Consider the following 72,089-nt stretch of genomic DNA (forward strand, 5'->3'; position numbering starts at 1 on the left):
TGTTAGTTTTTAGGTCTTCATTTCGTAATTTCTTTCTTTCCTTTGTTTTATTAATTTTATAGATGAATTAGTTTAGTTTTTTGTATTAATTTTCTATTTAATTCCCTTTAGTCACTCTTGTTTTCCGGTCTCGTGCTTTATCTTTATGTGTGTAGGTGAGTGTTTGCGGAACTGGAAGGACGGAATTTGTGGAGTTAAGTTCAATTTAAAAGTCCCAAAACTTCATCCTTCTTCATGGCCAACATATCCTACACCACACCATGACTCTTATCCTACACCACATCGTTCTATATCCAACCCACACCAATCCCCAATACACTACCACCACTATCTTCCTCCATCCATATACCCACAGTACATTAAATCTCCTGCTCAGATTAATCGCAACGCTACCATTTCAATCCAAGACACTAAACTCCATCTCCACTGCAATCCAATCATTTGTCCCAAAACAGAACGGAGCGGGCGCTCCTCTGTAGAACGGAGCGTGCGCTCCGCTGGACTACAACAAAAATAGAATGGAGGCAGAATGTATGAGCGACCATGGAGCGACCACGGAGCGGGCGCTCAAAGAAAAAACGTGCTCAAACACTCATTAAGTAGATCAAGGGTTGTCATTTATTGGAGCAAAATCTATGGTGAAAATTGAACAGTAAAAGAGATTGGATTGGAAAAGAAACAACGGTGATGATTGATAGACATTGATGATGAAGATCGACGATGATGATGGATGTTGACGTCGGTGTTGATTGGTGATGAAGCCAAGAAGTGCGAAGGAAGGGATAAAAAAAATATCTCCAAATGAAATGCAGACCTCACCGAAGAAGAACAGGAGAAAAGTAGTGTGGTTTTGGAGGTTTTGATTTTTTCTATTTTTCAACTTTCTTTTTCCTTTTTCTTTCTTCCTTTCTTTTCTCCTCTACTGTACTTCACGTGTTCCCACTTTTTCATTTTTATCTTTTCCTTTTTTCCTTTTTCCTTTTTTTTACTTCCTCTTTTTACTCCTTTTCTTTAACTTCTCCTTTTTATTTTTTCCCCCCTTTTTTTTTCTTATTTTCTATTTTAATTTTAGTAGGAGTATAAATACTTGGAACCCACATTTTGTGGGAGAGTTTTTTCTTTTTAGCCTAGTTTTATTTTCACCACTTTTAGGTTTTAGGGTTTTAAAAGAGGTTTAACCTCCATAGTTTAGTTTAGGAAGAAAAGAGAGAAAACTCAAAGAAAGATGGAAGATTGTAAATTCAAGGGTGACATTTGAAACTTTCAACCATTAATCAATGAGCATTTCTTACTCTTTCTCCTCTTTTATTGTTTTATTTTCATTGTTTTTCTTAGATTAGTTGTTCTTGATTAGTTTAATTATTTATGATTTATTCTATTTAGTTCAATGTTAGATTAATGATTATTATCATGTTATTAAAGTTTAATTTCTCTAAAGTCCTCATTTTTGTATTTATGGAGTAGTTTGTTGGTTAGGGTTTGGGTGAAAACCCAACCATGATTGAATTGGGCATTTGAAATTGGATTTAGAGATTTGTGTGATTAAATTATTGCTTGTTTAGCTCTTCTAATCTATGTTGCATTCTCTTTGATCACTTGAATGTCGTATTAGATGGAGTTGATTGATTTAGGTTGGCATGAGAGTGTGACCTATTGATTTCTATTATTGACTTGGGTTACTTTGAACCTCGGGATATGTTAGTAATGGATGAGAGTCCTTATTTGATGTCTTTGAGGATTTCTCCGCCTATGAGAGTAGGATGGGAGTTGTGTATTGGGTCAATAGCTAATTCAAGTAGTGTTCATGTATTATCTCTATGTTTGATATTCTTATGCCTATTTCATGATTAGTTGGTGTTTAATCCCATCTCCTAACTTTAGTTATCTTTGATATTTAGCTTTTTCGTAGTTCTTAGTTGGTTATTGACAATTTCCGACTTGATTCCGGCCTAGCTTATTGTTTTATCAATACATTTTGGTGTTCCTTAGTCCCTGTGGATTTCGACCCTTACTTATCACTTTACCTAGTTTAGTGATTTAGTTAGGTTTTGTTTGATTTTAGGAGATTAGTAACGACCTAGTTTTTCCTATGTCAAAATGGCGCCGTTGCCGGGGACTTCGGCTAACATTGATTTGTGTTGATTAGATGAGTCTAGGCTATTTGTGAATATTTCTCTTTTATTTGTTCTATTTGATTTCATTTTCTTTTCTTAAAAAAAAATTTCGAAAATGGCAATCTTTTCCCTTCCCCAATATGAATATGAAGTATTTTGGAGGTACTATTGGAGGCTTGGAGATTCTCTTGGTTGTCACCATTGTTTTGAAAAATGGGAAATATGTGATGTGATATTTGAGGGTCTAAATGAAGAGACTAGAAAGATGGTTGAGTCTATGTCTAATGGTGATTTCCATGCTCAATCTTTGGATGAGGCTTGGAGTCTATTTGAATGGTTGGCTAGAGATACATATGAATGGGAAATGTCAATGAATGCTAATCAAAATCTTGAAAATTTCTCTAGTTATGAACCCGAGACTTGTATTTCCTCCCCCATCTTCCTTTCATTTGGATGAATTTGCTAATGTGCCCATGCATCTTATGAATTGTCTTCAAGCCCTTGCATAAATTCATATGATCAACCCTATGCTACCAATGATGAATCTCATATGCTTGATTATGAACCCCTTCCCCAATTTGATGCTCAAAATGCTCCCCCAACTATTGTTGATCCCCTTTTACAATTGAAAATTAATTTGAAATTGTTGAGGGAAAAATGGGATGTAAGATGACATTCTTAGTAGTTGATTATGTTGATTCAAGGGATGTTAAAATGAAAATCAATTGGGAAAGAGTAGCCTAGATCTTGATGATGGTTTTTGGAGTAGTGATGATGAGGAGTATGCTCTTGAGGAGAAAAGGCCTATTATTGAGGATATTGTTGAAATTGAGGATGTTTATGAGTCTATTCATTCTCTTTTTGAATCTAATGTGTCTACCTCTAATGAATTGGACCTTACTCTTCCTCCTTGTGCTTTAGAGTGCCTACCCTCTCCTACTATCCCTTCTTGCTCAGTGAAGATCTTGGTCAATTTGAGAGTGAGATACATTATTTGGTGGTTGGTAATGTTTTTGAGGATTTAGAGGATGGAAAAGATGCTTGTAAGGAGTCATTGGTGGAAAAAGCTTGTGATTTGAAGACTTATGATATAGGAGAAGTCATTTGTGAAACCTTAGTTTCTATTCCTTCACCTTATATCCCATTTTCAAGAAAGCTTGACCTACTTCCGTCCTTTCCCATCTCTTTCCCTTATTTACCCAAAATACCTCCATTAAATGAGCCACCTTCATCCCTTCCTTTCAAGTGCTCAATTTGATTAATTTTGAGGAAGAGAGTGAGATTGCCACAAAAAAAGAGTTTGTTGAGGAGAGTTTGTCATTTTATCTTCTTTTATTTTGATTCTTCTTTTCTTATTTCTTTGTTTTTCCTTTTGATCCTTCTGTTTTTGGCATACTTTCCTCTTTTGCATAAGTTGCACTATATCTTGTGCATGCTTTTATTTAATATTCATATGCTATGTTAATGGAAATGTGTGCTAGTGCATTTGACAAACTCTTGCGATCTTTGAATTGCTATTTACTAGAAAGGTCAAGCTTAGGACCTTAAATAAGCCTTTCTCGGGAAGTAACCCGTGATTTATTGCTTTCATTTTCTTTCTTATAATCTTCTATTTTTATTATTTTTCTATCCTTGTTTTATTTAGGTACATAATTGGAATAAACTATTCTCAATAGCACGTGGAAAGCAAATCATGTGTTTGAAAAGTTGATTATAATGGAGAAAATTGGGTCATTTGCGGGTATCTACACCCACCTATCATCCGGTAGCATCCTTCCTTTTCTCTTTCTCTTATGCTTTATGATTGTGGAACATGTGTTGTTGGTTTGGATGTTTCTTCCCCCTCCCTCCCTTCCTTTGATCGTCTTGTTCAAGCATTGAGGACAATGCTTTATTCTAGCTTGGGGGAGTAGCTATTCGCTAGCTTGGGGGAGGTATATATACTTTATTTCTTTACTTTTCTCATTTTCAAAAATTTCAAAATTTTAAAAAAATATTTTCCTTTCTTTTCTTTTTCCTTCAAGTTTTGAGTTCTTCTTAATAAAGAAAAAAAATTGAAAAAAATGAAAAAAAGGATGTTTGGCAAAATGAAAAAAAAAATTGAGTAATAAGAAAAGTACAAAGCATTTCATGCCCAAGGAAGATGCTAGTTGATGATATATGTGGATTCCTTGCTTTGATTTTGAGTAAATGTTTAGAGCTCCTTTTGAAAGAGTGTGAGCTTGGGTTGTGATGTTTTAGAAGGTGATTAATCTTGATTGCATTAGAGTCTACCAAAATGAAACTAATGAATGCTTAATTGGATGTCTAGTCTTGAATCTTGACTATGTTGCTCATGCTTGGATAATTTTAGCTTCAAATTTGCGGTCCCTTGTGTCCCTAGATATGCTCATCATGTCCTAAGCAAAGCTCTACAAGAAGCTTAGTTTTTAGTACTTTTCGTTTGAAATAAGTGGCACTTAAAGCCACAAGTTCTTATGTTTCTCTTTAGTGTGTAGTTACCTTTTCCTTGTATATCAAAGATTCCCGTAATAAGGGAAAAAGAAAAAAGCCAAAAAAGTCAAAAAAGGCGTGAAAAATGAGAAAAAAGTGAAGAAAAACGAAAAAAGAATAGAAGAATTTCAATAAAAGAGGTCAATTTGTGGATGCCTCCCACACTTAGTTCTATTTTCTTAAGTTTTGAGTAGAGTGGAGTCTAAGGCCTATTTGTGTGTCTAGGGATGGTGGACTAGTGGTTTGAGCTTCTATAACACTTGAAGAGCCATAAGTCTTTTGGATAGCTAGGTGTTCTCTAATGAGCGAGTAAAAAGTCTAATTAGGTGTCCTATTGCAATCTTGATTAGTTTCTTTCTCCACCAATAACCTATGAGCACATTCGAAAATTAGTTGTCTTGAAAGTTGCTCTCTATCATTGCTTGTGAACCATTTCATTGATAGTTGACTTGGGCATAAATCTTGAGTTTGTTGAATAAAAGATTGATGAAAAGCTAAGAGTTGTGGGTTTAAACTCTTGGGAAACCCTCGCGAGATCTTACTCGCCCTCTAAAGCGATTTAGGGGTTTAAAGAGCTTGTTGCATATGCTAAATGCAACCGTGATTCCTACGAAAGTGAGTTAGTGCATATTTTCATCTCTTTTCCTTTTTGTTTTCCTTGAATTTCATCCTCTTCCCTTGTATTTCATCTTGTTTTGCTCGAGGACAAGCAAAAGCTTAGCTTGGGGGAGTTTGATAAGTGACATTTATGTCACTTCTAGGAGTAGTTTTTACATTATTTTCATAGTTATTTTCATAAATTTATACCTATTTTAGCCTTTATTTCTTATTTTCACATTTTGTAGCTTAATTTATTTATTTAGTATTTTTTGTTAGTTTTTAGGTCTTCATTTCGTAATTTCTTTCTTTCCTTTGTTTTATTAATTTTATAGATGAATTAGTTTAGTTTTTTGTATTAATTTTCTATTTAATTCCCTTTAGTCACTCTTGTTTTCCGGTCTCGTGCTTTATCTTTATGTGTGTAGGTGAGTGTTTGCGGAACTGGAAGGACGGAATTTGTGGAGTTAAGTTCAATTTAAAAGTCCCAAAACTTCATCCTTCTTCATGGCCAACATATCCTACACCACACCATGACTCTTATCCTACACCACATCGTTCTATATCCAACACCACACCAATCCCCAAACACTACACCACTATCTTCCTCCATCCATATACCCACAGTACATTAAATCTCCTGCTCAGATTAATCGCAACGCTACCATTTCAATCCAAGACACTAAACTCCATCTCCACTGCAATCCAATCATTTGTCCCAAAACAGAACGGAGCGGGCGCTCCTCTGTAGAACGGAGCGTGCGCTCCGCTGGACTACAACAAAAATAGAATGGAGGCAGAATGTATGAGCGACCATGGAGCGACCACGGAGCGGGCGCTCAAAGAAAAAACGTGCTCAAACACTCATTAAGTAGATCAAGGGTTGTCATTTATTGGAGCAAAATCTATGGTGAAAATTGAACAGTAAAAGAGATTGGATTGGAAAAGAAACAACGGTGATGATTGATAGACATTGATGATGAAGATCGACGATGATGATGGATGTTGACGTCGGTGTTGATTGGTGATGAAGCCAAGAAGTGCGAAGGAAGGGATAAAAAAAATATCTCCAAATGAAATGCAGACCTCACCGAAGAAGAACAGGAGAAAAGTAGTGTGGTTTTGGAGGTTTTGATTTTTTCTATTTTTCAATTTCTTTTTCCTTTTTCTTTCTTTTCTTTCTTTTCTCCTCTACTGTACTTCACGTGTTCCACTTTTTCATTTTATCTTTTCCTTTTTTCTTTTTCCTTTTTTTACTTCCTCTTTTACTCCTTTTCTTTAACTTCTTCTCTTTTTATTTTTTCCCTTTTTTTTTTCTTATTTTCTATTTAATTTTAGTAGGAGTATAAATACTTTGAACCACATTTTGTGGGAGTTTTTTCTTTTAGCCTAGTTTTATTTTCACCACTTTTAGGTTTTAGGGTTTTAAAGAGGTTTAACCTCCATAGTTTAGTTTAGGAAGAAAGAGAGAAAATCAAAGAAAGATGGAAGATTGTAGATTCAAGGGTGACATTTGAAACTTTCAACCATTAATCAATGAGCATTTCTTACTCTTTCTCCTCTTTTAGTTTTATTTTCATTGTTTTTCTTAGATTAGTTGTTCTTGATTAGTTTAATTATTTATGATTTATTTTATTTAGTTTAATGTTAGATTAATGATTATTATCATGTTATTAAAGTTTAATTTCTCTAAAGTCCTCATTTTTGTATTTATGGAGTAGTTTGTTGGTTAGGGTTTGGGTGAAAACCCAACCATGATTGAATTGGGCATTTGAATTGGATTTAGAGATTTGTGTGATTAAATTATTGCTTGTTTAGCTCTTCTAATCTATGTTGCATTCTCTTTGATCACTTGAATGTCGTATTAGATGGAGTTGATTGATTTAGGTTGGCATGAGAGTGTGACCTATTGATTTCTATTATTGACTTGGGTTACTTTGAACCTCGGGATATGTTAGTAATGGATGAGAGTCCTTATTTGATGTCTTTGAGGATTTCTCCGCCTATGAGAGTAGGATGGGAGTTGTGTGTTGGGTCAATAGCTAATTCAAGTAGTGTTCATGTATTATCTCTATGTTTGATATTCTTATGCCTATTTCATGATTAGTTGGTGTTTAATCCCATCTCCTAACTTTAGTTATCTTTGATATTTAGCTTTTTCGTAGTTCTTAGTTGGTTATTGACAATTTCCGACTTGATTCCGGCCTAGCTTATTGTTTTATCAATACATTTTGGTGTTCCTTAGTCCCTGTGGATTTCGACCCTTACTTATCACTTTACCTAGTTTAGTGATTTAGTTAGGTTTTGTTTGATTTTAGGAGATTAGTAACGACCTAGTTTTTCCTATGTCAGCAACTTACAAACCTTACCCATGGCAACTATGTTACCTTTCTTGTTGTCACCAAACGTCATACTTCCACCTTCATAGGTTGAGAGTGAGAGAAACTTAGATTTGTCTCCAGTTATGTTCTTGGAACATCCACTATCAAGATACAAACTATTGTCCCCCCCCCCACTCCAACCTGCAAAAATCAACCTTTTGTTAGTTGTAAGAACCCTTTTTTTCGTAAATTCATGTTCTTAACTAGTATTAGTTTTATCAACCCGTTTCCTGTTGCTCATTTTCACATTATTGCCAATCATTCCAGTTCTTAGTTGACATTGAGTTATGTAATGACCTATCTTTCCACAATAATGCAAATTTTGTCACTAGGTAGGTCAACATATTTCTTAAGTTTGTTCCTCTTCTTTTGGTTTTCAAAATCAAGACCTTCTTTTCTTTTAGTCTGTGTCTCTCAATCCACTTAAGAACAACCATCACTTTGCCTTTGTTCCTTGCAACAACAAGTTCCTTCTTAAGGCTGTTGATGTGTTCCTTTAAGGTAATTTTATCCTTATTCAAATTTTCAATCTCATATTTGTAACCTTTCAAAGGGGTTGGTCTTATATCAAAGGAACTTAGTACAAGGACAAATTCTTTTATGTGTGAGATTTCTAAATTGATTACATAATTTTCATCTTTCACACTCTAATACAATTCCTTGATTTTTAAGTTTTTATCAAACAAATCAAAGAACCTACTTTCAACATCCATTCTCATTTTCCTTAGACATTCTATATTTCTTTACAAACTTTAACAGCTTCTTCAATTTGTTCACCTTTTTCACATTCATCTCTACATTCAAGAATTGCATCGTGAAAAAGATCGTAAATTTCAATCCTAGTTTTTCCATCTAAGTCTATTTCAAGAATATGCTGGCTTACCTCAACATTTTCTTCATCTTCCTTTATGTCAGTGTTTGTCGTGAGGTAAAGATTTACCTTGATAGATGCAAACCTCTTCTTCTGAGTTAGAGTCTTCTTCATCATCGACTTTCAGGGCAATGGACTTTGACTTAGAGCTTTCACCATAGTTGGTATCAAGGTGGAGCTCATGAGTCATTAGTGATGCAGCAAGTTGTTCCAAATTGAAATTAGTGAATTTTTTTTGTTTCTTGCAAAGCTACTACCTTAGCCATCCATCTATCATTAGGAAGACTCCTAAGAATTTTTCGAACCTGGTCCTCTGCTGAAATAAACTTTCCAAGAGAAGCTAACTAATTAATAATGTTAGTAAACGAGTAAATATCTCTTGTATGCTTTCCTTAGCTTTCAGGGAGAACAATTCATATTGATTCATTAGTAAATCAATTTTAGGCCTCTTGACTTCATTTGTTCCTTCATGGGTTACCTCAAGTAAATCCTATATTTGCTTTGTAGATTTGCATCCCATGATTCTATTGTGTTCATGTGGTCCAAGTCCATGATGCAAAATTTTAACAGCCATTGCATTTACTTCCATTTTTTCAAAGTCAGCTTTATCATATTCAGAGAAGACATTAAGAATAACCTCATTTTTGTCAGTAGTAGTTGTGACCTCAAAATCACCAACTTCAATAACTCTCTATACCTAGTAGTTTTCACCCTTGATGAAAATCTCCATTCTATTCTTCTAGTATGAATAGAACTTTCCATTGAACATAGGAGGCCTTTGTGTAGAGTAAACTTCCTCAAGTTTTTCGGTGGTCTTCATTATTCCTTGGATATTTTTCTCAATAGGATTTCCTATTTATCGTGAGTTCTAGCTCTTATATCAATTGTTATTTCACTAGGAACAATACAAGAGGGGGGGCTGAATTGTAATTGTAGAAATAAACGTAACGTTTTGCGTAATTATAAAACTTGAACAAAGAAACAAGCCAAAGGAACACAAGGATTTTCATGAGGAAAAACTTCTTGGACCCAATAAGGAGAAATAACCTCGGCCACTAGGGATTTTAAACACAACACTTTCACTAATTAGGCCAAACAACTTTGTTACAACCTAATCTTACCCACGGGCCACACCTTGAGTTCCTAAACTTAAGTTCCTGACACAACAAGGAAAAAGGTTTTAGGCAACAAAAATATTCGTCGCACAAAATTTTGGGCAATGAGATTTTTGCGCGCCAATTTCGTCGTCTAAGGTTCGAGGCCCTTTCCATTTTAGGCGTCGAATATCATGTTTGTTGCACAAACTGTAGTTTGGGCATCAAAATGCTTTCGTTGCTCATGATACTATTTTGTGCTACGAGTTTTTTATATCGTTGCCTAAATTTGACACAGTTTTGGCAACGACAACTTAACTTTTGTTGCCCATATTATGGAACTTGTGCAACGGTCACTATTTATCGTCGCCCATTTTGTGCTATAACCTTACCAGTTTGCTATCTTGGGCAACATCATATTTGTTGCCCAAAGTACTTTGGGCTACGAATTGCTTTACATAATTTTAAATCTCATGCTTTATTCAAATAACAATGTGTAATACCTAATTAGTTGCCCAAATATTCATATATAAGTATATAAACTTATTAAAAATAAAAGTATAATATAATAAAAGAAGTATTCATGGAATATCAAATTGTAGACAACCGGTGGTGTACAAAATAATATTCAAATTCAACATCCGACATAACTTGAATATCTTACAAAATTCAAAGTAAATCTAAAAAAAACTAATTCGCACTACCCATAATCTACAAAGAAATTCACATAATCAAAGCCTTGTCATACTTCATATAACTTTCTTTTTCTAATTTGGGAAGATAGTCACGACCCATTGTTCCTGATAAAAGCGAAAACATTAAAATTAGGAACCCATGTGATAAAAAAAAAATGGAGGGGGGAATGATCTTTTTACTCTTTCGCCCAAAAAAAAAGCAATATGTCCAGATGCACCCCTCACTACATCATTCAAAACAATACAATCACTATATCGTTCAAAACGACAACAATGATTTCAGCAATGAGTTCCATAGTACAACTTATAGTAATCCTTCTTTCCAAAGACAACAACATTAGACCAGCACTTTACAAACATTTAAAAAGAGAAGAAAACGATTCAACTTCAGTACCCTTGAGTTCTACCTTGTGCCACGAATGAGCTTTAATTGAGGGAATTTGAATTCAATGTAATTAGGGTTCATACATTTGATTTTTTTTCTCTTGTTGGTGTGCCCAAAACCTGAAAATTAGTTGGCAATCAAAATCATTAGACATTATAGAGGAAGACAAAAAATCATGCCTAGCAACTTAACAGATAATTTGTTAAAGCAACTTTAAAATTACAACTCGGTAATCCAAGCATGTTTTACCAACTTCATAGGACAATAAAAAAAGGAACCTAATTGACAAGGTTTTCGAACAGAATCACTAAATAACAAATGCTTTCTAGTGTCTCTGAGAAGAAAAACTTCACAATATTTGACAAATCAATTGAGAATGCAAGTCGTAGATACTAATGCCAGCATTGTTGACAGCATGGGATGGTTCCCTATTATTACCTTTATAATCTCAATAAGCTGATCAATTCCACTATCACCAGGAAATAATGGCTGACAAAAGAATAAAAATGGCATTATTAATAACCAAACCCATAGAAGAACCAAACCATAAAGAAGACATAATTTCTTAGAGCAACAAGCTATCTGTCCAAGAAGCAAATCTGCAAGCACACAACTGGCAGGCTGGATGTCAATAGATGTTGTACTCTGTCGTTAAAGCACTCCTTGCAAGTAAGACATTACTGAACTACCACTTGAGCAACATCTCTTTTACAACATTACACATGCCATAGAAGTAAAGCAGATTTGACATCACCTACAAGGATTACAGAGCTTTATCAACTTCTATTTCCTTAACAGTTGTTCCCCTCAACTTCTCTTGATGTTTCATCACTTTGACTCGCTTCAATCAAAGCTTTCTCAATTACAAGATCTCACTCAAAATCCCCTTACCCAAAACCAAAATACAATGATCAATAAACTCAATTTAATTAGAGTAAGAAGGCAAAGAACAAATGGATTTTATGAGAAAATGAAGGCACTAACACTTTACTTAGTTAAACTCACTGATTACTTGGTCAGACACTAATTGAAACTTAATTAAAAATTAGTATTTATAGCAGTGATTACATAGAACGTGGGATTAAAACATGAGTTAGTAGTAAAAACATTATCACATGATGTTCCTCAACTAGAGGAACACGTTCCTTTTTTACACCCATGATCTCTATGATCTCTGTTAAACGTGGGTGATGGAAATGTTACTACTTTCTTAATTTTAGCAACCACTAAAGCGGTAACTCAAAATTCTAATTTAATTAAAAAATATTTTAATTAATAGAAACGAAAAAAAACCTTTATTATAATATTATCTTCAAAAATAATTTACTTGAAATTGAAAAGGATTTTTATTATCTAATAAAAATAAATCGTTTTCCTTAAAAAGATTTTTCCTAGAATCATATCTTTACTAATTAAAAATCGGTTACCTAAAATCTAGGCAAAAAACATTCAAGCGTCATATTTTAACCGTTTTACTGCTTCAACCTTTGTATAGTTCCTTTAAAAATTAGTTCCCTAAACTTTAAATTAGAACAGAAACATGACAGACACTCATTCACTTTTTAAATTGCCACAGTTCCTTACCAATTCTTACTCGTTCCTTTACATTTGAGCTAGAAACATAAAGCCTTGCTTTGGTCTTCTTGCTCCAATGCTTCTCCAGTACCAACTCCTTGAGCATCTTCGCTTAGTCTTCAAAATCCAAACTTGATTTCTTCTTTGAATTAGTATTCTTTTTGCTTGTTTCATTGATACCTTGTAAAATTCATTCACTTAACAACTTGTTTGTTCAATACTTAGTTTGTATCTTTGTTCCTTTGTCATCATCAAAACTAGGGGTCAAAAAATCACTTACGAACTACTCCCTTTAGAGTATCCTCGAAGTTGCATCATCTACTACTTGGACGTACATCTAATGCTTATAAGCGGAGAGGTGATCGTATGGATCAGTTATTCCATCGAAAGGCTCGTGGGTAAAGAGTTTAGCCATTGAGAAAGGGGGCGCCTCCATGATCCTGGCCGAGAAAAGGGTTGGCCAGTTGATCCGGAGGGCTTCCAACTGTCTCTTAATAGGTATGAACTCCTTAAGATACATTTCAACACAGAATTGAATAAGGTGTTTGCAAGGGCTGCACACCGATAAACCAGTGGCCGCACTACGTTTTCTCTTGTCTTGGACGAACAAGAGAAGGGCCCATACTTCTTTGTTTTGTTCTGGATAGTAACCTCAAAGGGGGATCTCTGAAAAATACGGTGTAAACTCTATGGTCGACCATTGTAATGCAGCATCTTTCTTTGCCTCTAGGTACTTACTGGAATCTATTTCCATCCGGTGTCCATTTGGACGAGCATTTTCCAAGGTGCTAACCACCAGGTTCCAATCCATCTTCCTTTGCTGCTCGCTACCTTTCTGGTTCTTCTCCTAGAGGGTACCTTACGAGCAGGTCGGCTTGGTCCTGGACGATTCTCCTAGGAATGCCCTCTAAGATGAACTGGATTGTTAGAATTTGGATCTGGATTGGCATGGAAAAATAACATGTTGTTCTTGATCTTTTCCTGGACAACTGCTGCCACTTAGTCTGAAAGTCATTCAGGATGTTCTCTAAATGAGCAGTAGTCACTGGACGTTCAAGATTTTCCTGAATAACAAGTTCACGGCTCTGACTAGGGACATTAATGATGGACGGAGGTTTATCTCTCCCTCAACGTGGTCTCTCATCGTCTACGATATCTTCAACTCGAACTTAAAAACTATGATTCCTTACCACATTGAACGAATAACAAACAGCCATCGTTGTGTCAAATAGTATGGGCTATTTGACCGGCGAGTAAACTCCTATCTTTTCAAATGTTCTTTAATGGAGACTTGTGCAGTAATGTCTGAATCTCGTAACCCGAACCTAAGCTCTGTTCATGAACCTACAAAAGAAGGGACCAAACCGGGAGGTTCGGGTGGTGGTTCCCCCTCTGAAGCTTAAGTCAGGTATCAGAAGTGAAAAGTAAAAGTAAAGATAGTGAGAGAGAATTTCTATAGAGTATGGGCACACTGTTCAAAAAAGTTACATTTCTCCTGATTTCAAGGTGCTATTTATAGTGTTGGGATCTTAAATGCTACCATTTGAGGTCACACTAAAATAGGGGCACTTGATTGGTTATGCAATCCGACCTTAACACGTGGCAGACAATGATTGGGTGGTAAACACCAGACAATCATATTATATGTAGCCGTTTTTTTTGGGAAGCCCAAAATATTCTTTCAGGTAAAACAGTGGGCTTCTACTCTTTTTCTCAATAACACTCAGAGTTTAAGCTTCTTTTTTACTCCTTTTGAGGGGACACGTGGACGCTCGTGATGGATCCATGTGTCTCCTGGGGGAGCCATTAATTGTTTAGGCTACAACAACTTGGTTTAAAATTTATCGTTCTTCTCTCTTTTATTCACTGTTAAGTTAGATTGATTATAGTTCATAATTAGTTGGTATTATTTTTTTTATTTCGTTCTTCAATCATGAAGCATTTGATTAGTCTTTATTTTCAGATTTTTATGCTTCGCGTTCATGATTAATGATTAGTACTTGATCTAGGGTTTAGGTGAAATTATGAAACTTTAGGGATTTTCTTTAGTTGTTAATGTAAGTGTGGTTTATTAATGATGATTATGCATTGAGTCTTGGTGTTTTAATATCTAAGGTAGATATTGATCACATTTACACTTTCGTATTTTGGTGATAAATATTCTAAATTGAATTTGAATATATTTCTCATCCCCATGAACCAACTTAATTTCTAGTCCTTTTTAGGGGTTTTCTGTGTTTGATTTTAATCTCTTAATCAACTAATTAAAGACCATATGAGCGAGAATTTAATTGGTTAACTAATTGTTAAATCTTAATGATCATTCCAAACAAGAGTTGAGGAATTTTGAGGAAAACTAATCCTTGCATGATCATTGCTTTTTAGCCACATTGCATTGTTGATTGTTTCTGCCATCAGTTTCATACTAGTAGCATTGACCCTAGTGTTTTCTTCTTGATTTTACATTTTGTATTTATTTTATGTGTTGGTTTATCCTTATTTTAATATCACAAATTATTCCAACGGGTTTACAAACCCCCCAAACACCCTTCAACTAGGTAATTGGACTTGCCTTTTCAATTAATCCTTATTTACATGTGGATCGACCACTTATTTACTATTACTAGGTTCTTATTGATTACTTGTTTAGGAGTATACATATATTTTGGGAAGTGATTTTGAGGCCTTTATGACACATTAAATACCTCTTATTATTACGGTAATAAACATTTTAATTTAACAATTAATATTAAAGTACAATGGTACCTTGTGTAAAATAAAAATAGGGTACTTAACGGAAAATTTGAAATTATAGTGATACTGTATAAAATTTCCCATTTCAAAATATAATTAATAGGGCGATTTTGTAAATTTAGGAACAGAGGAACTTGATTTGTGTTTGTTGATAGATATAATTGAAGAGATGTTGAGATGTTTGAAAAAAATGACTTTGAGTTTTGAAATCTTGTGATTATCGTATGATGAAAAATATTTGAAATTATTTATTTCACAAAGATGGATATATAGGTTGGTTGCATTGTCTAAAGCAGCCTAATTTTATTTGATTGGAACTTGGCACAAAGGGTTATAAGTGAGAATCCAACTAAATGGGCAAACTTTAGGTAAGATCTAACCTCATAATAATGGTGCAATAATAGACCCATCAGAACATATTGACCCAACTCCACCAAGCCTACTACTTCCTCTATTTTTCTTTTAATTGCAACATTTGACTTTTTGGTGAATGTATAACTAAAAGAAATAGAGCTAGTATAACATTAGTCAACAATCCCCCCCCCCCTCCCACTTAACTTTTCTTGACTTAAGAGGAGCCCTAGGTTCCCTGAACTTATTATTGTAAACTTTTGAAGTGGATTGGACTATGGAAGGACAACACCATCACAGCAAGAATTGAACCTATATAATCCACATACTTCAAAGAATACTGAACCATATCAGTTCATATCAGTTTTCCCCCATGGCAAGCGAATATCAACTAGATACAAAAGTTTGTTGCCAAAAATCATGATAAGACAACTATAAGTAAGGAAAATGTTCCATACTGAAGTAGAAGAAGTACATGTGATTAGGTTTAGAAGGATTAGATTGGTGTAAGATAGTCAAAGTGAGGTTGATTGGGAACCTATAAATGATGATGTAAGTAATATGAGTGAGTTTAATGTAGCGAGTTCTGATGAGGATGATGTGCGTGATTTTTGTAAATGAAAAGTATGTTGATGGTGGACGAAAACCATTAAAACTTCGTAATGGAGTGCTAATGATGGAGGGTATACGTTAGTAGGATGTACACAAATGGTCAGATTTATGATGAAGTTGAGTTGGGAAAATTAGACCTATACCATGGATGATTGTTCACAGACAATAATCATATCAAGGATATCCTAAGGGATTTCTGCATCCAAGAAGGGTTTTGGATTAGTTTTTAGGACATCAAAAGACCTTAAGTACACAGTAGAATATTTTGATGAGAGGTGTGGATGGACATTTCATGCATCTAAGTTTTCAGAGGGCCACACTTAGGCAATAATAACAATGAAATGGCAACCTCATGTGTAACTGTGAATGGGATGCTAAAGAGCTCTTGGAAGACATTAGATAAACTCAATGTATATTGCTTTGGGATAGACGTGGTTTGACAATGATAACATCAACCTTATACAAAATGAAGGGCATGACAATCAAAATGATTCAGGGGAATTATGGGTCATACACTAATCTTTTAACATAATATGAGTTGATAAAAAAAATTGACAACCGTAAAGCAGTGGCATTAGGGTCAGATTGCAATCACTCGAAGGACTATTATAATTCAGACCCATCTTTATTAGCTTTTAAGCTCAGTTTTAAAGGATTGAGTGAGGTTCATATTATGAGACTATAGGTGGGGCTAATGACACTCATCTTAAGGGGGGTTATGGAGAATTGGAATACAATTATTTTCAGTCTCATTAGATCAAAACAATGAGATATTCCTTATAGTTGCTGCTATTGGATTCAGAGAATAAGACTAGTTGAGTGTGTTCTTTTCTCTTATTTGAAGAGCTTGCTTACTGCAAATGAAAGAGACGACTCGACCATAATGTTAGATAGACAAAAGATAATGTTCTTTCATAAAACTACACTAATATTTCAAATCTAATTGATCATCACTTTTGATTTTATTTGTAATGTTATATCATTAATCTTAATAATATTTTGTGTTAATCACCCAGGGTGTTGATTCGAGTCTAAACTAGATCTGGCTAAAGGTTGCAAACTGAGTATTATGCAAGGTATTTGTGCAAGAATTTCAAGGGTGAATATCTTTGCAATTTGATGCACAAGCTCTTTTGGGGGTTGATAAATTGTTATTCGTATATCACATTCAAGAAAGCATTGCAAAAGGTACAAGATTTAGCTGGCTTAGGAGCAATTCGATGGTTAAAGTATGTTCATTCACTTGTATAAGTGGACCAAATGAAGCGAAAGCCTATAATATGCAATGATGAGAGCACAAACAACTTTGTGGAAAGTTTTAACTCCTCAATAGGGGTAGACATATGCTACCTTATTTTGACACTATTGGAAGGTAAACCTACTTGTCTTCCTTCATTAAAACTAAGTTCGTTTTTGGTTCTTTTAATTCAAAATCTAGTTTCTATCTTTTGTATGTGTTGGAAGAATTGCTATGTTTAGGCATGCTGCTCAACATCAACTAACAGAGATATGGCATGATGATATGATACAACAAATATTTGAGGTAAGACACTTCACTAAACAAGAAAGATCATGTGTTGCATACCCACCAGATAGAGGGAATATGAGATCCAGGATGGGAGATGAGTCTTACTAGTTTCATTAAACAAGAAAGAATGTGCTTATGATAGGTGGCAGATTAGTGGAATTCTATGTAAGCATGCGTGAAATCAAGGCCATATTTAATGTTGGTAAGACGCATGTGCAATTTGTGAGTGAATGGTTAGTTTTGGTAGATATAATCAAGCATACAATGAAAAAATATTAGCCACGCTTGATCTAGAAAAAAAATCTGCATTTGATCTAATTCTTCCTACCATGAAAATAGGAATTGGTAGTCCATCCAACGCAAGAACATACTAATGGGGGGAAGGAGAACAAAATAAAGAAAAGTGTTTAGCTCTATAATGTAAAAAATACATAGCTTTTTTGGTCATAACACTTGAGACATGCAAGGGAGGTGCAACTACAAGAGAGTTAATAGAGCACTAGGGGTAATAATGCAAGTTATATTGTAGCTAGCCTTTGAGAAGACTAAAAGAAGATTGAGACAACAAACTAACCAACTAGAATATGAGGGGAATGTGATTGAGATGATGATTACATAGTCCGAACCAATCAACATCCCAATGTAGACCATTGCAATCGAATTCAATTCTTTAGGACAACCATAACCCAAACTAGCAACAACATTGAGGCAACCACCAACCAGTCCAGCTAAAGTACTAATCCAAATAGACTTAAGGTCATGAAGAGAATTGATATGCTCTAAATATGGATGTAACGAATTAATTTTTCGGGAAACAATTTACAATAATATTGTATAATCTTAATTTAGTTGTTGGATTTGCTTTTGGGACATTTAAATATTACGTGTAGTCATTTTTATATGTTATCGACAAGTTTGAGACAAATATTGGTGTTGTGGTACCATAAAAACTAAAAATGCAATATCAGTGCTTTGCTATTAGACAATTTGAGACAAATGTTTGTGCCTTTCTTATCAAACAAGTGCATCTAGGTGTTGGGGGCTTGGGCATCCATTTTATAAATGGACAAGAATGACACTTGTCATAATTATACATTTTACTCTTATGCTTGTAAATTTATACTTATATTATGTTTCAATATTGTTCGTTCATAAGAAGAAGAAAAAAAACATCAAAATGTTTACATCCGTTCATAGTAGGTTTTTTAATTCACAAAATATCATTCAAAATTAATATTGAAGTATAATAACAAGTTTTTAACAAAAATGAAATTGTTTTCCTAAACTATCATCAATAAACCTATATAGAATCTAGGACAACTAACTTAAAGAAAAATGTTATGACAAGTACATGAGATAAAAAGAGGGGGTTGAGAGATGCTTCCTATGGTTAGCATCATCATCACACATCCTTATTGATGTATCGATTATATCATAACAAAACTAAAATTGTTGATGACAAATTATATATGAATTTAAAAGTTCAAGCACATTACAGAAGTGGAAAATTAATAATAGGGGTCTGAACTTTGAGTGATAATATTTAAAATGTATGAACTATTGATTAATTTGTGCAGATCCTTAATTACTTTAGGGGCACTTAACTTTTAGCGGGCATGAGTGACTTGAAACTGTCTTAATGTGTCATAACTTGTAAAAGTTGTGTCACACCAAAAGGGTTAATTTTGGGCAAGAAGTAGAAACTAGGTGAAATTTTAAAAACATTCGTTAGTTTCAAGTCACTGAGGCGAGCTAAAAGTTAAAATCGACTAAAGTTAGTACCTACACAGGTTAATCAATAGTTAAGACCTTAAAAATTTATCACTATAAGTTCATACTCCTATTGTCAATTTTCTTTACAAAAGTGTTACAACATTTGTTTGACAAGCAAAATAATAAGTAATGTCTAAAAAACTCTCGTATCAAAATTCAAATGTTTACTTTTCTTAAAATATATATATTTAGCCACTCATTTTATAAGACTGTAACCAAAATAAGAGACTCACATTTCATATATATTATACACCTTAAAACATCAATGATAAAATAAGGCATTCTTACATACATTCTATTCAAAATAGATTGTTATCATTTGATAAATGCTAAAAATAGTGCCTAATAGAATTTTTCCTGTAAATCCAAGAAATCAAAAAAAAAAATTCTAGATTAACCCTCTAGATTTGGGTCTTGTTTTTTCAAAAATGTTGTTATTCAGGACCCCTGAAGCCTTCCTTCATGTCCTGCTCTTTTCAATCTATTTTATAATTTTTACGGCAAATTCTCATTCAGATTTTCATCACCATCAACAACATGAAACAATTACGTCTCAATCATGGAAAATGCATGGGCCAATGTCTCATGAGTTTCTTCAAGCACATAATTTTGTTCGAGCCAAGTATGGGGTGTCACCATTGATATGGGACAAAAGATTAGCACGATTTGCTCGTCGACATGCCTCAAAGTTAGTCGCAAATTGCTCCATGGTGCATTCCTCGGGCCAATACGGGGAAAATTTATTTTGGGGCAAACTAGATCATTGGACTCCAGCTCGTATAGTTGAAGATTGGGCTAAGGAATCAGAAGACTTCAATGTCAAGGATGGTAAGTGTAAAAAGGATTGGACTGAATGTGGGCATTTCACCCAAATTGTTTGGGCGGATACTATACGTGTCGGATGCCATCGTTTAAAATGTATCGGGGAAAACAAAGGTTATATTGGTATTTGTAATTATGATCCACCCGGAAATGTAGTTGAGCACAGCCCTTTTGTTCGAAAGAATTCATCATCAACAAATAAAAGTGACCATTCTTCGCCATCAAATCACCATCCATAGAAATATATGTCGTCTTCTATAGTTTTATGTAACTTTTGTAGATTAAGAAAAACTTTGTACTATTTTGAAGAAAAAAAGGCAAAAAAAAAAGAAGCAATATATAGGTAATAAACTTTCATGTACAAATAGCACTAACTACAAATCAGATGAACAAAAAATTATATATTGTAAGATACTTTATCTAGCTTCATATTCAAATGAAGGCCATAATTATTGAATAATTTTCGTATTATTTTCTTCACTTCATATCACATAAGAATGATAAGACATATAATTTTGATTTTTTAAAGCTAATGTAAACATTCTATTTAGGACATGTAGGACTTTGACATCATTGTATTATAATATTTTTTAACAAAAAGTGTATTTTTCTATTCTTCGAGATAAAATTTTGTTTCAAGAACAAATACTTTCAGCTCAAAATCAAAAATATGCTCATTTAGTTTGAAAGTTTTTACATCTTAGTTTTTAAAATTTGCATATATATCATGTATGTAACACCCGCTATTTCAAGCTACTAATTAATTAAACATATTGTACAATTAGAAATTTCAATTGATACTAAATAAACGCCAAATAAAATTTACTTGAAGCGAAAATTTTAACTCATAACTAGATCATGCATCTAGTGGGTTATGGGCCACAACATAATTCTAATCACTTGTAGAAACAATGTCTCCTCAACTTCATTTTCTATGTGGTACCTCTCCAGTATGTCAATGTTAAAATATGCGTTAGTTTAATTTTAACATTTTTTTACCAAACTCGCTTTAGGAGGGAAAATTTTCAGCTAAAAATATTGCATGTTCCTCCATTGTTTCCCAACCTTTTAAATCTTGAAGACTTTCTCCCTCTCCTTAACTGATGCTTCCCTTTCTAAAATAATAGCAGTGGATACCACCGAAAAACGGTATGTTCTTCAAAAATATGGGTTGCAAGTTTCTTTATCATCATGTGGACGCTATGGAAAGAAAGGAATAATCAATGCTTTGAGAATGCTTTTAGTTCGGTTGTTCCATTCCCTTATGGGCCGAACGAAGTGCTAAGATGCCCTCCATGCCTTCATTGGATGTCGGGCCCAACGTCTCCCTTTTCAGCATGCCTAATTAAGGCTCCAGCACCATGGACCCCTCCGGATTTTTCCTGCTTCAAATGGAATGTAGATGCATCCTTGAAGATAAGTAGCTCAAAATCGGCTATTGGAGGAGTTCTGAGAGATCATCATGGCAGGTTCCTTTGCCTTTCTCAAGCCCTATTCCTTATATGGAGATAAATCATGCAGAAGTATTTGCAATTCAAATAGCTATCAAGCCTCTCACATGCAAAAATGGTGGTAGAATCTGACTCCCTTAATGCAGTCCAATGGTGCAATGGCAGAAATGATGGGCCCTGGAACTTAAATTTCGTCATTAACTTCCATTCGAAATGATATGAAGCGTGGCTTTGGTTTAGAAATCTCATACATAAGTCGAGAGTCAAATGTGGTGGCAGATCTTCTCGCAAAGCAAGGTCTTTCAAGATTGGATGAGTTCGTTGCATGGCTGTAGTTTTGATTGAACTTTGTAACTCTGGGCAGATTGTATCCTAGTTTAATTTGATGCTAGGCATCCTTTGTATTCTGCATAACTCAATCCTAAATAAAAAGTCCCAACTTATAAAAAAAAATTACCATAAATGGTATCATCCAATTACTTCAATCATAGACAATGATTTTCAAATTAAAACTTCGTATTGGAACAAATGGCACTAAGTTCCCAGTAGAACTTGGTCAGTTTATGAGTTAAGCTAGTAAGTGTTTAAGTTAGTGCCATGATAATAGCTAGTCAGATTTGAAAGATTAAATTGATGTTACCTTATTTAAACACACCTTACAATTAGGAGTTCGTTGGCTTTTATTTAAACAAGTTTTTAAAATAAAAAGCAAGGTAGTTCGAGTAATTTTAGGATTCGGTTTTTCTTAATTAGGCACATGTTTTAAGAAACTCCAGACTTAAGATTATTTGAAAGAAAAGATCGTTGTTTATTTTCAATTGACAAATTTTTGTAAAACAAAAACAAGGTAAAGAGAAGAGTTTAGCCCACTTACAAATTAAGAGTTCCATCCTTAAACCAATTGGTGATAGGAGAAGTAACTTCTAATCTCATAAAGTGGTTTATTCTCTCCTCTTTTCTTTAATATGGGACACACAAGTGGGCATTTAGGACCTGTTCTCTTCGGCATAAAACAGCTGAACTGAACTGAACTGAACTGAACTGAACTTATCAAAGCTGAACTGAACTGAACTGAACTTATCGGAGCTGAACTGAACTGAACTGAACTTATCAGAGCTGAACTGAACTGAACTGAACTGAACTGAACTGAACTGAATTGAATTGAATTATATTACATTGAAATAAATTGAATGTAATAAATATATAAATAATATTTTAAACAATAATAATATGAATATTAAATAATAATTATAATGATAAATAATAATAATGAATAATAATAATAGTAGTATTTTGAATATTTTTAAATGATAGTTATAAATAAATAATATTAATAATCATAAATTAATAATAATAATAATAATAATTAATGATAGTAATGATAATTAATAATAATTATTTATATTATTTGTATTAATATATTAATACTTGACGATGATATATAATAACAATAATATCTAAGAAGTAAATTAATATTACTATTTTAATAATTATATTTAATAACTTAAAAATATTTAGTAATAAAAATAATGATTGGGTTGGACCGCGAAATAACAATAATAATTAGAAACAACAATAATAATAATAATAATAATAATAATAATAATAATAATAATAATAATAATACTTAATAGTAATGATATATATTTAAATAATAATAATAATAATAATAATAGTAATTAGTAAAACAAATTATACCAACATAATAATAATAATATTTAACAAAATGGTTATAAAAGAATAGAGCTGAACTGAACTGAACTGAACTGAACTGATCTGAACTGAACTGAACTTATTGGAGCTGAACTGAACTGAACTGAACTTATTGGAGCTGAACTGAACTGAACTGAACTTATTAGAGCTGAACTGAACTGAACTGAAAATAAGCTGGGGAGAACAGGCCCTTAATGGATTTCAACAATATCAGTCATTGCTCCTCGAAGATATATTAACGGCACTGTTTTATCATATCAGTCCATTACAAGAGAAAGAGCAATCACCAATGCCCTTTTCACTTGTCCAACGGTTTCTTGACGTAGAGTAATAAACAATGCATCATCATATACTTTAAATTAAGAACTTTCATTCCGAAACTCATATTGAAGTATATGATTATGGTTCTGAAACAATACATCAACATAGAAACCGCAGACTTGGGATTATTCGAAAGAGAAGACTGATGTTTCCAATTGATAAGCTTTCGTGAAAAAATTAGGCCAAGAGAGGTATGTCGATATAATACAACTCACAGTTGACGCTCCTAATAACATGTTCATAACTACAATTTGTAATTGGATGGCTTCTAAAGGGGATGCTCCTCCCATTATCATACCAGTCATTGCTCCTGGAAGAGATATTAACCCAACTGTTTTAGCATTGTCCATTACTGGAGAAAGAGCAATCACCAATGCTCTTTTCACTTGTTCAACGGTGGCTTGGCGTGGAGTAGCCCCAAGAGCTAATGCTGTCTCGACCTATGTTAATGAAAAGTATGTAACATTACGCATGACATCGATAATAAAATTTTGGATAATAATGATATAGTTCTGGAAAAAAATTGATTTTACATTGTGTAATCTTCATCATAAAATAAAGGAAATGTTGACGGAAATAATCCAATCTTTATGCAATTTTTTCAAAACAATCTCACGCTTTGATTAGTTCAATATAACCGCATATTAAGTTGTGTCCTCTTATAATGGTCCATTACTTATTAGTGACTTGCAATTGCATGTAAAAATAACTCAAGTGATTCTTTTCTTGATTAGCAACTTGATTTTCTTGATTCTTTTCTTATTTTATTGTTGTGCTATAGGATGATCATTATCGTACTTAAAAGTGGGATTCCTGAACTTCTAATCATCGCCCCACAATTACTTAAAATCGCCACAAAAACAATTAAATTTACATTTATAACCTTTTCACCTCAAATTACAGATCCAGAACCACCACCTCTCACCTCCTGCCATCCCCCCACCAGCAGCCTTTCTCTCACCTCGAATTTCAGATCCAGTTCGCCGGCCTTTCGCTCACCTTCGTCGGACTTCTCTCTCCTTCGCCGGCCTTTCGCTCACCTTCGTCGGCCTTCTCTCTCCTTCGCCGTCCTTTGACGGCGAGGCAAAGCGGCAAGGTGCTGCTTCCAGCGGAACACATGGGATAAGAGAGATAAAATTGGAGTTTTGGGTTTCTCGGCAAACTTCAATTACTCACTTGATGTAATCAAATAACATAAAAATTGAGAGAATTTGCCATGTCAAGGTTGAATCATTTTTGCTAGCTTAGTTCAAGGAGGACACGAAGAAGAGGAAGAAGGAAGAGTTGTGTTTTCCTCATGAAGACACGATGAGAAGGAGGAGGAGTTGTTTCTCTCACCACCATCGCCAGGTAAATCTCGAAATTTTTTTTGAACCATGGGGTGAACGTCTCGCCTGGACGTTCGCCCCATGGCCAAACGTCGGGCCTGGACGTTCGCCCCATGGCCCGAACGCCCAGGCCCGACGTTCGGGCCATGGGGCGAACGTCCAGGCGAGACGTTCGCCCCATGGTTCAAAAAAAATTTCGAGATTTACCTGGCGATGATGTGGGTGGGCGGTGGCGGGTGGCAGGAGGACGTAGGTAATGGCGGGTAGTGGGAGGTGGTGGGCGGTGTAAGAAGGAGAAGGGTAAAACAATCCAATAAAATAGTTTCGGGGCGATTTTAAGTAATTGTGGGGCAATGTTTAACAATCCTCGTGGGATTTCCATTTATGTACAAAATTAGCTAGTTAAATAGTGGTTTTCTTTGAAATTTTGATGAATTATTTAGTTTTTGGATACGTAGAATCTTCGTTGTTTCCCTACAAAAATCTGTACTTTTTTTACTAGAAATTTATTTAGGCCGCCTCCTCTCTCCTTTTTTTTCTCTCTTCTCTCGCTCTTTCCTCTCTCCTTTCTTACAAAACCCTAATTTTCAATCTAAGGGCTACCACTATCCTTTTGGGCGGTGGTAAGCCCCTATTCTCCTTTTGTTACTCGTTTTTTATTGTTTGTGTTTCTAATAAACTTCAGTCTCTCTCTAATGAAGAGTTTTTCTACCCATATTTTGGGTTTTATCTCTTTCCATGTGAGAGTTTGGAGACTTTGTTTTTGGGTTTTTATGTGATTCAAGATGTTAATTTGTTCATCGAAATTTGTGCGGAGTTGCAACAGATGCCAAGATTTCGTTTACAATCACTTCAATTGAATCTAGTTCGACTTCAAAATTACAAAAGATAGACAAAACACCTTGCACAAGGCTGCATCAGATAGCGATGTGAAAAACGAGGGTGCTCAGAAGTGTTAGATCTACTCGACGATCGTAGTTTTGTCATATTAGAATTGTATTTATTTCACTTTAATATGTATTTGTTTATTTTCTACTTCTATTGAGATGTCGTATGACTTTCAATCAATGAATTAATGTTAATTTCAAAACAAAATTTTTTTTTTTATCATATTATACAACCTTTCCTGAATTCTATTGAATCGAAATAATTTGAGATTTTGATGAACTTGCACATAATGTCCCTAAACTTAGCTTTTTTATGCACAAGCCCCCATGTAAATTCAAACCCTACCTTTTGTAATCTAATGAAACTAATCTAAATTATGCATAGTTTAACTCTTGCATGAAATATTTGTATGTTAGATTTGTTTCACTATATAATAAAAATAAATGAGATTAGTGACACATAGTTAGTGGTGGGGCATTATGCATTTAAAAATGTAAACTCTAAAACGGTTGTGGTAAAACGTAAAAATGAATGAAACACAATACTATGATGTAGAAAAAAAATTCTTTTTTTTTTGGAAAAATTGACATGAATCCAACTTTCAGTTGTCTTTTCAAAATAATCTCAACTTTGGATTATTCCAGATTAGTCCTAACTTTAAGGAAATATTCTCAAAATAAATCAAACTATCACTTTTCTTGCCTACACTAATCCGTTTTAGGTCTATAATATATAGAAAATTAATATTTCAGACTATTTTGAGAAGGTACTCCCTAAAATTGGGATTTATTCTAAAATAATTCAAAATTGGGATTATTTTTAGAAACCTGGTGAAAGTTGGGATTATTCATGTCAATTTTTCTTTTTTTTCTTTTTTAAAGAAATTTGATTGGTTCCATAGTAGACCTGGACCAAAAAAGAGGAAGATAAGGCTCAAAGGTGGAATTATATTGTGTTAATTGAAAGTTGGTCCTATTAAAAATATCATCCAAAGGTAATATTATTTTATCAATTTTTTTCTATATTTAATTGGAAATGTAATGGGATCATCGAATCATTTATTTGTGAATTGTACTAGTTAGATTTTTTATTCACCATGTCCCATAGGCCATATTTACTACTCGCTTTGGTTTCTTTTTCTTCTAGTTTAATTTTTTTTATCTTTTAGAAAAAATGTCAAGTAGGAAGAATAAAATAAAATGGAGGGAGTCTATAAATCATGTACAAAGCTTCATAATTGAATTTTTATTTGTAATTATCTTCCCTTTTTTTATTAAGATTTAAAAATAATCATAGTTGGTACAAATATGATCGACTAATTTGTCAAAAAACATTGAACTCGCCTTAAGAAAAGCGCTCATAAAAGTATGGAAATTCCTTTGTCCGATCTTCCATATTTGTACATTAATATTATAAAAGTTTGTACACCCCCCTTTTTCGATGTACGATTAATGCACGTCAACTTTCAAGATCAGAATTTGTTAATCTTGTACAACTTTTGTTACTAATACATGTATGGAATGCATTGTAACAATTTACTTACGTATTTTCCTCGAGCGGATGGTTTTCTAATACTTTTTTTCCTTGTCTATAAAAAAAAATGTTAATACTTACTTGTACAACATTTTGTTTCTAATACATAGTCTTAGGGCCTGTTCTCTTCGGCATAAAACAGCTGAACTGAACTGAACTGAACTGAACTGAACTTATCAAAGCTGAACTGAACTGAACTGAACTTATCGGAGCTGAACTGAACTGAACTGAACTTATCAGAGCTGAACTGAACTGAACTGAACTGAACTGAACTGAACTGAACTGAACTGAACTGAACTGAACTGAATTGAATTAAATTGAATTGAATTATATTACATTGAAATAAATTGAATGTAATAAATATATAAATAATTTTTAAACAATAATAATATGAATATTAAATAATAATTATAATGATAAGTAATAATAATGAATAATAATAATAGTAGTATTTTGAATATCTTTAAATGATAGTTATAAATAAATAATATTAATAATCATAAATTAATAATAATAAATTAATGATAGTAATGATAATTAATAATAATATATTTTATATTATTTGTATTAATATATTAATACTTGACGATGATATATAATAACAATAATATCTAAGAAGTAAATTAATATTACTATTTTAATAATTAGATTTAATAATTTAAAAATATTTAGTAATAAAAATAATGATTGGGTTGGACCGCGAAAATTACATCATAAACCGTCTTGACGCGATTTGATTGGTTTATGGGCTAAAAAAAGTGGGTTTATTTGTGCTTTGACCTAAACCATGTTCCTCCTAATAATAATAGTAATAATAATTAGTAAAGCTATAATAAAAAAATATATAGAAACAACAACACAACAACAATAATAATAATAATAATAATAATAATACTTAATAGTAATGATATATATTTAAATAATAATAATAATAATAATAATAATAATAGTAATTAGTAAAATAAATTATACCAACATAATAATAATAATATTTAACAAAATGGTTATAAAAGAATAGAGCTGAACTGAACTGAACTGATACTGATCTGAACTGAACTGAACTGAACTTATTGGAGCTGAACTGAACTGAACTGAACTTATTGGAGCTGAACTGAACTGAACTGAACTTATTAGAGCTGAGCTGAACTGAACTGAACTGAACTGAAAATAAGCTGGGGAGAACAGGCCCTTAAACGCATTATCACGTGACGTATTTTTAAATTCATTATTCTTGATTCATACTCAAGGCTTTAATCAATTTTTAAAATAATAAAATGGTGTATAGTCATATGATATCAAAAATTCATGCTTAGGGTCTATTCTTCCCAACTTATTTTCAGTTCAGTTCAGTTCACATCAGTTCAGTTCAGTTCAGTTCAGATCAGTTCAGTTCAACTCTTGACAATACTTTTGCACTCACATATCACTATTCATTTCAGTTCAGTTCCGTTCAGTTCAGTTCAGTTCAGTTCAATTCAGTTCAGTTCAGTTCAATTCAGTTCAGTTGTTTTATGCCGAAGAGAACATACCCTTAATCTATTTTTATTTAGTTGTTCCAACACTTTGGCATTAATAACAATTACAAAATGTTAAATTATAAAAATATTCATTGAGATAATCTAACATCTTACATAATAATTTATGTTTTTATATTTCAGTAGAAAGATCAAGGTCAAAGACTCAAAGTAAATTATAAATAGCACAAAAATTAAAGTGAAACAATTAAATAAACATGATTGAACGGTTTGGAGCATTATAAATTAGTATAGCAATATGAAGAAACATACCAAATTCATCTGAACCTTGATGTCATCTCGAAGTCTCTTCATGGTTACACCAGTAGTAGTCATTGCATTGCCAACCATCATACCTGCAACTGGGATAATATATCTCGGTGTAAAAGGAAAGACATTTAGAAGAACTAGCATTAGCATTGTCACTGCCGTTCCAACTAAGATAGAACCACCCGCCACATACATCCCTCGCGGCACGTGCTTGGCACGCTGCCCTGCTGTGTATCCAGCCACACTTACCTGTTCAACCACCATACCTCAATCAATTACACATTATAGTATGTTTTACAAGTATCTATACTAATATATTAAAAGACGTTTCTAAGCCAGAAACGGTGCCACGTGCGCTCTCCCTACGGGAGTTTTACTCTATGCAATCCACAACAATAAAAAAATTAAAAACTGCATAGTGTAAGGTTTGATCCCGAAACCTCAAGAACATACAAAAGTCTTAACCACTAGACCAAATAATAATTAGTGTCATCATTTTAAATTATAATATTAATAAATGAAAATATAAAAAGAAAAAGAAAAAAAAAACTAAATCAACTAGATCTGGCTTACTTAAATGCTTAATTGAATACTAAGTATTAAAATGGCTGTCACATTATTGACAACTTCTGGATAGCCAAGAAAAGAAAGCTAAGTAGTAAAATTGCTTTGGAAACAATGAGCCTTTCATGTTTTCCTTTCTTGATCAAATTATGCTAGATAATAGATATGATCAAAAAATTATGATTCTTCATCATTTTTAGATTAATCTTTTTAAGCTCTCAATTCAATACATTTTCTAATTACTAATATAATATACTTAACTATAAAAGGTAACAAAATAATCACAATATAAAAAATTTATAATAACTAATGTTTCTTATTTTGAAAACTTATTAGAAAACATGGTAGTATTACGGTCTACCAAAAGTCAAATATTATAACATGTACTATATTGGATGGGGGGCTTTTTACCTTAATTAAATAAGTCAATTATATAGAAGTGATCCATTTTCGGTGAAAAATTACCCTAGTATTACAATAAGGTTAATTGTGCATCCGATGCACACAAGATCTGTTAATAACTGAATACATTAAGATCGAGTAGAATGATAAATCTACATAAAAACACAAAATTTTATTAGAAAAATTATCTGAAATATAAATAATCTAAAAATAAGGAATATAAATAAAAACACAAATTTTTTTGTGCTTCAAATAAGAAATATAAGGATTGTTGTATAGATACTCTTATATTGAAAACTTGGTTGTAAAATATGATGCGATTTGAATATTATGACAAAAAAAAACTAATGACAAAGTATAGTATAGGCACATTTTTTAAGGCGTAAAGGTATAGTCAAATGTATTCCTATATAATAAAAAAAAAAAACTTGAACTTTTTACAAGAAAATAATTGAAGAAATCATATAATAATAAAATTAGGTTTAGTCTGCCACATGAAAGATAATCATGAAATTTGTTGGGTGAGTTAATATTAGAACACAGAAAACAATAAAAAAATTTGTAAGTTGTACATTATATGTTTATTATTTTGAGCGGTTAAAGTTAATTAAATGTATTACAATTCCAGAATTTAGAAAAAAAAAATAAAAAAAAAACTCTTCTAACCTTTTCACCAAAAGAAAAAAAAAAATTAATGTCATATGATAAAATTGTGCTTAATTCCCTCATGAAATATGTTAGTGGAATTTGTTGGATGAGAGCTAATATGAGGGAAATTAAATGGGAAACTGTATATGTGTCCATATGTGTATATTTTGTTGAGGCCTGGGGGTAAAAAGTATAATTAGAGGGTTGGTTTGCTTATCCCTTAGACTATATTAAGGTCTCGTTTGATTCATAAGGCTAGCGTAACTAATAGGTGCAATCCCTTAACTAATTCTACTGTTAGTTTGATGTGCGCGCGTGATGTCAATATGACATCAACGATCTCACATTAACACTAACGTGAGACCGTCTCTCTAAAAACGAACTCCTGATTTAATTTATATTAGTGTGAATCTTTAAATTGAGTCTGTGATTATATTGGCATAACATGTTATCATCAATTGAATATGTCACTACTATATAATGTTGCCTAATACACCTAATCAATATATAGCCCAATATTAAACAAATGCTTCTCGTGCAACTTGTACCTTACTTGCACACCTATATAAAACCTTTACTCTAATTTATATAGTCATTTATAATCTAATTTATTTACTTATTTGTGTTGTTTATTGAATTTGATTAGATTCGCTTTCATTAGACATGAATTAATCTTTTTTTTATATGCATTGCACAATTTCAATTTTCAACGTTATAAAATCTGTATTCTTTGATTTGATGAAAAAAAATGTAGAAAATATATTTATGTAAAACTTTCCATGTATTTTTTACACTGGTATGATATTAGGTAAAAAACTCGTATAAACTAGATGCACACAAATTAGTGTGCATCCAATAAATGTTATGTAGGTTGTAATGATTACATCTTCTACTATTTTCTCTTTCTCTCTTCTCAGATTTCCTTGCTTTTTCATTGTCTCTCTCATAACTGCTTCATTTTCTCTCTCTTCATGATATAGTGCATTTCGTTATGATATAGTGTATTTATTTGTGATATAGTGTGTTTCTGTGTAATAATAGTTTATTGTACAATAGAATTTGTTATAGAAGATTAGGTTAATATTGTCAGTTTCGACATAGTGTGTTAGTATATGGTATAGTGTATTTCTATGAACTATAGTGTTTTTTTTTTTTTTTTGCAAGAGTTATAGTGTTTATTTGTAATAGTGTTTCTTTGTGTTATAGTGTATTTGTTTGTGATATAGTGTATCTCTTTCTTACATAGTGTATATATTTGTAACACAGTGGGTTTATGTGTATTATAGTGGTGTATGTCTCGATTAACTTGTGTAAGCTTGGTACACACTAATTTTACTATAAATCAGGTCCACACAAGTCGAATTGTAAAACTATTATGAGTAATATATATAATTCATCATCTAAGATCTACGCAAGCTTTAGTACAAGTGGTTTGTCCTTTGCATACAAGTCAAATTGATACTCAAATCAATACTATTATTAATATGATTATTGGAGAATCTAGCACTGATACCGGCCAACACACTGGCAAGATTAGAAAGTCCTTTTTATAAAGGCCATGATTCGAAGGTACCGCCAAGTTGATCCTTGTCTTCCAAGTCAATTGGGCAAATTATGTTATTAGAATATAAGATCCTATCATGCTATTACTATAAAATCAAAATAATTTTTTTATCATGTTACATCAGTTGTGAGTTTGGCTTACCCCTATCTCAAAGATCTCAAGCTCCAATTAGAGGGCCAATTAACTTAATTAGTTAAAAAATGGTAACGTATAGCCATCAAACGAAGTATAACTAAGCACTTTTCCCTTTTTTTTTTTTTTTTTTAGATAACATTTTCCTTCCTTTCCCATTGCTTTGCAACGCAAAACATTAGAAAGGTTAAGCTGACTTTGTTGACTAATTCCAAGATCTTTCTTTATCCGCCAAATAATTAAATTACATGAAAGGTGGCAGAATGGGTAAATTTCTACCCGCCTACCCTTTTGATTAATAGTGTGTTTAATATCATTGTCAATTTCTAAAATTTATTTTAAAGATTTCCAGTCATATAATGTAGATTGTAGATTGTAGATTATATAACAGAAATAATTATAGTACAATTGAAACTATATATTACTTCTGTCATATACTACCAATAAAAATTTGAGAATTCTTCCATTTGATTTCTATACTAGTGAGTATCCCATGTGATACCCCGAATTATTACTTTTCGTAATTTTTTTTAGTAAGAAAAAATTAATGTCATGACATGATAAGTAATTATATGTTATTTTGAAAATACTTCATCCGTTTGGAAATAGTTGCACCATTTCATATTTTCACGTTTGTCAATGTATTATTTCAAACATTAATATCTCTAATTATTAATAAGTAAAAAGTTGACATTAAAATAATATACATTGAGACGAATCTAAGAAATCTCATATGACAATGTTTTTCCTAAAATATAAATCACCAAAGACAATCAAAGTGCAAGATGCGAATAGTAAACACTATACAAATGGTACAACTATTTCTAAATGGAGGAAGTAACCGTTAAAAGTTTGGAGATAAAAGTCATAGCTTAACTTTCTATAGTAAATTGGCCATACAAAGAGAGTATGTTTACAATAGTCTCTGCTTGTTATTACAGTGTTAGGAATCTAGCTACTTGTATAAGTCTTTAATAAGATATAATTATAAAATCTTATTGTATTTTATTTTGAAATAGTAAACAATAGTGTGGATTTGTGGTTAAACTCTCACTTTTCATTTCAAAAGTCAAGTTTTTGAAACCTTGTAACTACACAATGTCATTTTTTTTTAAAAAAAATTGAAAGGTTTGACATGAAAATAGCGCATTTGCATTATTAGCACCTTACATAAGGTGTCATGTGGCACATAAACTTTCTTAAATTTCAAAATGCTGAAAGGTGAAGTTATGACTTTTCGAGTTGCATATTTACATTCTAAACAAAGTTCTGAATAATACTTACGTCAATCTATTATAATGCATGAAAACCTCTAAAATTGAGTTTCTCTGTTTTTGAAACAATTCTTGGAACTTTTGACATTCTAATGAAGCCACCAAAAATCACTAAAACTTGATATTTCCCATTTGAGGGACGTTTTCGTTTTTATAATCCCGATTACATTTGATTTTTGTACTCCAAATCATATAATTTCTCCTTTTGGAAATAGTTGCACCATTCATGTTTTCTTGCGTGTCAATACATATCTTCAAACATTAATATGCATATTTAATTAATAATAAGTAGAAATCATAAAAGTTGATGTTAAAAACATATATATTAGGACGAACCTAACAAGATTTCTTGTGATTATATTTTTTCTAAAATATAAATCACCAAATATAATCAAAGAGTAACATGTAAATATTAAACATTATGTAAATAGTTAAAATATTTCTAAATAATAAAGTATAATGGCAAGATGTTAGCAGAAAAATAATGGTAACAGTCAAATCTTTGTGACTTTGTCTATGACAAAAAAAAATAGTAATAATAGATATAATTAAGACTCGGTTTTAGGGTTAAAAGAAAGATTAGAGGTCATAAAGTTTATAGTGGGGTTCACATCTACTCGTCATACCACAAGGCGACTAGGAAGCAAGCAAGATAAAATCAAGCATCTTATATGTCCCATTAGGCCATTATAGTTCGAAACATGTATAACCAAGTCATATCATGCTCATTCCCTCCCTAACCCGAAAATTAAAATGATCAAAAAAACATGAACATAAGATAAGATCGAGGTTGTTTGGCAACCTGTTATTGGCTTTTGGTTAGTTTAGTTGGCTTGTTTGACTTGTCAGAAGCATTGGCTATATGTATTGGCTTTTTAAGTTGGTTGTTTAAGCCAGCTGTTTGTAAAGGTATTTGGCAAAATTAATTATAGTTATTGGTTGATTATTAGAGAGTTTGTGGGCCAATAAGCCAGAGACAATTCAAAAAGCTGCTCCAGGTAGCTTTTCCATTTTGGCTTAAAAGCCAACTTTTCAGCTAACCAAAAAATCAATAACCAAACATTTTTTTTGACTGTTTGACCAAATTTAAAAGCCAGAAGTTAATGAAACAAAGAGAGATACACCATTTGTTTTTAATAGATGCTTCATTTTAATTCAATTACAATATTCACACCTGTTTTGACCTTTTTTTCTACAAATGTATAGTTATATAAATATCAATGTTAGCAATTAGCATGCATACAAATACTTGCTAGTGAATTTGTCTTGACCTAAGTATTCAAAATTTCAATTTTTTTATAATTTTTACTAATGAATCGTTAGATGTATTAATGGTAAAAAATGTATATTGATAAATGTACAAGTAAAAAAATGAGTATATATAATAGACAAGGTAGGTAGAAGTGACTAACCATGAAGAGATAAGCAAGAAGAATCCACAAAATGTTGCTCTGAGTAAAGATAAACTGAAGAACAAATCCAATAATAGAAAGCTGAATAAAAGCTCTGAATATGGAGTAAATCATCTCTCCTTCTAATTCCAACTTTTGAAAATAAGACAACGCAACTGCCAACAAAACAACAGCCAAAGCTGCCACTGGCTTCAACATTCCTTTGAGGAAATCTAACCACCATTCTTGATCCATAATCACCTCTTAAAAAGAATAGCACAAATAAAATATGTAGACTGATAAGAGAATGATTGTTGGAGATTTGGAGTTTTTCTTATGTGTAGAGGAAATATATATATATAAGTAGACTTATGAGAGATAAATGAATGATAAAGGATGAAGAAAAGCAGAAAATAGGCTAGAAACGGCCTTCCCCAAATGAAATACTAATAATTTTACTGGTGTCGATGTATCTGGGTTGGGAGGAATAGGATGGTGAAATTGTTTGGAAAAGTTGATAGTGAGGCTCCATTATCATGATAACGATACGTTTTGCCGTCATTGAAAGTAACGTGACGTACGTACGACCACATAATTACGAACTGAGATCCACTTGGCTGTTACTCCAATAAACTACTTGGATTCGTTTATCGGTTTATGGGTGTTTTTATATTATTTCTTTCGTTCGTTTTTATTTACTTTATACTCCCTTTATTTCATAATACTCCTTCCGTTCTATAATATAATACCTACTTTATTTTTAGTTGGTCGAACTTTAAAATTTTTGATCGAATATTCTCATTTGTATATATAAAAATATATATTCATGTGCGATCTTGTTAGATTCGTCTCATAGTGTTTTTTTTTTTAAACAGGCAAGAAAAACTAGGCTAGCCTCTCTCATGAGACCAACCTAAGGCATCCTTCCGGATGATAGAGAGGAGAGCCAAATCCTGAGTCTCCCTCGACAGTAAAAGATCAGGGCATAAGTGCCCCTTGTGCGCCATAAAATCCGCCGCTCCATTAGCTTCCCTAAAGCAGTGATTGATTATCACCCTATCGAACCTGCGCAAGTCAACATCAGCATCAGACACCAAGGAATGAATTTCCCATGGGATCTTCCACAATTTTCTTAAAGAATTGATAACAGATAGATTGTCGCCTTCAATGTGAATATTTTTGATGCCAATACTTAAAGCTGCCTTAATACCTTCCCTCATACCCCAAGCCTCGGCTTTAAGGATAGAGCAAGACTTAAAAAGACGCTTAGCACCTAAGAGAACCAGCTCACCCTGACTATCCCTAATAATAAATCCAAATGACGAATCACCATTACCCAATTTGGACTTCGTCTCATAGTGTAGTTTCATAATATCAACTTTTTATATTTTTTATTAATACGAAATTGAAGATATTAAAGGTCGAAGTTACGTCTTGGAGACCGCGTGTAAAAAAGAAACAAGCACTATATTATGGTACGAAGGGAGTATAACACATTCATGCTTTACGAAAATCTGCTTTGACTACAAATATTTATCGTAATATGATAAATAAAAATTATACTGTTGGATTCGTCCTGAAAAATACTATAATAATATTAGTTTTTTATATTTTTATCCACGTAAATTCAGAGTAATTAAAGGTCAAAGTTCGACCTCGAACATCGTGAGTGCCTTATATTTTGAAACGGAGGGAGTAATATTTATCGTTTTGTGTTGCTTTAATTTACTTACAACACTAAAAAAAAATTCTCTATTTCTCTCCCCATCACATAAGTTACATTTTTCTCTCACTCTTCTCACCTAAATTTTTGTGCCTCATTAGTTTGTTACAAGAAAATCAGAATAGAGGAAGTAATTTTCTTTTGAAAAAGAGATTTCATTAATTGAAAGTCAAACAATATCTACAATAAGTATTAAAGAAAAATCAAGATAAGAAGATCAAATCAAATCTGTCTTCAAAGATATTACAATGAACCAGATCAAGCAATACAACACAACCACCTTCTATTTGCTGAATGAAGCAACTATCGATGAGGAAGTTTATCATTCTGACATAGTTTCAGGAAGAAAATTTGCGATTTAACCATGTTGATCGCATCTGAATTTCCAATACTTTTATGTTGATAGTTTTTAACTTCAATCAATAAGAACAATTTCTCCTACCATTTTTAAAACATCAACGTGAGAATAGAATAAAATCAAACTCCAAACTCCCATTCAAGGAAAGGAAGAACCCAAAAATTGTGTAGAAAACTCTAAAAAAGAGAGAGAAATGGATATTATTAATAACAAAAGCAATAAAAACTAGAAGAAAAAGGAAGATTTGGAGACTTACCACCATCGAAAGGATGATGAGATCCCCGAACTAGAAGAAAAGGATTAGGTTTTTTTACGAGGAAGAGGAAAGGTGGAGAAGGAATAGAGGAAGTATTTGGTCATTAGAAGTGATGTTTTGATATAGTTTCCTTGTTTTTTTATAGTTATCTTGTTTTTTATAGTTTCCTTGAGCAAACATTAATTAGCTATGAATAGAGTTTGTTACTAATAGGTTGTCGTACACCTGTTAAAAATAATTCCTGCAAAAATCTTCTAACAATGTAGTAGGATAATAGGATCGAATCCACGAAGAGATGGTCGTTTTAATCTAGTTTCTAAATTATGGAAAAACTAAATAAGATTAGAAATATGTGAATTAAGGTTCTAAACTAATAAATAAAGAAAATCAAAGTAAGAAAATCTAGTGCAATGTTAACCATGTTTATACTTGTAATCTATCAAAATATCATCAATAGTTCAATTAATCAGATATCTAGAGCATATATTAATCCTACGATCGGGTCTTAACGCTCTCAAATCAACATATGCTAGTACAGTGGCTCAACATAATCAGATTTGCTAATTGTAGGTAAGCCTTTAAAGAGTACTATCTCTCGATCTATGACTCGATATTAGCAATATTTAATCAGACAATTAATCAGATTGCAAGATTAACAATAACAACACTAATCAATTGGAGAAATCAATAACTAGTCAAACTATGAATAAATATCAATCAATAATCATATCATATAACATGAATTCCTAAACCCTAGAAATAAAAACTACTATATCATGAAATAAATAATGAAATCAAAGTCTACAAAGAAAAGCATAATCAAAGAAATCAAGGAAAGAAACTAATGAAACTCATGAATTAACTAAGAAGAATAAAAACTAGGGTTTATAACTAAAAACTGGAGAGAAAGAGAGGAGAAAACTAAACTAAAATTAAGAATATCAAAAATAACGTGTGAAGGGAGGAGAGGGAGAGAAAAAGAGTAAAAAACTAATCTATATAATATTCAATAACCTAATATGACTAATAAAGTAATTTACAAGATAAGGAAAGTCTTAAATAAATCACTAATGGGCGGATTAGTGATTCACGCGTATGCGTGGCAGATTCCAGCAGAAACAGTGCAATCTTCCAGAAATCATAACTCCTTGACTAGAAGTCTCTCCGGGGCGTGCCACCTGTCGTTGGAAAACTCTTCAAGTCTAGTTTCTAAATCCGCTGGAATTACTCTATGTTAATAAGCAAATCAAAAGTTATGATCAGAAGAGTAGACGTGACTCCTTTTCACATTTCTTCTAATGATTTTCCGCTTCGTTTTCGCTCAAATTCGTACTATAAATTAAATATCTATAACGGCCCTTATGCATTGTAGCTTCCTTAAAAGTGCTCCTAATCCTCAAGCTTAGCTAATCATACTCCAAATACATTCTCATTACCTGAAATTCATCAAAAATAAGAAAATATACCGAATAGGAGTAGAATAACATAACTTAAAAAATATGATGCAATAATGAACCTAAATATGAAACTAAATGGTCTAATATGCAATCTAAATGCACCTAAAAATTATATATAAATATGACTTATTAGTTACAATATGTTAAATCCTAGTTTTGATAATGACAAAGGAACAAAGATAGAAACTAAGTATTGAACTAACAAGTTGTAAGTGAATGGATTTTTGCAAAGTATCAATGAAAAAAGCAAAGAGAATTCTAAGTCAAAAGAAGAAATCAAATTTGGTTTTTGAAGACTAAGTGAAGATGCTCAAGGAACTGATATTGGAGATGCGTTAGAACAAGAGGACCAAAGCAAGGTTTTTTTGTTTCTAGTTCTAATGTAAAGGAACGAGTTAGAATCTGTGAGGAATTGTGGTAATTTAAAATGAGAATAATGAGGGTCCGGTCCTCTTTAAAGAACAGACAGAGTGGCATTGCTATTTTGAGTTGAAGGAACTAATTGTTAAAAGGAACTAGGCATAGATTGAAACAATACAACGATTAATTAATGACGTTTGAGTGATTAAAGCCTTAATTATAGGTAACCTTTTTTATTTGGTACAAAAAAATGATTTTAAGGAGAAAAGATTTAAGAAAAGATTTTTTTATTAGATAATTAAAATCCTTTTCAGTTTTAGTGAAAAATATTTAATGATATTATTTTGATATAAGGATTTAATTTTGGTTTTATTAAGTACAACACTTTTTAATTAAATCAAATTTTTGCTTTACTGCATAAGTGGTGTCTAAATTTAAGGAAGCAGTAAAAATACTATCGCACACGTTCAACAGAGATCATGAAGATCATGGGTGTCAAAAGGAACGTGTTTCTCTAGTTAAAGAACATCATGGGCAAATGTTTTTACCACTAACACATGATTTTATACCACGTTCTAAGTAATCACTGTTATAAATACTAATGTCTAATTAAGTTCTAATTTGTGTCTGACCAAGAGATTTAGTGAGTTTAATTAAGTAAAGTGTCGGTGTCTTCATTCTATCATAAAAGTCATTTGTTATTTGCCTTCTTACTCTAATTGCTAAAGTGTTTGGTTCATTGAGAGAAAAGGAAAAAGGTATGAGAAAGGATTACAAGAGGAATGGAAAGGGTTTCCCTTTGATTAAAAATGTTGTTTTTTTTAGTGGGATTAAAAATGTTGTTTGGTTAGGAACATCAAAGAAAATGGAAAATTATTATTATTAATAAATCATAATAATAAATAATAATAAATAATAAAAATATTAAAATAATTATAATAATTATAATAATAATTATAATAATAATAAATATTAATATATAATAATAATAAATAATTATAATAATACAATAATAATAAATATTTATAATAATTATAAAAATAAATTACAATAATAATATATAATAATAATAATAAATAGTAATATTAACAATAATAAATAAATGATAATAATAATACTCCCTCCGTCCCATAATATAGTGCTTGTTTCTTTTTTCACGGTCTCCAAAACGTAACTTTGACCTTTAATATATATCTTCAATTCCTTATTGATAAAAAATATAAAAAGTTGATATTATGAAACTACACATTGAGACGAATATAACAAGATCCTACATGAATATGTTTTTTTATATATACAAATGAGAATATTCGGTCAAAGATTTTAAAGTTTGACCACCAAAAATGAAATAGGCACTATATTATGGGATGGAGGGAGTAATAATTATTAAAATAAGAATAATTATTAAATAATAATAAAAATAAATAATAATATAATATATTATCATAATAGTAATAAATAATAATAAATATAATAATAATATATATAATAATAATAGTAATAATAATAAATATAATAATAAAATAACAATAATAATGATAATTATTATTATAATAATAATTGAAATAATAATGTAGATGGATATGGGGTAATCCCAAACCTTGGGGGTGGGGAATCAATGAAAGGGGAAGGAGGGTAATCCTAATAAGAAAAAGGGGTAAAGGGTTTGAAAAAACACACTAACCAAACACTCACAAAGGGAAACAAGGAACTCAATTCCCTTTCTCTTTCTTGAAACCCTCCAACCAAACGCCCCCTGAGTTTATTGATCATTATATTTTAGTTTTGGGGTAAGGGGATTTCGAGTGAAGTCATGTAAGAGAAAAAAAGCAAGTTAAAGTGAGAAAAGTTCAAGTGAAGTTGAGGGGAACAACTGTTAAAGGAACATTTGTTCAGGAACTTGAGTATAGGAACTCAAGGTGTGGCCCGTGAGTAGAATTAGGTTGTAAAAAAGTTGTTTGGCCTAAATTAGTGAAAGTGTTGTGTTTAAAATCGCTAGTGGTTGAGGTTGTTTATTTTTGTTGGGCCTAATAAGTTTTTCTTCGTAAAAATCTCTTGTGTTCCTTTAGCTTGTTTCTTTGTTTAAGTTTTGAAATTTTGCAAAAATTTACATTTATTTCTACAAATAAAATCCCCCCTTCTTGTATTATTCCTCGTGAAATAGCAATCGGTATCAGAGCCAGAACTCACAAAAAATATGAAACCCTATTGAGAAAAATATCCAAGGAACAATGAACACCACCGAAAAACTTGAGGAAGCTTACTTTACACAAAAGCCTCCTACGTTCAATGGAAAGTTCTATTATTACTAGAAAAATAGAATGAAGATTTTCATCAAGGCCGAAAATTACTAGGTATGGAGAGTTATTGAAGTTGGTGATTTTGAGGTCACAACTACTACTGACAAAAACGAGGTAATTCCTAAACCCTTCTCTCAATATGACAAAGCTAACTTTGAAAAAATGAAATTGAATGAATGGCTATTAAACTTTTGCATTGTGGACTTGGACCCCATGAACATAATAGTATCATTGGATGCAAATCTACAAAGCAAATATGGGATTTACTTGAGGTAACCCATGAAGGAACTAATGAAGTCAAAAGGTCTAAAATTGATCTACTAATGAATCAATATGAGCTGTCGTCCATGAAAACTAAGGAAAGCATACAAGAGATTTTTACTCGTTTTACTAATATTATTAATGAGTTAGCTTCTCTTGGAAAGTTTATTTCATCAGAGGAACAAGTTCGAAAAGTTATTAGGAGTCTTCCTAAGGATAGATGGATGGCTAAGGTCACTACTTTACAAGAAACAAAATAAACTTCACAAAGTTCAACTTGGAACAGCTTACTAGATCACTTATGACTCATGAGCTACACCTAGATAATAAGTACGGTGAAAGCTCTAAGTCTAAGTCCATTGCCTTGAAAGCTGATGATGAAGAGGACTCTGACTCAGACGAAAAGAAAACAACTCTCATGGTCCGCAAATTTCGAAAGATGTATAGGAACATGAAAAATGAAAACTTCAAAAAGGTAAAGCTAAAAAGTTTTCTAACAAAGCTACTTATCATAAATGTGGTAGTACATATCACTTCATCAATGAATGTACATTTCGGGAAAATGACAAAACCAAAGAAAGGGAAAAGGAATGTTTTGCTGAAAGGAACAAGGAAACTAAAGCACCTTTCTCTAAAGCGAACGTTCGAAAGGTAATGAAGCAGCTTGGGGAGATTTAGAGACTGAAGAGGAAGAGGATCACCAAAATGAAGAAACTGCAGATCTTTGCCTCATGGCAAACACTGACATAAAAGAAGATGAAGAAAATGTTGAGGTAAGCCAACATATTCTTGAATCAGACTTAGATGGAAAAACTAGGACTTTATTTATGATGAACGTGAAAAACGTGAACAAACTAAATAAGCTGTTAAAGTTTGTAAAGAACATATTGAATGACTTAAGAAAATGAGAATGGATGTTGAAAGTAGGTTCTTTAATTTATTTGATAAAAACATAAGAATCAAGGAACTGTATGAGAGTATGAAAAATGAAAATTATCTAATCAATTTAGAAATCTCACACCTAAAAGAATTTGTCTCTATTCTAAGTTCCTTTGATATAAGATCAACTCCTTTAAATGGTTACAAATCTGAAATCGAAAATATGAATAAATATTAATTACCTCAAAGGAACATATCCGCAATCTCAAAAAGGAACTTGTTGTTGCAAGGTAGAGAGGCAAAGCGATGGTTGTTCCTAAGTGGATTGAGAGCCTTACCTAGTGACAAAATTTGCATGTATTGTGGAAATATAGGTCATTACTTAATTCAATTTCAACTAAGAATTAGAATGATTGGCAATAATGTGAAAATGAGCAACATAAAATGGGTTGCTAAAACTAATGCTAATCAAGAATAGGAACCCACGAAAGAACACTATTATAATAAATGCTTATTACTACGGTCAAAAAGTGGCCTATTGCTACGGTTTTGGGCACGCAGCAATTAAGGGGGCAGCAATAGGTAATAATAATATTGCTGCGGTCCGCAGAAATATCTACAAATATTGCTGCGGTTTTTAGGCCAAACCGCAACAATATTATTATGTATTATCTATTTAACAGAGAGTGTTAGTGCTTTCGGCAAAAACCGCAGCAATATGTCAAACTATTGCTGCGTTTTGGCCCAAAACCGCAGCAATAGGTCCTGGTGCAGGTAAAAAATTTTTTTTTTTTTTTTGCATTTTGCAGTCAAATTTAAAAGATTAAAACCATGCAACTAACCTATCCACTATCCACCAATTTTACATACAAACTGAATATGAAATAACATATGAATCTCATTAATATTAAAGATAAAAAACACTAGTTACATAAACAATATAAATGATAAATTTAAGGAAAATGATATATGTAGCCCTTAGGGCTATGTATAAGGGGCTTAAAATGGAAATAAAATATTGAATCAAGCATTTATTACCTCAGTTGATGTGAAAATGAGTCTTGAATTCTTAAACTGTTTCCATTTAAAGAAATGTATTTAATGCTTATATGTAGCCCTAAGGGCTACATATAACATTACCCTAAATTTAATACAGGAGAATGGGTGGCTAACAAAGGAAGATTTTCAAAGATTTGTAGAAGCGCAATTTCACGTATATGATTTGGACTTTCAAGAATGTTAACAATCACTAGAGTCTCCAATGGATGATTCAAAATGGTTACATCACACTAAACAAGTAGATCATAAAATGTTCGCATGTCCACCTTGCAGCCTTCATCCTCTCGAACATGCCACCCACTCCTCATTGCGCCAAACCTCTCATACCTTGTGAAGTCGATACGAATGGATTCTCCGTCAATTGGTCCATTAGGTTCATCAGGTGCCCCACACTCCTTGTGGAGTCACCACAGCTGAAGGCGATACAACGATCATGATGGAAAGCGGCAAAGGTGAATCTGAATTCACAAATTTAAACAATAAAATGATATATAATTGCAAAAAAAAATTTAAAAATTGAAAAAAAGAGCGAAGAATGATAAACCCTAGAAAACATATCGATGCATCGCTCATAGAAATTGAGTGAAGACAAAGAAGAGGAGGGATAAAATGCAAGTTTAGATCTGAAAATATCGCGGAACATCGGAGAGAAGAAAAGGTGGAGTCATGCATGACGATGTCGTTGCACTTTACCCCGCGTTCAGATCTATGAGTGAAGCTTCCTCGACCACGACAAGAGATCAGAGAATATCGCAGAACATCCGAAAATTCGACACTGCTTCGTCGACGATGACAACAAAAGATAACTACTAAGTGAGGGTTACCATTGAAGGTAGGGAGGTGAAAATAAGTGAGGGTTGAGAGAATAAGAGGGAGGCAAAAATGAAGGACGGTTGAAAGTAGGAGAGTGGGAGGAGAGAAAAACAACGTCGGTGGAGGTTGGGGAGGAGAGAGGAAGGGAGATGAGAGGTTGAGAGTTGGGACTCAGCGAAAGTGATGAGGGAGGAAAGGAGATGTAGAAAGGAAGGAGAGATAGAGAACGGCACCCATTAAGTATTAAGAAAACCCTAATGACCCTATTGCTGCGATTTCGAGAAGGAACCGTAACAATAGCTTAAAATAATTTTTTTTAATATTATTTTAATAAATTGCTGCGTTTTTTTTCAGAAACCGCAGCAATATGTTCGGTCTAATAGCCAAAAGATTTTCAAAAAAATTCCGTTAAAAATCATATTGCTGCGGTTTTCGGCCGAAACCGCAACAATATGGTTATTTTATATTTTTTCTTTTCTTTTTACGTGATATATTGCTGTGTATGGGTAAAACCGCAGCAATATCACCGCGGCAATAAGCCATTATTCTACTAGTGTAAGAGGAAACAACTAACATATAGTTGAATTTTGGAGGTTGGAGTGAGGGGGAACAACACTTGGTATCTAGATAGTGGTTGTTCTAAGCACATGATTGGAGACAAATTTAAGTTTCTCTCACTCTCAACCTATGAAGGTGGAAGTGTGACATTTGGTGACAACAAGAAAGGTAACATAGTTGCCATGGGTAAGGTTTGTAAGTCACCATCACATTCCATTGATAATATTTTTCTAGTTGAAGGATTAAAACACAATCTTATAAGTATTTCCTACTTCCTAGATAAGGGAAACAATGTTTCTTAATCATAAACAATAATTCTAAGAGTGTCATCTTGGAAGGAACAAGGAAAGAGAACACATATATTATGAATCTTAATTCTTGTTCCTAAATATGATTTGACATGCCTTAGAGTTATTGAGGATGATCCTCTCCTATGGCATAATCGGCTTGATCATGTAAGCTTTTCATTACTTGACAAACTTAGATCAAAAGATCTTGTTTTGGGATTACCATCTATAAAATTTTATATTGATCAAGTTTGTGATGCGTGTGCCAAGGGAAGCATATACAATCTTCTTTCAAATCTAATACTGTACCGTTGGAGTTAATTCACATGGATTTGTGTGGTCCTGTGAGGATTCAAAGTCGAAGTGGTAAGAAGTATGTACTAGTTATTGTTGATGACTACTCTAGATTTACTTGGGTTATTTTTCTCTCTAATAAGGATGAGACTTATGATGAGTTCCTTGTCTTCGCAAAGAGAGTTCAAATTTTTGAGTGCTCATAAATTGACGCATAATAAATTCGATCATGGTAAGGAATTTGAAAATTATAAATTTGATAACTTGAGTAGAGATCATGGCATATATCACAATTTTTCTACACCTAGGACACCACAACAAAATGGTCACTAAGAAAAAAGCCCATAAGCGATGGATTTTTCGACCACACAAAAATCAGTTGCTAATTTACTACAAAAGTGATGTCCGTCACTTAGTTGATACTGATGAAATTTTAGTCGCGGATTAGCTACTAACGCACATTCAGTCTCAAATATCAGTCATAAATTAACTACTGAAAAGTGATCAGTCACTAATTAGCCACCGTAAATTATCTATACAAATATATTAAAAGGCGTGCGAAAACAAGAAACTGTGCCACGTGGCGCGCGCTCTTTCTAGGGAGTTTAAGTTCATGTAATCCATGTACAATAAAAAAATTAAGACATTGCATAATATAGGGTTTGATCCCGAGACCTCAAGTACATATAATAAAGTTTTAACCACTAGGCTAAGTTGTATTTAGTGTTATTATCATAAAGTATTATATTAATAAATGAAATTTTTTCTTACCCGGAGCATAGCCCGGGCCTAATAACTAGTTCATTCCCTAAATTGATATGTCACTAATTAGCCACCGTAAATTATTCATTCCCTAAATTGATACTAAAAAAATTTCAGTCGCAAAATATAAGTCACAAATTAACTACCGCAAAAAGATCGGTCACTAATGAGTCACTGACAATTATTTTGTCCCTAAATTGTTACTATCGCATTTTCAGTCGCAATTCTTTCGTTGCAGATTAACTACCCAAAATAAATCTGACACTAAGTAACGAATGAACATATTTATGTCACTAATTAGGTACCAATTTAATTTTAGTTGCAAATATTCGGTTACAAATTAGCTACCAAAATCAAAATTGGTCACTAGTTATCTACAAATAATTTTAAGGTAATAGTTACATATTTGCTATTAATTAATTAACTAACACAATTTCCATTCAAAAGTTTCATACACGATTTACTGATCACTGAACATTCATAATTTTTAATTGTACGTTAGCTACAAATGACAAAAGGAACATACATTTGTGTTCATTATACTTGGCAAAAGGAACATATAATAGAAAGAAATTCATGCAGCACGAACGTTCTTATATAATTTAACATAAGTTCATATCACTTGAGATAAATTTTAACACCATATAAATAACTTCAATAAGCTTATATAAGTTCAAATTAGTTGAGATAAAATTTTACACCATATAAATAAGCTTCCATAAGTTCGAAATATTTTAAATAAGTGAAGATAAGTTTATTTAATTTAAGTCCGGATAATTTTATTTCAAATAACTCCAGGAGAATTCAGATGCAGAAAACACATTTCACATCTTATTTAACTTTTTAAAAAGTGTTAAGCTTTTTTCTATTCAGCCTACTTTGACTTATTTAAGAAAAAATAAGTTCTAATAAACTCAAATTGATATAAGTTAACACTATGTCGGGACAAATTAAAAGGAGTAGAAGTAGAAGATGCATGTTCTTCGAAGAAGCTTTTTGTAAGTTGATTATATTCTTTTAGTTTATTCAGATTTCAATCACGTTTTACAACTCTAAATCTCAAATTATTGTATTTTCTAAAAATACATTTCTAATCTCCATCTCTAGAAAATACTATGTGTACTTTATAAAATATTTCATCTGTTCTAAAATAATAGTAATAATGATATATTTGGGTGTCCATAATTAGTCGCTGATGTGAAATAGAATGTTTAGTCTCTCTTAGAAATGAAGATGGCTAGTTTTCTTACTTCTAGCTAGTAGGAGAAGGACTCATATAGTCTTAGTTCTATTTGAATAAACGCTCTGAATTCTGTTAGGGGTATAAATTATAATCCTACTACTAGTTGGAATATAGGTTGAAGTCGTAGTTGGAATTATATTACAAGTTAGGTTTCTAGTGTTAGTAAAATTCTTTTTGCTTACAAGGTTTTATTTTCCTACATGGAAAGAGGTTTTATATGTTTTAATTAAGCACATAGAAGTCTAGCTTTCATTTATATTTACTATGTATATTATTTCTTTTAGGATTATATATATATATTATTATATATATATATTATTATATATATATATATATATGAGTTCATGTAAGAATGAGTATTAAGGTGAGAAATGAGAATAAATTTGGGCCTTTAGATCATATATTATAGATGGTCCAAATTACCTTAATATCTAATCAATATTTGTCATAACTCTAAACAAGACTCGCTATAGCTTTAAAGAAGACTTATCGTAACTCTAAATAATACTATTCTTATAATTCTAATCAATACTTGTTGTAATTTTAAAGAAGACTTGTTGTAAGGGTAATTTTACAACCATAATGAGTCTTAACATCACCTTCAAAACTATCGTTTTCTTGATCTTTTGTTTGTCTATTTTCTAATCATCAAATATGCGGCGTGCTTTAATGAATTTCCTAAATAGTTTTCTCACATGATCTTGACCATATATATATAATTTTTTTGAGCCCCCTTTCGGAGACCCGTGGTAAGATGAATTTCCTCTAGGCTGCCCTCGCACATGGCCACTCACCCAGAGGCCCAACAATCCCCCAACCCCCCCCCCCCCCCCCCCCCCCCCCCCCCCCCCCTCCCCCCCCCCCCCCCCCCCCCCCACCCCCAATAATATTGAAAATTTTGCTTTCACCAAGATTTGAACCTTGGTCTCCCATGTGGGAGATAGGAAGCCATACCATTAGACCGAAGGGCCCTTGGTGGCTATCTATATATATTCAGATAATATTCATTAATAATATTCTGATATCTTGTTAAAATATTCGAACTTAATTGTTCTCATTGATTTTGGACATACTTAATTCCAGAATTTCATTGTAGGTAGGGAGGGAACCTAAACACAAGACCTTAGGGGGCGTTTGGTTGGAGGGTTTTAAGAAAGGGAAAGGGAATTGAGTTCCTTGTTTCCTTTTGTGAGTGTTTGGTTAGTGTGTTTTTTCAAACCCTTTACCCATTTTTCTTATTAGGATTACCCTCCTTTCCCTTAGATTGATTCCCCACACCCCCAAGGTTTGGGATTACCCCTATCCCTCTACCATATTATTATATTATTATTATTATTATTATTTTTTATTATATTATTATTAGATATTATTATTTATTTATATTATTATTATTTAATTATTATTATTATTATTATCATTATTATTATTATTTAATATTATTAATATTACTATTCATTATTATTTATTATTATTATTTATTATTTATTATTTTAATTATTATTTTATTTATATTTATTATTATTATTTATATTTATTTTTAGTTATATTATTTATTTATTATTATTATTTGTTATTATTATTATTAAATAATAATAATGATTTTATATTTTCTTTGATGTTCCTAACCAAAAACAACCTTATTCATAAGGGAAACCCTTTCCATTCCTCTTGTAACCCTTTCTTATACCCTTTCCCTTTCCTCTCAACGAACCAAACGCCCCCTAAGTATTAGCTGACTGAAACCCAAAAATAAGCCTGATTTCTAACTCCCAAAAAGTTGGCCATTCATATACACTACAACAAATAGCTTCAAGGAGGGCAATTAAAATTGCCCTCGTTGATACAAAATTTGCCTTCATAGGTTACGAGGGCAATTTTAAAATTGCCCTTCCGTTGCCCTTGTAGCCCCGTTGTATTAGGTTTAAAGGCAAATCTCTATTTTTTGCCCTCTTTGATCCAATATAAAAAGGGCAAAAAAGTTTGCCCTTTTTGCTTCATCAACCAAGGCGAATAAAGTTGCCCTCTATGATCATCAGAAAGGGCAATACTTTTGCCCTCTTTGCTCGAAATCAAGGAAGACAAACACAATTGTCTTATTTGGTCTGCAACAAGCAAGGCAAAAATAAGATATTGCCCTCTTTGTTCTTTGTCAAGCAGGGCAAAAATAAGATATTGCCTTCTTTATACTTTGTCAAGCAAGGCAATCATGAAGTATTGCCCTGCTAGTCATCATCTAAAAACCATTATGCATCAAAGATCAATCTAATATAAATTGAAAAACAAACCTTGTACAATCTACATAATAAGGGAAAAAATATTACTATATTGATTTACTAAAATTTTAACAAAATCCTCAACAGATATAGTAGCCTTCTACTAGAATGATATTATAAAAGTTTAAACAAAATCATATTCACATAATGTTTACTTGAGATATGTCCACAAAATTTTGATCCTAGCTCAACACTCTCTTCAAAGGTTTCCTCACTCCCACCCTTAAAGAACAACACAATAAGGCTCACTTGAAGTGAAAACCATAACATAACAATTATGTACTGAACATGGAAGAAGTGACTTGAATTTGATAGAAATGAGGGTCCTTTCTTGCTCCATAACTTGCTATCTTCATAAATGCCCTAAAAAAGAAAAATCACAATTAAGACTCAATCCAATCAACAAAGAACATCAAAATTGAATGTATAACTTGCTATCAAACTAATCCATTATATCAAATACACACCAAAAGATTAAGATCTAAAAACTCACAATTCAGCAACTAAGAATAAAACAACCCCAAAAAATCAGAAACTTATAATAAACAAACCCACTTACCAATAATAATCAAATAAATGATTAGACACCCAAAACTTGTAGTCATAACACAAATTTGTAAAGCAAGAGAACCAAGTCTTCCAAAAGACTCCCCCATTAAACCAGCAGAAGTAGTTGACTTTCCTGAATGAGTATACCTCAACATGAACTCTCCTGTAACATCACCCATAAGAGCAACAACAAGAAGAAGAAAAAGTGCTGGAAAAACACCCAAAACTTTAAAAGTTGCAGGAATGGAGTTATATGGACATTTCTAATATGGTTTTTGTATGGAAATTTTATTTTTAAGATTCTAAAAAGAAGAGTTGTACTAGTAATATCAGTACTACTTCATTGAACTTTCTGTGTTGGGGCGAATCATGAATGCCATTCTCTTGAATTTCTTTCTCGTGTAACTTTTTAAATTCATTGAACTTTGATTCACCCTCATCATCAAAACTACCATCTTTATGCCTTCGATGATCCAATGAAAATAATTAAATATCATTAAAGTATTAGTAAAAGATTAAACAATCGCAACGATGATAAAATGAGGGACCCAGAAAAGAAGCATGAATGTCACACACAATAGGATGCAGCCAAACAAATTCCCTGAACAGAGGACCAAATATTGCCTAAGAGATTTACAACAAAGAGTAGGCTAATGCCAGAATTTGTGGAGCTGAGAAATGGAGGAAGTCTTTGGCCAAGTTTCTCAGACAGCCACATTATCAGCTTCTGTTTGTGTTAAACTTTTCCATCTGAAGAAGGCAAGACTTTCTGAGTTTGTACTAACAAAGAGCCTGACATTGTGGATGAAATCTAATCAATCCCTAGAAGAAAATAATTGCTGATTTTGCCTTCAAATTTTGAGTAGAAGACTGTCAGTTTTTATTGTGGGTTCAGAAAGTATGTGATAACAGACAACAGTGAGCATTGTAAGGAAACTGCCAACTTGTTTGTTCAAGGAAAGATATGACAGTGGTAGACAATACACCATTTGATTAGATTAAAATGGTGTTTGCATGAAAAAGTGAAGGATATACCCAAATTTTAATAATTGAAATGGACCCTAGAAACAGTTTAACATTTATATAAGAAAATCTTTGCTGTCGGCTTCTAAACCTCTAACCATGCACTCTATTCACCTGAACTAAAGTTACTATACCTCTAACAATTTTTCCTCACAAGTCAAATCTTCCTTACAATAATAAGAAAACCTACAATTTCATGACATACAAGGACATGAATTATGCTGAAATAACTTACTGTTTTGTTTTTCTCCACAATTTCAAATACATTGGTCATTATCAGCTTCTGTTTGTGTTACGGTAGTAGAAGTAGATGTATTTGCTTCAGAGTCATCCCCATTCTCGGCCTCAACACTAGAGTCTTTCTCTGCCTCAACCTCCTAAGTAATAAAAAGTACATGAAAGATGAAACAATGTTAGCTCATTGTATAACCAGCACTAGATTCTTGACAGTCAAATTAAAGCGACTCTGACCGTATCTGTTATGTGGCCGTAGGTACCAAGGTAAGATGCTAGACTGATTCTTTCCAAAGCTACAAATGACAAACAAAACTAAGAAATCATACCAGGAAACATTTAGAACATTCGAAATAGGCAATCCATCTTCATTATCAACAAGGTGCAGAACATTACAGAGAACAAGTAAAAAGAATCATAACAAAGCAAACAATTGCTAAGATATTAGTAAAATCACCCCTATAAAATGTGGCTCCACCCCAGCTTAAATAGAACAAGGCATGCAGTAAGCATATAATAGCTGCCTTTCTTTGAGAAAGCCAGCAGACAGAACATACAGATAACAGATCCCAGAGAGAATTTTCTTTTGCTGTTACATGTGAATTTCCAGAAAAACATACCCTTTTCTTGCCTCATTTCCCTGCAACTCTCTAAACTCATCATAATCCCATAATTTATCATATAATTCATCTCTTTCTTTCCACGAAATTTCATTCCTTTCTTCCTCTTTAAACATATCTATTGTCTCTCATTTTCAGTGCCAAAACTACCACTTATCAACATTTTCATAACAAAAAAGAGTGACCAATTAAGCAACTTTCTGAAACTTGTGAATAACCAAATTTTAGCAAGAAATTTGTCATGTTTTCACCCTTATTAATGCGCTAACTTAGGCAAGAAAGAGAACAAAAAATGTCTGCCAAACAATCTATAATGTTCACCACAGAACAGGTAATAGAGAACAAGTTTTCACAAAGTTTTTTTTTACATTTTTCTTAACTTTATTCTCAGAATCAGAGGAAGAAAGTAAACAAGCAGATGTGCTAGGAAACAGCAAATTAAATTAAAAAAAGATGTGGAAACTAATCAAATTTTTTTACAGATGACAAACTTGATTTTTTTTGTTTTATCATCTTCATAGCTCTAACCTAGGCCCATAAGGTGCACCCAACATCATGGGAGGAGGTGCTTCAAAGCCTACATGTGTCTCTCACACGCTGCCAAACATCTCACTTGCATATGGAATGGAGCATCAACAGCACATATCATTCCTAGAATTACAGCAATGGAAGCACTATTCAAGTTTATTCTTAGGTGCATGTAATAATTTGGTCTATTATGACTTTACCTGCATCTTTAACCTATATATAAAATTTTCACTCATTTTCAATACTACTATATATCAATACTTGCATATCACAACGGCATTTAAGGAGGTATTTTCAAAAAGTTTAAAACAAATTTATTCCAAACAGAATAAAATGCCTTTGTAATATGCAATATTTATATCAATTACAGCTTATACTAATTCTCCTTTGCTAACAGTTTATATAATGTCAGCATAACTCATATTACTATGGGTACTAATGTAACTGCCACAAGCTTTACTGTGATTATTGACTCTGGCACTTCATTTACTCACTTGACTGAACCAACTTATAGTCTTTGTTCTGAAAAGGTAAGTTTTAGTATAAGGTATCTATTCATTTTGTTTTTTATCTTTTACAAATGGAGATGGAGTTTAATGTTAATAATCTGTGCTGCAGTTCAATTCTCAGGTAACTGATCGAAGGCTGCAAGTCGATCCACAGAGTCCTTTCGAATACTGTTACTTACCATTACCAAAGTGAGTAACATTTTATCTCATAAGAATATGAAATACAATAAAGCACCCCTGCGTTTTAAAAATCGACATGGAACATCTAGATAACAGTAACAAGTTAACAACATTCATCCACTTATCGGAAATCGTAGAAGATTGTTGTAACATCTCAGTTGCTTAATCAAGGAACTCAATTCATAAAAATCATTATCAAATCACTAGACCTAATTAAATTCGTCTGATTTTGTGGAAAAAGTTAAGCAACCCTAATTGACAAAAATGCTGAAACAATCATCCATACATCTAATTTCAAAAGCGAAATTGAATGATTTACCTGAAGATGCGATCGAATTTGGAAATTGCTCAGAAAATCTGCGAGAAACGTCAATTCGAAGCCTTGAAAAACTGAATTCGAAGGCGAGAAACGTCCAAAACTTGTAGTGAAGATGAATTGATAGGGAGAACTGGTCCCTTTCAATGTTCCATTGAAGATTATGATCGAAGAAATCTGCCAAAATCACCGGAGATTGAAGATTTTGTAGAACATGTTAGTGAGATTGAAGATTTTGTAGAACACTTTTTTCGAAAGAACACTTTGTTGTTTGCGGGAAATCGAATCGAATAGAACAATGTCATTTTAATCCTTTTTTGTTTTTTTTTTCTTCATTATTAAAGAGGGCAAAAGAGTTAAAATTGTTGTTTTAGGTATTTAAGAAGGCAAAACTTTAAATTGTTGTTTTAGGTTAATATTAAAAAGGGCGAAATTTTAAATTGTTGTTTTAGGTTAATATCAAAGAGGGCAAAATTGAAAAGTTGTCTTCTTAGTTGGTATCAAACAGGGCAATTTTGAAATTGTTTTCTTAAGTGATAGCAAAGAGGGCAAAACAATATAATTGTCTTCTTAGTTAATATCAAAAGGGGGAAATATTTTTGTCTTCCTTGATACTATTAAATAAGGCAATCAACTAGTTGCCCTATTTTATTCAAATAAATTGCCCTCTTTGATAACATTTCTTGTAGTGATAGAGGACCCATGACGTTAAAGAAGGAGCCAAATGTTACAAACTTGTGAACTATAATTTTTACTCTATTTTAAGTACTCAGTATGTGATATATTAGAAATTAAAATATAATGTTTCTATAGATTTTTGTGTATTATATTATTTCATAGTATGGAGAGGATTTTTTTAGGGAGAGGATATAATTAGCCGTTAGCTGTTAGCATTAATTTGAGACTTGAAAAAAAATATAAAGCATATTATATCCACTAAAAAACTTAAAAGAATATTAAAAAAATAAAGAAAAAAGAAAACAACAAACAAGAAGGAGATAGAATTGTGGAAGTAGGGTTGAAAAAAAAAAAACAAGACTTTCACCCACGTTCAACTCAAAGTTATCTCTACTACAAAGCTCGACCCACCTCCACTGTTGTATAGTTTTTGATGTTGAGAATTTGTGACTTGCTATTAGGTATGAAAATACTAAATGAATTGATGATTTGTGAATTTTGTGTATTTTTATTTTTATTTTGTGTAAAGATATTTCAAAATTATGAAGAGGACATAAGATAGTAACATTTCAGGACATTTTTTTTTTTGTTGTAAAGGGGCACCTAGTAAAAATGTGGATTTTTTTGGGTGTTCATATAATCATGATATTACGCTACCCTTATCTCTAAATCTTGGATCCGCCACTGACTACAAGCACAAAAACACACTCTCTCCCTTCCCCATCTAGATGGTTACCACAAAGAAGACGTGAAAACCTGATTTTTACGCCATAAGAAGACGTGATTCCCGGCCATAGCTACGTCAAGAACGTCGTCATTATTACGGCAAGAACCACCTGATAAAGATCTATCTCGAACCAAATTCCTACCCAGGTAAGGAATTATTTTTCTCCTCTTAATTATGTGTTTAACATGAGTGTTAGGATATGTTTCCCCACAATCCAAATTCTATCAGTTACATCTTAATGAGTTTAGTGCATCATATTTGTGCTTGTTACATATGTATATGTTCTGATAATATGATCCTAAAAATATTAGATTGGTTAAACTGATGGCATATAGTAGTTGTGACTGTAAATCAAGGTGATGTTTTTGTAACTACTTTAATTTTCTTGTTAGTATGAGTCGGGTAACCCATGAAACGATTATTGGAGCCCAAAGTGCTGCACCATGTGTTTGTTTCCATCATTGATTAGTTCTGATCTTCTAATGCTACCTTATACAATGGAGCTTATTATTATATTCCTAGATTATTGAGAGGCTTGGATTAATAATGTTTTTGTGAATCTTTAGCTATTGGGTTTTATTGATTCCTATGGTTGTATTATGTTTGTAGTCTTAGATTTATTTTATGGGTTTTGAAGTGCTATGTGAGAAAGATTGTGCGAGATAAATTAAAGATAGTGCTTTAGGAGTGATTATGCCTCTAATTATAAAAAAAATATGAAGGTTGGGTTTCAATCTTATTTGATATGTGATAGAATATGAAGCATGTAATATCTAAATGGTTATGTGTAGATCTAACGATGAAGCCCAACCGTGGTTAGGTGTATAACAGACTTGATGGTAACTTTCTTAATAAAAGATTTGTTGAAGGAGTAGATGAATTTGTAAAATTTGCCAGCGAGCAATAATTTTTCAAAAACAACAAAAGCATGAAATATCCCTATACCAAATGCAAGTTAGTGTAAGGATGCCGACACAGTGAAGTTACACTTGTACATGCATGGCTTTCATCAGAGCCGTCTCGAATATTTTGGAGCCCTGTTCTAATTTTGAAATTTGGGCCCTACTATAAATGGTGTAATTTTACTAATAAAAATCTCTTTCAAAATGCTACGATTATGTTCTTACAAGGCAAAACACCAAATATTCAACGTACTTTATTTGAATTGTAATCTTTAAAGAAGAAGAAAAAAAAACTCAGCAACTATTAGAAAGCATATTAATAGTTTATATTTTGATACTTTAAAGATGCACTTATCCAGTAAAATGAAAAACTGAGTACTTAAGATACTTAAAGATAGACTTCAATATCATAATATACACTTATCAAGCTAGCAAAAATACATAATATATTTTCTTACAGAAAGTGGAATTATGTATAAAAGTAGATATAAAAAAAAGGAAATATAATTACCTTTTTTGAACTTCAATGCATGAATATTACTCCGAAGGCAAGAAGCAGGGAGCCCAATTTTGTCCTGCTTCCAATACCCAAATTCCCCATATCCTAATTCCTCCAATTAAAGAAGCTGAATTCTCAACCCCAAGTTTTCCAGACTTTACGAAGGAGTTATTGAAGAATAGAAGTTAATTGTCCAATTCCAAGGAAATTCTGTGATTTTTTTTGTCTCAAATTAAAATATCAAAACCAAAATTCTACTTTTTGATGAATAGGGAGAAAAACATCTCGGTTAACATGTAATTTAATTGGGGAAGAATTAGAATAAAATCTGTCATTGATAATTTCTCAAAGGATTGAGAAAAAATGAATCTGAACGAAAAAACAGTAGATAATTGAGAAAAGGGAGATGAGAGTTTTAAATGAGAATTTCTGTAAATAAACTACAATTAATGGAAAATTAAATTACCTAAATCAATTTGGAAAATCTCCATATATTCTTGGGAATTATAGAGTAATTAGGGGGAGATGTGAGCACTGAGCAGGTTACAATGGAAAGTTTGACCAATATACAAACAGAAGGTGAAAGTGGGATGAAAGTTTGAGGCCCCCCAAAATTTGGGGCCCTGTGCTATGGGTCTGCTTGCACAGGCCCATAGCCGGCCCTGGCTTTCATCCAAATTACCATTGTTGAAGTTGTCATAGAGAAGACTATCATGAAAGTGGGGAACATGATGTCGAATCAAGATCTTCGGAACCTCCATTGAACCCTTATAGAGACATGATAATGGATGCACTTGGCCCTCAATTAGAAAATGTTAATGAAGAGAGTGTAGATAATTTTGTAGAAGAGTCGTTCCCAGAAGCAAAGATGTTCTTTGATATGCTAGCCAATGCACAAAAACCTCTTTATGATGGTTGTAAGTTATCCTTATTATCAGTAGCTGCAAGGGTCACAAATATGAAGTGTGAATACAACATTCCTCATCGAGCCATAGATGGTATCACATCATTGATGAGGGAGATATGTCCTGACGACAATAAGATGACAAATTCTTTTTATGCCACTAAAAAGCTGCTAAAGGGGCTTGAACTTCCGCATCAAAAGATTGATGTATGTCCTAATGGATTTATGTTGTTCTAGAAGGATCAAGCACATCTTGATAAATGTGAAATATGCCAGTAAGATTGCTATAAAAAGAGATCAAAAAAGAAGCACTTTGCTCATAACACTTTATTATACTTCCCAATCACACCAAGGTTACAAAGGTTGTATGCAACTAAGAGCACATCCATACAGATGAGATGGCATGCAGAGAACCAAAGAGAAAAAAGGCATTATGGCGCATCCTTCTGATGGAGATGCATGGAAGCATTTTAATGCTACATATGAAGACTTTGCAGCCAAATCTCGTAATGCTCGTCTTAGTTTGTGCACTGATGGGTTCTCTACTTCTGGGAATTTTGGAAAGAATTAATCATGTTGGCCTGTTATTCTCGCACCTTAGAACTTGCCACCATCATTGTGTATGAAAAGACCGTTCCTATTTTTGAGCATGATTATCCCAGGTCCAAGAAGCCCGAAAGGGAACTTTGATATTTACTTACAACCTTTAATGGACGAGTTGAAAAGCCTATGGGATGTTGGAGCAACCACTTATGACGTGTCAAAACAACAAAATTTCACCATGAGGGAGGCTTTGTAATGGACTCTGAGCGACTTTCCTGCTTATGGAATGCTATCTGGGTGGAGTACAGCTGGAGAGTTGGCATGTCCCTATTGTATGGACAAAACCAAATATTTCACATTGAAACATGGTCATAAACAAACGTGGTTTGATTATCATCATCAATTCCTACCAATTGATCATGTATTTCGAGAAAATAAAAGTGGTTTCACCAAGAATAAGGTAGAACACTCAACACCGCCACCAAGGTTAAATGGGGATGAGTTGTGGGAACGTGTGTCATACATACCAAAAAGAACTAATCATTGTGAAGTGGCTCCTAATAAAACACACAATTGGATGAAGTAAAGCATCTTTTGGGAACTTCCCTACTGGCGAAAGCTTTTAATAAGACACAACTTGGATGTTATGCATATTGAGGAAAATTTCTTTGATCAGTTAATCCACACTATCATGAATGTTAAAGGGAAGAGAAAGGATAACAAAGAAGCTAGGAAAGATTTGGGAATTCATTGCAAGCGACCAAGACTAGACTTATGTGACGATAGTGGTTCTCGGGGTCGTAAATCAGGAGATAGTATGCCTGACGCTTCTTTTTCCCTAAGTAAGGACAAAAGAAGAGTTTTATGTGAGTGGGCGAAGCAATTGAAATTCCCAGATGGATATGCATCCAACTTAAGTAGGTGTGTGGACCTACGTGAGTGCAAATGCTTTGGCATGAAGAGTCATGATTGTCATGTGTTTATGGAAAGATTGCTTCCTATTGCTTTACAAGAATTGCTCCTGATCAATGTGTGGAAGACGATAACAGAAATCAGTCAATTTTTAGGGATATAAGCTCTTCTCTCTTAAAGGTAGAGACTCTGGATCGATTAGAAAAGAATATTCCAGAGATCCTTTGTAGATCAGAGAGAATTTTCTATCCTGCATTCTTCAATGTGATGGAGCATTTGCCTATTCACTTGCCCTATGAAACAAAAGTTGGAGGACCGGTTCAATATAGTTGGATGTATCCTTTTGAGAGGTAAGATATACAATACAATAATTTTACCTTTAAAGTAACATTTTATTGATGGTGTTATATATTTAACATATCTTAAAACATTGTAGGTTTATCCATCATTGAAAAAGAAAAATTGGTAACAAAGCTCGAGTGGAGGGCTCAATTTACAATGCGTATCTCACGGAGGAGATATCAAACTTTTGCACCCAATATTTTGAGCCACATATTGACACAAAATCTAGAGACATGGGTCGAAATGTATATGAAGGAAATAGAAGAAGAACTAGAACATGATGTTCCTGAAGTATTCTCGGGAAATATAGGCCATGCTACCACAAAGAGCACTAAAGGTTACCTGAATGATGCCGATTATCGTACTGCTCATGGATATATCCTTTCAAATTGTGAGTTATTACGAGATTACGAGAGGTATATACTCTTAGACTCAACACATCATTTGTTAAATAGTAATATCATCTTAAAATAGTAAAAAACATTACTATGCCTACCAGGTTATTTGAAGAAGATGCGGTTAAAAAAATCAGCGCATAGACGTTATTTGAACATCAATATCCTGATTGGCTTGAACAATTTGTAAGTAAATTATATTGTAGTATATTATAAAAATCATTACTTAATGTCAACTCTCTAATACTAATTTTTAATATTTTAGGTTTTGAGCTCTAACATTGAGCATGGTATGGTCAGGATCTTGCAATAGGTCCCTCTAGAGCCATCCAGAAATATCACCATTACTATATTAATGGTTACAATTTCATACTTTCACATATGAATAGAATAAGTCTACAATGAATTATGGTGTTTGTGTGAAAAGTCATGAGGATGTGAGTTATTACGGAATTGTTTAGGAAGTAATTGAGTTGATTTATGTGGGGCCAACAAGATGTTATAAAGCCATATTATTCAAATGTGATTGGTTTGACCCGGGAAATGGTACCAACATTCATCCATAATATAAGCTTGTGAAGGTGAATCATATTAACAAGTATCCCAAATATGACCCATTTGTGTTAGCTTATCAGGCTCAACAAGTGTATTTTGCACCATACCCAAGCATTAAAAGGGACAAGGATCATTGGTGGGTTGTGTTTCAAATGAAAGCAAGGTCAATGGTTGATCCTGCTTTTGATAAAATAACATTTCAAGAGGAGATGGTTGAGAACCCACCGCAATTGGCTGAGCTACATGAGGATGATTATGAGGTTGCACAATTGAATGGTATCGAAGATGTGTCTCCTGTTGGTAGTGAGGAAGAGGAGGATTTCGTTTCAGAATCATCTACCGACGATGAAGAAGTTGAATTTGACTCAAGCACTACGAGTGGAGATACGGATGACTATAGATAGTGAATAAGAATGATAAAAATGTTTGATGCTTAATTTATTAGTTATGTTTTTTTCTTTGTTGATCGAAATGATATGTGTGGATAGTAATTTTTGCAGATGAAAATAAATAGGGAGAATTGATTATGAACCTGAGTATATGTGTCAATATAGGTAGTAATATGTGTGGATATACTAAGCTTTGCAAATGAATTGAATAGTGAGAATTAGGGGTGAGTAGAAATTCCGGGTACCCAGTCCCAGACCCGGACCCGAACCCGGTATGGACCCGCCGGGCCCGGACCCAGTCCCGGTCCAACTGGGTCCGGTTCTGGGTCCAAAAAATTGGACCTAGTTGCATCCGGTTCCAATTCTGGGTAGAATTTTGTCGGACCCGATACCTGGTGGGTACCCGGTTTGACCCGTTCCAGCTCTGGGTACCCGGTTGGAGCGGGTCTAGGTCCGGGTACCCGGTACTTAGGATTGGTTTATAGAATTGGTAATAGGATAATAGTTGTTAAGTAAAAAGTTAGTACTTAGTAGGTCTTTAGGCCCATTTAATTTTTTTAAAAAAATTTTATAACTCAATTGGCCCATCTTAGTATGTTGTTAAACTTACAACTGGGTACCCAATTCTGGACCTAGTACCCACCGGGTCTGGGTCCAAAAATTTAGGACCCGGTTTAACCAATTCCAATTCCAGATTTTTAATACCCACTGGGTCCGGGTCTATGAAATTCTACCGAGTACCCGGTTGTGCTCACCCCTAGTGAGAATTGATTATGAACCTGGGTATATGTCCGGTAATTTTGTTCTAGGAATTGATGACAATGATGATAGGGAATTGTTGAGAAGTATAGATATTAACATGTAAGATGTTGTAGGCTCTTTGGGAGCTTTGTGTTTTGGTTGTAAATTGGTAATATTTTTTCACCTATGATTTTAATATACTATTTATTGAGCGAAAAAAGGAGGGCTCTCTTTGTGATTATGCTGTATGAACTTAAGCCATGCATGAAATCTCACATATAATGCATGTCAACCTTTAAATAATAAATTCGCCCACCTAATCTTTAAAAATATATGGAACTAAAAACTAAGAGACTTTAGATAAAGATATTGTATTCCTTTGTCTATTGGATGTTGTCTGCTGTTTTATTAAGCAATATAGTTAGTAACATATAGCTCATCATTTCAGGCTCACAAGAATTTTAAGATGTTGAGAACCAATTTTCCTCCTCCAAATAGTAATTTATACTATATCGGCACACTGATATATCTATTTTATATAGAGATTTTACCTTCGTCCCTCATTCATTGTTGGTCTTAATTGCGCTCTTTGGAGCCATTTTTACTACTAATGTGCTCCTTGTAGTGTGTTTGTATTTTCGGATTGATCACTATAGGAATTAGCACGTTTTGGTACACTTCCTACTCATTTATATCACTACAAGAGATGATGTACTTTCGAGAGCACGAGCATTGAGTTGGAAGAGTTTTGAAGCAAAGCGAATAATAAAAAAGAAAAAATGACTCCAGTCCACTCTTTTAATTATATCTCAAGTTATACAAATCCAAATAGAGTGATTTCAATTTCGTTAGATTCTACATTTCAAAAGCTTTCCAACGAGTGGTCACTTGCCTAATTCTGACGAATAATGAAGAAGTTATGGCCTTTTGAAGATTGAGATTTTGTGCAGGCTGACGACCGCCCGGCCGGGCGGAATCCACCCCGGTTACCCGGGCACCCTTACTTAAGCCAAATTTCATCGTTTGGAGAAGATTTTGATAAAAAGAAAATATTTTGTTGCGGGCCTGACCGGGCGGAATCTCGTCTGGCCGGGCGGGGTGCTATTTCCAATTCTGCGGTTTATGACCTGACAACCGCCCGGATTGGTCGGGCGGGGCGCTTTTAAGGTTTCTGAAGCGCGTGTTGCGCCAGTTTTTGATGGATATACAAATACTTATCTTTTCAGAATTAAAAGACTACGTTTTATGATGAGAGTTTCGACTTTTAGTTTGTAAGCACTTTTTATTTACCTAAGAACCATAGTATTGCTTTTTCTCATTTTTATTCATTGAACTTTCAATAGAAGTGTGGATTCACAAGATTGTTTCTACAATTGGTATTCTTTCTCTTCCCTTATTATTCTTGTTTAGTTCTTAATTATTTAATCATCATGTTTACTTATTTCACCATGAGTATGTTTGTTTCAAATTTGATTGAGTAGTCTATTTCTATAGGGTTTAGGAGATCCATGATCAATTATGAAGGGATGTTTATAAAGTATTGATACTTAATGATGTTTGCTGATTCCTATTGAATGTATTATCTCTATTCAATCTAATTTGGCTAGATTTGATTGTTATAGTATTGCAATATTAGGTTATGCGCCGAGAGGTATAAACTTGATATTAAGGCTAGTTTCAATAGGTAGATTTGGTATTGATAAATTGCGAGAGCCTGTTATATCATTCTATGGTTGATTTCGATTCGAGAGAACAAATCAACCTGTTTTGCTGCTTTATTAATTATTGATTGTTGTGTTTCATCTTGGATTATTGTTCGTTGGTGAACCCATACCCTAGGCTCTTTAATATTGATATTCTTGATACAGTTATTGTCTAGTTTAGTATAATAACCAACAACACTCGTTCCCTATAATCTAGATTTGATTGACAATTAGGAAAAGAACGCTGTTTTTCCCTGTGGATTCGACCCTACTTCCCTGACTACTATTTGTTAGAGGACTTTAGGATTACTTTTGATTTGGCGATACGACTTTAGCCTGTCACACACTATGTTTATCTTGATAATTGTTTGTTGAATTTGAAGTGGTATTTACTAAATAATTATTATATTGCTTTTTCTTATGACAGATCCCTTCATTTAAGTTTGATTATAGAAATGTTAAACATATGTCATATCTTTAGTTATGGTTTAATTATGGTTGTGTATGAAAAGGCCGTTCCCATTTTTGAGCTTCATCAATTTCTTTTTGATTTGAAGGATGACTACCAAGCTTGAAAAATTGAAGCGCAAGCAAGTGGATCAACAACTAAAGATGATGATCTTTTTTTTGAGGCAGTTGGTGGATGGACAAGGAAGGGAACCTTCGTCAGATTAGGTAATAGTGCTGAAAATTATTATAAAAAGCCGAACAAATCAATGACAAGTGTTGGACTATCAACACCTGCACCTAGCATTGTCTCACAACTCCAAAGTCAACTTAACTCAACAACTTCTGAGCTTAATGAAACAAAAGTCAAATTGTCTGATGATGTAAACAAGATAGACGGGTCTGAAAAAACTGAGAAAAGCAACAAGGAGCTGATATTGGAACTTCAAAAACAGATGATAGAATTCTCCCAAGCTTTGGGGTGCCGAGACAGTGAGTTCAGCTCTTACTGTGAACCGCCCCCTCCTCCACCCCACCGCCTCCATTTGCAGCTTAGTTTTTTTTTGGAACTTTGACTTTTTATTATTACCAGTACCATTGAGCAGGTTTATTTTTTGATAATCTAAACATAGAATGTGTTGCTTTAGAAATATTGTAGTTTTATTTTAAAGGTGTACCGAATGAAATTTTTCTATTGCTAATTTGAGATGGATTAAGTTACTCATCGTTAAGGGTGAACAAGACAATTTGTTGGTAATTTGCCAAAATAATTTGTGGATCGCAAGTTCTTAAGCGAAAAAAGATTGGTACTAATTTAGGGATGGATACAAAATCTATGGTAAATTTGCGATAGATTAATTAGTCGTAATATAGGGACAAACGAGGGAAAAATTTGGTCGTTGTTAGGGCATGGGAGGAATTCCTCGCTATTTTGGGACTAGCAAAGTCATTCACTAATTTGATACGAGATTAGTTGATCGCAAAGTAGAAACGGATTACATCCATCACTAAATTGCTACAAAAATAATTCCTCGCCATTTAGGGAATGAGACCATTCAGTCGCCATTTTATGACGGTAAGTACCTGTCATAAATTAGGGACAAAAAGAAGTTCAGTCACAAATCCGCGACAAAAAATAAATAAATTGCAACGAGGTCTTTAGCGACGGACAGAATCAGTTGCTAATCCGTCGCAAAATGCCTTTTGCGACGGAATATCTATGTTTAGCGACTGATTTCTGTCGCTAAGGACACATTCCCTTGTAGTGGGTGTTGTTGAAAGAAAAAATAGAAGTTTGGAGGAAATGGATATGACTATGTTAATAGCTAGTGAACTTCCAAGTAACTTTTGGGCTGAGGTTATTAATAATGCATGTCACATAATAGATCGTGTCATGATGAGACCTATTAATAAAACTCCTTATGAACTTTACTTTGGTAAGAAATCCAATGTTATAGATTTCAGAATATTTGGTTGTAGATATTTTGTTCATAATAATGGAAAAGATAATCTTGGAAATTTTGATGCAAGGAGTGATGAAGCAATATTCCTAGGATATTCATCACATAGTAAGGCTTATAGAGTTTAAAATAAAAGGACTATGTGTGTTGAAGAAAGTGTACATATTATCTTTGATGAATTTGACAATTTTAATCCAAGCAAGCAGAAAGATGATTTTGAAATAGGCTTGGCTCGACCAAATGAAAGAAATGCAAATTCAATATAGTGAAGAAGGAGTAAAAGAGGAAAGGAATGAAGAAGAAGAAAATCTTCAAAACAAATTTGTTCTCGTTCCTCAAGATGATAGAATTGTTCATGTTCCTACTAAAAACGAAAATGTTGAAGGAACTGATTCAACAATACTTGAGAGAGGAACAAATGCACATCTCTTCATCTTCTCAATAAATTCAAAAGGAACAACTTGTTCCTATAAGAGAATTTCAACCAAAACCTTGGAGACAACAAAAATCACATCCAGTGGAACTCATAATAAATGATATATCCAAAGTCACCCAGACATAGTTCTAGTGTTAGTTTGGGTGCTAGATTTCAAGCAAATCCCAAGGAGTCTCATCTAACAGCTAGTGAAGATAATTCTTAGATATCTCAAAGGAACATATGATCTTGGACTTTTCTATCCAAGAAGTGACTTATTTGAGTTAAGAGGATATGTTGATGCCGACTATGCTGGATATCTTGTAAATAGGAAGAGCACCTCGTGTATGGTTCAATTTCTTAGTCATAGTTTAGTTTTTTGGAGCACCAGGAAACAAAACTCAGTTGCTTTATCCACTGCTGAAGCATAATATGTAGATGTTGCTGCATGTTGCTCTCAAATGCTTTGGGCAAAATAACTCTGTGACTTTGGAATAGACTTTAATTGTGTACTTATTTATTGTGATAATACAAGTGTCATTAGTATTTCACAAGATCTAGTGCATCATTCAAGATTTAAGCATATACATATCAGACATCACTTTGTAAAAGAAAACATGGAAAAAGGTTTCATTAAACTTGAGTTTTGTCAAACTGAAAATCGGATTGCTGATATTCTAAACAAGCTTCTACAAAGAGATAGATTTGAAAAATTAAGGCTTGAGTTAGATTTAATAAAACTTAAGTAATTGTTCATGTTTCAATCCCCCATGTCTGAATTGATTTGTCTAACTTTATGTGATATTAAGTGATTGTGATGAATTGCCTAAGACCATTTCAAATTAAAATTTTCTAAACATAAACATGAATTTAAAGGAATAAAGCAACTCACAAATGTCACATAATACTTCCCTTACGGGGTGTTTGTTTAGGGGGATTAGAGGGTGGGAATGGGATACTATATCCCCATGGGTAGATATCTCATGTTTGTTTAAGAGGATATCTAAATTCCAATGTGAAGGGGAATGGGATTAAAGCCCCCTTTATCCCACCAAAATAAGACATGGGGGGGAGATAGGTATTAGGGAGGGGGATTATTTCTGGTTATGTTAAAAGATAAATTTCCCGTTCATTAAAATATACTTCACCAATACTGCTTGCTCTTCTTTTGCCCTAGTTCATTTTTATTCTTCATCAGCTCTTCACTAACACTGCCGACAAAGCAGCAGGTATGCCTCCTTCTCCATTTTTTAATCTTCACGCAGCTTTTCATGATTTTTTTTTTACTTTTTTTTATTGTTTTTGTTGTTTTGTGATTGATTTCCTTTGATTTGTGATTGTTTTTATGTATAAGTTTCATGCTTCACGCAACTTTTCTTGATTTTTTTATTTTTTTTATTTTTTTGTTGTTTTGTCATTGTTTTTATTTATTAGTTTGCTTGTTTTTTTGTATTACTTTTTACTTTCTGATCCATCTTTTAGCTATTGTATCCATCTGCACAATTTATCTCATTCAATATCCATTTTTTTTGTTACAATTCTGCTCAAATTTCTGTTGTTTTGATTAATTTTGCCTATGTATAAGTTAGTTGTAAATTATATTTTCTTTTATACATAATGGATGGAGATGTTATCAATATCAAAATTCATCATGGGGGTAATTTTTCAAAGGATGGTGTTTTAACTTATGTTGGAGGTCAAGTGTCTTTTTACCGAAATTGTGATGTTGATCGGTTGTCATACTTTGAGTTGGTTGGAATGGTTAAAGAAATAGGTTTCAATGAAGGTGATAAACTTTACTACACTATACGCGGCTATTATCTTGAGACCGGTATAGATGAAATTCATAATGATCAATCTGTTGAGCGATTGTTGAAGTTTTGGAAGCCAAATATGTTTATTGACATATATATATTCAGCATGTTGATCAACATGGTATAAATTGGTGAAAAATCCAAGATAATAATTAGTTTGCTATCATATGTGTAACTTATCTATGTTACCCAAAACCTTTTTTGTGACGTATGTTTTAAGTGTGATGTGATGTGTTTATGTTGTCCATTTATGTTATTTTAGATAATATTAATGGATGTTAGTGGATTACCTATTTATGTGTTGCGCTAGTCTATGCATTATTGTTTGCTAATATGAAATATAATTGGCAGTAATGGCTCGTTCACCGGCAAATCGAGAAATTCTTGTGTTATGGCATTCACTGAGAGCGCATAGGCTAAAAATATTGTTGTTGTTGTCTTTTCTTATGACGATATTGATGATGTTGATTAGGAGGCGTAGATGTAGACTATATAGAGAGCCTTGTTGGTATGATCCAATTATTCGATCAAAACATTTGAGTAATATGGACCTTTTTCTTGCTATGCCTGGATGACTTCAAGGTTACTTTTGCTCAACAAGAAATTGATGGAGCAAATTAGATGTTAAACAATCTTCATACCTTTTGTCTTTTGTCTAAACAACTGTAGTTTATTATTATTGGTGGTGGTATAAAACTCTACCTATGTTGTTATTTTGCTGAACATTGGTGTAATTGAGCAAATTAGAACAGTGGTATAATTGAGTGTGTGATGGTTTTTGTTGAAAAAGAAATTTGGGATGATGCTGGCAGATTTCCATTTTTTTTTGGATGATGCACTTTGATGGAATTTGCTCATGTGATAGCGTTTTGAGCTCAAAAAATAGCAGGTTATATAAGGAAGTAAAATAGCTAATGAGTTAAATTGAGCTCATATAATGAAATGGGTAAATTTGTAATTTAGCAATATATTCCCTACTTAAGTACCTCATACCAAACATGGGATATAATATTCCTAACATAATCCACTAACATTCCAAACAAGGGATTGGGATATATTTAATGAATTCCCACCTTCTAACTCCCATTCCCAATCCCATCCGCTAATCCCCAAACTCCCAATCCCTCATACCAAATGTCCCGTTATTGTTCATAAGTGATAGAAACATGCATGATTAGAAGAATGTTGATATTTAACATAAGTTGTTCTTATAGCAAAAGTTCCTCACTTTTCTCTTTCTTTCATTAAAATAAAAAAGTCCATGAAAATCAAAAAGTCCAAAAATCCCAAAAATATAGGAATCAGATTTATCAAGTCTTGATTCAATTTTTATCTTTTCTTTTTCTTCTATTTTATTTTTCTCTTTTTAATTTCCGCGTGTAACTTTTCGGTTATTGTTACATGCACCTTCCTTATTTTCTTTCTTCCTTCTAAAACTGTGTTCCTTTAATCGATTCATCTTCACCATTAATCATTTTCATCTCACCTCTTTGCACCACATAAAACCTCGAACTTTCTCACCAAATGGCAAAAACTTCTCGCAATTCACCTTTTTCCAAAATAAAAACTCCCAAAACCTCACAAATGGAAAACCCCTCTCTCCATCCAAAATTATAGAAATCAAAAATCCTCAAGAAACACCAATGGAGGTATAAGAGAAAAAATTGGAGTCAACTAGAAGAAATGTTAGGTGAAGAAAACTAATTGGGGAAGATGATGAATAAGAAAACCCAGAATCCCTTGAGGTGGAAGAAGAAGCAACACACACCTGTTCCTTCCAAAGCAACTGCCACTTCTTCCTCAAAGAAAATAGTGGAACAAAGTGATTCAAGGTATGTACTTGATTTTTGTTTTGATTTGGAATGGGACAAGAAAGTTCAATTCAATGAACTACTTGAGATTCTAAAGGAATTAAACAAGGTATGGAATACCTTTTTGAAACCGTATTTAATAATAACTTAGTTCCTTTAACTATGGACAAATTTTGTGCAAACTTCATCAATACTAATGGAGTATGAACTACTGAAGTTAGGGGGAAGAAAATACATTTTTTCCAAGAAACATTAGGAAAAAAATATGGGAAGTTCCTTGCACAGGAACTGATCTATATTGCAAAAGGAAAGGAACAATCACCTTTCTAAATTTCTCCCAGGATGACATAGTTCAATCCTTTGGGGGAACTGCTGGCCAAACCAAAATTAACCATAATCGTCTCCTCTCCCCTATACATAAAATTTTGTTCAACCTTGTTTGGAGGACACTCATTATTCCTCGAACTGAAAACAGGAATAAGGTGGGTCTCCTAGATATGTGCTACATGTTATGCCTTGACCACCACATTCAAATAAACTTTCCTTCTCTTTTTATCCAACACCTTCTTACTCACTGCATAGAGAATCATTGTGTTGTTGGATTTGGTGCTTTTATTACTTCTATTTTCTCCCACTTCAAAGTCATCAAAACTGTTGGGTGGCCTAGCTTGGGAATCAAGCAAGGTAATATTATAAATGAAAAGACTTTGTATGGCTTGGACCTCTCTGTCCAAGATGAGGTTCTGATTCAAGGGATGATAACCTTCAGTTCCTCGCAAAAGAGAAAATACCTAAGGCAATAGAGGAGGAACAAGTGGAAGTGATCTTGGAGGAACAAGTTCCTACACCTACTGAACCAAAGGAACAACCACCCAAGAAATGAAAAAATCAGTTGCCAAAAGCCTACCAAACATGTTCCTAAACAAGTTAGGCAAAGTTCTAGTTTGAGAATTGCCAAAACTGCACATGTTCCTTCAAATGAGGACTTTTCTTTAGTCCGTTCTAATGAAGAGGAACTACCTAAACACTTAACTAAGGGACCCACTCCTCCTCCTTCTCCAAAACTGTCGATTACCCTAAACACCATACCTTCCATCTCTCCTTCACCCTTCTCTATTCCTTCCAGTTATGAACAGATGAAGGTCACAATAAATGAGCCTAACCCTTTCTCCTCTACATCTATTGACCAACCACCCCAACCTCCATTTCTTCCTTCATATTACACCACCACTTCACATTTTGTTCCTCTCACACGAACAACAGGACCATCCCAAGCCGACATCCCAGTTGCTTCACCAAAACTACCTAAAAACTTTGGTTCAAAAGGAAAGGAAGAAGTTCCTTCGGGTGATTATGGATGGGTAAATGATGTTTGTTTCTCTACTCAACATATGATAAAGTTATATAATCACTTTCACTAGACTTTGGATGATAAATCTGATAAAATAATGGGTCTCATGAAAGTACTTAGTTATATTGTGATAGAACAACAAAAGAATATGGAGATGATGGCCCAAGAAATTAATACCTTGAAGCATCAACTGGATGCGCATCATGAAGAGGTTATGAAGAAATTAGAGGAGGTGGTCGAAGAAGAAGTAATAAAGAACACAACTCCCATTCGCTTCCTAATGTTTAGTTCCGGTTTCTCTTAAAGGAACAAGAACTCTTAGTCTTTGTTTATTATCTTATCTTCCTTTTATCTTTTGTATTTTTATGAAATGAGTGCTAAAAATACAACGACTTTTGCTAAAATTGTCTTTGTTTGTGATTTAATCGCATAATTTCTTACTTAGAATGACTAGTATTATGTGATTGGTGTTTGAGCAAGTCTAACCTTTGTAAATCCTAACTTAACCATTTTTTTTATACTTGTTAATGGTCAAAAGATCTTAAATAAACCAGTCTTCCCAAAATTGCCAAGAGTTTGATCTTTTTGAGGATGACAAAGGGGGAAAAGATACTAGGAACAAACTAAGTTGAAAAAAAATTAAAATTGAAAAATTAAAATCCTTAATCTGCCTTAATAAAATTATAAAGTAAAGTATTATTTTATTTTTCTTTCATTTCCTTAAGTTATTTTTATTTTCCTTAGTTTGTAACTTTGTTGCCATCATAAAAAAAGGAGAAAATTGTTGAACCCTAGTTTTGATGATGAAAAAGGAAGAAAGATACAAACTGATTAATGAACTAACAAGTTGTTAAGTGAATGTATTTTTGCAAGGTATTAATGAAAAGAGAATAGAGAATATTAAGTCAGAAGAAGAAATCAAATTTGGTTTTTGACGACTAAGTGAAGATGCCCGAGGAACTGATACTGGAGATGCCTTGGAACAAGAGGACCAAAGCAAGTTTTTTTGTTTCTAGTTATAATGTAAAGGAACGAGTCAGAATTGGTGAGGAACTGTGGCAATTTAAGATGAGAATGAGTGTTTGTTCCTCTGTAAGGAACAAACAAAAATTTGTAAGATTAAGCTTAAAACATAAACATAAATTGAGCAAAAATTTATGAAACTAGCAAAAACGTAAAATGAGCAAAAATTTGTGAAATGAGCAAAATTTTCTTAAAATGAGCAAAAGTTTTTAAAAAATGAGCAAATAACATAAAACGAGAAAAAAAATGAACAAAAAATATGTTTAAAATGAGCAAAAGTTTTTTAAAATGAGCATAAAACGATCAAAAAATATAAAAAGAACAAAAATTTGTAAATGTGCAAAAGTTTCTTAAAATGAGTAAAAAAGTCCGACTTTTAATTTTCAGCCGAAGCTTTGTTTTCAGTTGATCCAACCCCTCTATCTCTCTGTGTGAGAAAAATATAAAATGAGCAAAAATTCGTAAAATGTGCAAAAATTTCTTAAAATGAGCATAAAAGTCCGGTTTTCAAATTTTAGCTTGAGCCTTGTTTTCAATGGATCCAACCCCTCTCTCTCTTTGTGTGTGTGTGTGTGTGTTTATAAGATCACATAAAAAC

General features: G+C 32.9%; 4 protein-coding genes and 1 long non-coding RNA gene across 6 annotated transcripts; 2 read left to right on the forward strand and 3 right to left on the reverse strand.

Annotated features, from left to right (window-relative positions):
- The first annotated feature begins 19,651 nt into the window (after nt 1–19,651).
- On the forward strand, nt 19,652–20,284 carry LOC130589468 (pathogenesis-related protein 1C-like). The gene has a single exon (XM_057390736.1). It carries the CDS (start codon nt 19,652–19,654, stop codon nt 20,282–20,284), a length of 633 nt encoding a protein of 210 aa, XP_057246719.1.
- Nucleotides 20,285–23,559: 3,275 nt separating this feature from the next.
- On the reverse strand, nt 23,560–35,535 carry LOC104898765 (protein ALUMINUM SENSITIVE 3). Its single transcript, XM_010685868.4, has 3 exons — nt 35,060–35,535; nt 29,067–29,312; nt 23,560–23,970 (listed from the first exon to the last, which is right to left on the reverse strand). Exons 1-3 carry the CDS (start codon nt 35,291–35,293, stop codon nt 23,656–23,658), a joined length of 795 nt encoding a protein of 264 aa, XP_010684170.1. The 5' UTR covers nt 35,294–35,535; the 3' UTR covers nt 23,560–23,655.
- Nucleotides 35,536–35,928: 393 nt separating this feature from the next.
- LOC104898794 (uncharacterized) lies at nt 35,929–36,408 on the reverse strand. The gene has a single exon (XM_010685904.1). The coding sequence runs from the start codon at nt 36,406–36,408 to the stop codon at nt 35,929–35,931; it is 480 nt and encodes a 159-aa protein (XP_010684206.1).
- Nucleotides 36,409–49,951: 13,543 nt separating this feature from the next.
- LOC130592192 (uncharacterized) lies at nt 49,952–54,261 on the reverse strand. Of its 2 annotated transcripts, XR_008970419.1 has the most exons (5): nt 53,884–54,261; nt 51,965–52,023; nt 51,729–51,870; nt 50,481–50,633; nt 49,952–50,284 (listed from the first exon to the last, which is right to left on the reverse strand). It is a non-coding gene; the product is annotated as an uncharacterized LOC130592192 (long non-coding RNA). The 2 variants fall into 2 exon arrangements; XR_008970420.1 differs by lacking the exon at nt 51,965–52,023 and having other exon boundaries at nt 53,884–54,252.
- A 4,950-nt stretch (nt 54,262–59,211) lies between these two features.
- LOC125499556 (uncharacterized) lies at nt 59,212–59,970 on the forward strand. The gene is made up of 3 exons (XM_057396146.1): nt 59,212–59,395; nt 59,482–59,803; nt 59,887–59,970. The coding sequence occupies exons 1-3, from the start codon at nt 59,341–59,343 to the stop codon at nt 59,924–59,926; spliced, it is 417 nt and encodes a 138-aa protein (XP_057252129.1). The 5' UTR covers nt 59,212–59,340; the 3' UTR covers nt 59,927–59,970.
- Nucleotides 59,971–72,089: the final 12,119 nt, after the last annotated feature.

Source organism: Beta vulgaris, chromosome 7, assembly GCF_026745355.1.
Source record: "Beta vulgaris subsp. vulgaris cultivar EL10 chromosome 7, EL10.2, whole genome shotgun sequence".
Classification (NCBI taxonomy): Eukaryota; Viridiplantae; Streptophyta; class Magnoliopsida; order Caryophyllales; family Amaranthaceae; genus Beta; species Beta vulgaris.

Excerpts from the sequence above, each read along its gene's own strand:
- LOC104898794 (XM_010685904.1), bottom strand. The coding sequence starts at position 36,408 with ATGAAACTACACTATGAGACGAAGTCCAAATTGGGTAATGGTGATTCG.
- LOC125499556 (XM_057396146.1), top strand. The coding sequence starts at position 59,341 with ATGAAACAAAAGTTGGAGGACCGGTTCAATATAGTTGGATGTATCCTT. Across the intron at positions 59,396-59,481 it reads TGGATGTATCCTTTTGAGAG|GTTTATCCATCATTGAAAAA; the intron begins GTAAGATATACA and ends AAAACATTGTAG. Across the intron at positions 59,804-59,886 it reads TTATTACGAGATTACGAGAG|GTTATTTGAAGAAGATGCGG; the intron begins GTATATACTCTT and ends TATGCCTACCAG.
- LOC104898765 (XM_010685868.4), bottom strand. The coding sequence starts at position 35,293 with ATGGATCAAGAATGGTGGTTAGATTTCCTCAAAGGAATGTTGAAGCCA. Across the intron at positions 29,313-35,059 it reads TTCTTGCTTATCTCTTCATG|GTAAGTGTGGCTGGATACAC; the intron begins GTTAGTCACTTC and ends GTGGTTGAACAG. Across the intron at positions 23,971-29,066 it reads TCAAGGTTCAGATGAATTTG|GTCGAGACAGCATTAGCTCT; the intron begins GTATGTTTCTTC and ends TCATTAACATAG.
- LOC130589468 (XM_057390736.1), top strand. The coding sequence starts at position 19,652 with ATGTTGTTATTCAGGACCCCTGAAGCCTTCCTTCATGTCCTGCTCTTT.